The sequence below is a fragment of the Schistocerca cancellata genome, chromosome 2 (assembly GCF_023864275.1).
Source record: "Schistocerca cancellata isolate TAMUIC-IGC-003103 chromosome 2, iqSchCanc2.1, whole genome shotgun sequence".
Lineage (NCBI taxonomy): Eukaryota > Metazoa > Arthropoda > Insecta > Orthoptera > Acrididae > Schistocerca > Schistocerca cancellata.
Window position 1 is genome coordinate 193587708 of NC_064627.1, and position 63640 is coordinate 193651347.

Sequence of the window (63640 nt, forward strand, 5' to 3'; positions counted from 1 at the left end):
TAGGTATATACAATAAGCGTATAAAATCTAAATGTCTCTCTATATGAGGTACTTTATGCGTTAAAAAATATCGGGACAGGGTATTAAAAAGTAGTGTTGTATTGTAGACATAATTTCTGCGACTCTACGGCCCTGTATTTATAAGACAAGTGCTAGATAAATTTGCAAATGTGTTTGTGTAAATTGCCGGTTAGTGTAGACATATTGACGCTATACTCGTACGGATATAAAATTTCTATATTACAATATGATTAATTACTTACACTTTACATATGTTCTCAAACCCTTGTGTGCACCTAAGTACGAGTATTTCCGCATGAGACTGTTTCCTGCACGGTCTGCCGAACGGCTGTTAACGTTGGTGCACCGAGGAGACATTTTAAACGGCTTTCCTTTTGATCGTCATCACGGGACCTCGGTCATCTTGCTTATTCACCGAGATTGGCGCACCCGGCCACAAGAGTGCTTGGAGTCAGGCCGCGGCTGTGGTTTCGTGTGACGCCGCCGAAGCGTCAACCTACGGGCCACAGTCTAACACAATCATCGTCGAACTTATTTGCTCCTGAGCCAATAGTGACATTGTGATGGAGAACCTTGGGCCGTATGTGTAGTAATCTCATCGTTAATTGGTAATATACCCAACTTAGTATGTTATGCGCGCACAATAGATTAGCAACAACAAGAGCGAGGTAAGTTTGCCGCCGGCCCCGAAGTGCCGATCGTTGAAAGTCGGCACCGCTCTGAGTACTTACAAGGGAAATCGACCATCGCAGTCCCCTCAGATTTAGTTCTAAGGTATCCCGTCAAAAACTGAACACAATAAGGAATAACGTGTACGGAATTGTGGGAAAAGAAGAAAAATGGAAACAGTGAGCGGTCCAAGTTCAAGATGTGCAAACTCGAGAAAATTAGAATAACCACACGTCGTGGTTCGGTGGTTACGGTATTGGACTGCAGAGCTGGAGATCAGTGTTCAAATATCTCTCGTGCTTCTTTTTTTTCACAAAATTAAGAACTGTCTATCCGGTCATTTACGTGTCTGTTCCCTTTCTGTAGCCTTAGCAGTTGTTAATATACAGGGTGATTCAAAAAGAATACCACAACTTTAGGAATTTAAAACTCTGCAACGACAAAAGGCAGAGCTAAGCACTATCTGTCGGCGAATTAAGGGAGCTATAAAGTTTCATTTAGTTGTACATTTGTTCGCTTGAGGCGCTGTTGACTAGGCGTCAGCGTCAGTTGATGCTAAGATGGCGACCGCTCAACAGAAAGCTTTTTGTGTTATTGAGTAGATGTTAGAGAATTGACTGTTCCCTCAGCTCGAACAAGAAGCACAACAATTCATATTTCAGCAGGATGGAGCGCCACCACATTGGCACTTATCTGTCCGTATCTACCTGAACGTCAACTACCCGAGGCGATGGATCGGCCGCCAGGCAGCCTGTGACAGAGCACTTCATCACTGGCCTCCAAGAAGCCCTGATCTTACCCCCTGCGATTTTTTATTATGGGGGTATGTTAAGGATATGGTGTTTCGGCAACCTCTCCCAGCCACCATTGATGATTTGAAACGAGAAATAACAGCAGCTATCCAAACTGTTACGCCTGATATGCTACAGAGAGTGTGGAACGAGTTGGAGTATCAGGTTGATATTGCTCGAGTGTCTGGAGGGGGCCATATTGAACATCTCTGAACTTGTTTTTGAGTGAAAAAAAAAACCTTTTTAAATACTCTTTGTAATGATGTATAACAGAAGGTTATATTATGTTTCTTTCATTAAATACACATTTTTAAAGTTGTGGTATTCTTTTTGAATCACCCTGTACATTGGTTATAGAATGAGTCATGTGGTAAGAACATATTACCGTCCCAATTAAATGTGATGAATTGTGAGAGCAGGCGTGATGCCGCATAGACCTCTCATTGAAATGAAAACAACGTATAAACGGCTGTGAACTATGTTACAACAAAGGAATTCAGGAGTCAAAACTTCCAAAACGGAACGCAAGGTACTTGTGTAGAACAAATAGGAGGTACGTACTTCTGGAGATCCCTTCCTTACACCTCGCTGCTGTAAACGGACCTTACACGACGACAAATTTGAATGCAGCAAGAACAGACGTCAATTACAGGTCGGACAGTTCCTAATTATGCGAGGAAAAAAAAGGGACATGAGGGAGATTCGAATATGGATCTCACCCTTCGTAGTGCAGTGGCTCTTCACATGCGCTCGATGCTGCAGATTTTGAGTTTGGACCGTTCAGTATATCTATTTTGTTTTTTCTTTCACAATTCGGTGCTCCTTCTTCCTGTTTTCATGCTTGATCTGTGTTCAGTTTTTGAGGGGCTATCCACCGGGTCACCCTACCACAAAATCTGAGGGGGGTTGCAATGGGGAGTTTCTCTGGTTAGTATTGACTGTTACCTTCCCCAGCGACACCCCCCCCCCCCCCTCCCAGGACAACCAAAAGTCTCGCTCACTGTGCTACATCGACAGGCTTTGCTCTTTAATTTATCAGGAGCATCATCGGAATCTCTGGAATTTAAATTTTAAAGCACAGTAGTTGACTGATACATTGTCGACACCAGAGAGTTCCTTTCTCACATACTCTAACCGCACACTCGCCGTGCTACTTACCCCTTTTGTCCCAGAGGTAAGGGGCCGACTTAACTCACGGCCGAATTCACCAACGCGAAATAAAATTAAGCATTTCTTGAAATATCAGTGTCTCTGTTAATATTTACTGGGCAGAAAAGCTACACTCTTCACAATCTCTTAACGTAATTTAACGTTTTTGGTGCCTGTTTATAGTTGCTAGATATACATTAAGCTCACCGGACAGAAAATTACGATATTGCGGTACCTGTGCTATTCTGAATTATCCGCCGACACCTAGCAAGTAAAATATCTCGCCTGTACGGCAATATACTTATGGATGTACGAGTACAGGTTGTCGACACGTGGTTGATGACATATGGACATATTTTCACTGTCGTCATTCCACTCTACAGCTGACAGTCGTCCACATCGAAACTGCGAATCCATTTCAAGGACCGAAAGTAGTCACTCGAGTCCGCACCCACAGATGAATATCTGAGCTCTTACAGATGGAGCAAATATCTAGCCACATGCTCAACCACGCGCGCACTGTATCTACGTGAGTATGAGACAGTAGCAATCATCGATATATTCATGTTTCAAGCGGGCCTGTACGTGCACAAGGATAAATGTGAGTACGTGACAGTGTGGCAAAAAGCAGCAATAGTATATACCGTGGCCAAGGTCACACGGTGTGTGAAGTTTCTGGGTCTTCTTGTGTTTCGCGACGACTGTCCAATGTGTGTACAAGTAGTGGATAACGCACTTCGCCACGAAACATGACGTCAGCATCGAGGTCGGAAAAAGATCCTGAGGGGGACCGGAGAAGCATCTCACGGCGGGTGAATCAAAATCGCTTCCAAACCCGACAGGTTTTGCTACATGCAGTGAGTGAAGGTTCATATTAACGAGAGAACTTTGCGACGGGAACTGCATGCAATGAACAATGGGAGTCAGGCGTGTCTCAAGAGACAAGCAAAGCTGCGCGTCTTCAGTGGGCTAAAAATCATAGAACGTGAACAGAAGCTGACTGGCGGAACGTAATGTGGTCTGAGGAATCCCTCTCTAGCCTATATTCAAACGACGCACGACGTCGAGTGCAGCGAAGGCAGAATTAAACATTTCATCCTGAATGTGCGCAGGGTTAGTTTCAAGCCGGAGGTGGATAATTTGTTTTCTGAACACTTCACTATCCTATTACATCTCGACTGGACTGTAGAATCATCTGACTACAATCCCACACAGTATTTGTGGGACATGTTGAACAATAGATAAAACGCCGAGATCAGCGTTCCCGCAATTTGGTGGAATTACGTGATCAGATCCTTAGCGAGTTACTGAACCTGGAAACGTCGTAGCTGTACGACTGCGTGGACTCACTCCCTAACCGAATACAGGCAATTATCAAGTCTAGGGACGGAAATAAAAGGCCTTCAGTGCTGCTTGTGATGATTTCTCTAGGGGTGGCTGATGTTTTGTCTTGTAAGCTTATTATTTAATACGCGGGCCGATGAATACTTGACTTTGGACACAGAACCGCGGGCCGATGAATACTTGACTTTGGACACAGAACCGCGGGCCGATGAATACTTGACTTTGGACACAGTCTGACAGTTACTGGCCTAATTACTGGTCTAACGTCGACATTCCATCTATTTTTTGTTACCGACTGTGGTAGCAGTGCGCCGAGCAGTCAACAAGCAACACTTCTGAATTCGATATCGAATGAATGCAAATACCATCGTTTATACTGATTTGTAACATTTTTTACAATAGAGAGCATATGAAATGCTACAATAAACGTCTATAACTAAAAAATGACACCACATTTGTCATTCACTAGTTTCACAAGGACCCTAGGAGGTACAAAACGGTACATTACAGGGCAGTTTATTTACGATTCTCTTCTAACATACGGATATTTACTGAAGTATGTCGTTTAATAACTAAACAGTGCTAGTGAGCACAAGTAGACCAGAACTTCTGCAGAAAGATGTTGTATAATTATCCAACAGCGTAAAGTTATGTTCGTTACACTTTCAGCCAAATCTGTGAATGTGCAACGTATAAAACCTGTATGGAATGTCGTATCTACATTATTTAACGTATCAGATATACCAGAACATCTATCCTGAAGGGTTCAAATGGTTCAAATGGCTCTGAGCACTATGGGACTTAACTACTGAGGTCATCAGTCCCGTAGAACTTAGAACTACTTAAACCTAACTAACCTAAGGACATCACACACATCCATGCCCGAGGCAGGATTCGAACCTGCGACCGTAGCAGTCACGCGGTTCCAAACTGAAGCGCTTAGAACTGCACGGCCACACCGGCCGGCTATCCTGAAGGGAAAGCTACATAGACGTGATAATGAAACGTCAAAAGCAATGAACCTGTTTATAAACGTACACGAAATCAGTTGCACAACTGTTGTTACATCCCAGTCACAAACGGCAAGAATCTTCAGTGTATTGGCTTTTGAAGCAAAAGTAATTACATTTGCCCGCCCTGTTACCCGAGCGGTCTAATGCACGGCTTTCCGGAGTGGGAAGGAGCGCCTGGTCCCCGGCACGAATCCGCCCGGCGGACTTGGGTCGAGGTCCTGTGAGACGGTCAGTCTGTGGATGGTTTTTAGGCGGTTTTCCATCTGCCTCGGCGAATGCGGGCTGGTTCCCCTTATTCCGCCTCAGCTACACTATGTCGGCGATTGCTGCGCAAGCAAGTTCTCCACGTACGCGTAAACCACCATTACTCTACCACGCAAACATAGGGGTTACACTCGACTGGTGTGAGACGTTCCCTGGGGGGGGGGGGGGGGGTCCACCGGGGGCCGAACCGCACAATAACCCTGGGTTCGGTGTGGGGCGGCGGGGGAGTGAAGTGGACTGCGGTAGTCGTCGTGGGGTTGTGGACCACTGCGGCTGCGGCGAGGACGGAGCCCCTCCGTCGTTTCTAGGTCCCCGGTTATCATACAATACAATATATACAATTCAAGTACATTTACAAAAATAGTCGTGTATTAGGAAGAAGACTGATTTGTAAGAACGAACGAATCATTAAATTCCCTCCCCCCCCCCCAAAAAAAAAGAATGTGTGTTAAGGAAAGAGCCTATTGTAATAAGAACACACAGAACAGAAATATATGCTTCTCATGCATGAAATACGTGTTTAAATTCTCTTGTTTCCGGCGGAGTAAGCTACTATACTCACATTCCGAAGTATTTCTTGATGAATAAGTTGTACTTTATGTCACTGAATCATTGCGAATCGGTAGTTTTCACATTTATTTCGCTATAATTCATCGCCCTTGGTAATTACTAATGCATATAAGGAAAATATAACAACTATTTCGTTAACTAAGTAAAAAATTAATTAAAGTAACCATTATCATTACGACACATTACTTTCACACCGCCCGCAGCGCTTGTGTAGCTCCAGCTGTCAAAGGGTAAAAGCTTTCGCACAAGAGAGTGCCATGGCTGTATGTATTGGACTATGCTGCGGACAGCATGTAAGTTTTCTATACTACACCGATCATTTCCCTTGCACCTGCTTCAAACTGAAGGATACTGGTAGGGTAAAATGAAGCACTGCCTTCAATAGCATGCCATCATTTTAACATCTTTGTGGGAGACGCCGTAGTAACTCACAACTTCAAGAGGCGTAAGTAATAAAAATAAAGCGAAGATATCTTTGACTCGGTAATGTTATAGAGAGCTGTTGCTGCTTTAAATTATTGTACGTTTTACAATTTCTGGGAAGTTATTGTGAACGTCGAGCACAGGTAAGAGGAGTTGTTTTTCGTTCCTTAACGTCGATAAAAATGTTATGCCTTGCCGTGACCAGGATTCGAACCTGGGTTCTTGCGGCCACAACGCAATGTCCTAACCACTAGACTATCACGGCTGACGCTGTTGTGCTCTCTCGTTATCCAGTTGAGTGCGCGCATGCCGGAACGCTGACGTAGTATTGACGTAGCTATCGCTGACTCCGCTGCGGCCGCCGGCCGCCGCTTTCTCAATCGCGGGAAACCGATAGACACTGGCCATCGCGGCCGACTGAAGGCCGCATGGTCCGGAGCGATAATGAACTGCAGGGACATCATAATGCGCTATTTCACTTTCGTATAGGTATAGGCTATAGGAACGACGGGTAATATGCAGGGTGGTCAGAACCTTCCTTTACAAACCTTAGGACTTGTAAAGGGGAATGAGTACATAATATTTTGAACCGGAACCCATGTCCGGAGATGTACCATTCCGTCCTACGGCGGTTTCAGTTCAGATGTTTAATTAATCCACTTCTGATTGAGGAACTGAATTAGGTGTGAGGCAGTACAGTTATTAGACACAAATAGACAGGGAACATCACTAAACATTCATTTATCACTTAAGCACATTTGTTTGTATTTTCACGCGAACATAATGTGTTTACATTATTGCAAAACAAAAAGAACCCAGAATACTGTGCATACATAAAAGTACTGATGCGTCACAACATTGGCTCGATGTGTCGACCACCGACGTTGTTCCATTGTACCTACGAAGCATGTTCTGGTACACTCTCCCTATCCCACCTGGTATCTGAAGAGTGCAGAAGCAAGAATTCTTAGTAGCAGATCTTCCTCAGATCGTACAGGAGTCTCGTAAATGTGCTTAAGTGATAAATGGATGTTTCATTATGTTTGCGTTCCAATTGCTACTTAATAATTTTACTCCGTCACTCCTAATTCAATTCCTCAAGCAGAAGTGGCTGCGTTAAACATCCGAATTGAAACCGTCGTACAATGGAAACGGTACGTTTCCGGGTGTGGGTTCCTACTCACAACGTTATGTACTCACTCCTACCTACAAGTCCTAGAAGTTTGCAATGGGAATTTCCGAACGTCCTGTAGGATGTGTATAAGAACCACAAAGGAACTATAAGAATGGAACATCAAGACTGAAGTGCTCAATTAAAAACTTGTCCAGGTGCTTATAGGGCTCGGTTCGCATTCTCAGGGCTCCGTAAAAACATAATTATGTACGTAGACAGTTCTTCCTTTCTGGTAATTGAGTATCTCGACGATTTTTGCCTGACATCGACATTGACTCTGACAAGTGGCAAAATATCGGTGCCCGTGATCTATAAAAGTTTCGAGAACGTTTTAGTTTATATTTGGAGTCGGATAACAGATGCCAATAACATTTTTATCGTGTGATATACTACCAAATTAACATCTTTCCAATCTTTTCCTTACTTGAGCTGTGAAACCTTGCTTCGCGATTCTAGTTCAACGGGAACTACCTTATTCTCACATCAAAGAAAGTTTTGCATAACCCCGGTTCCCAGAACTCTGGAAGACAGACGTTGTATCACAAAAAGGGGAGGTAGACGGCTCGTGTTGTCTGTAGTTCAACCATGCCTACACGGTCAATACCGCGGTTCAATCGCGTCCGCATTGTTACTTTGTAAGGGTTCTCAACAAGGGAGGTGACCAGGCGTCTCGGAGTGAACCAAAGTGATGTTGTTCGGACATGGAGGAGATACAGAGAGACGGGACCTGTCGATGAAATGCCTTGCTCAGGCCGCCCAAGGGCTACTACTGCAGTGGATGACGCTACCCACGGATTGTGGCTCGGAGGAACCCTGAGAGCAACGCCACCGTGTTGAATAAAGCTTTTCGTGCAGCCACAGGACGTCGTGTTACGACTCAAACTGTGCGCAATAGGCTGCATGATGCGCAACTTCACTCCCGACGTCCATGGCGAGGTCCAGCTTTGCAACCACGACAGCATGCTGCGCGGTACAGATGGGCCCAACAACATGCCGCATGGACCGCTCAGGATTGGCATCACGTTCTCTTCGCCGATGAGTGTCGCATATGCGTGCGACCAGACAATCGTCGGAGGAGTTTTTGGAGGCAACCCGGTCAGGCTTAACGCCTTAGACTCGCTGTCCAGTGAGTGCAGCAAGGTGGAGGTTCCCTGCCGCTTTGGGGCGGCATTACGTGGGGCCGGCGTACGCCGCTGGTGGTTATGGAAGGCGCCGTAACGGCTATACGATACGTGAATGCCATCCTCCGACCGATAGTGCAATCATATCGGCAGCATATTGGCGAGGCATTCGTCTTCATGGACGACAATTCGCGCCCCCATCGTGCACATCTTGTGAATGACTTCCTTCAGGATAACGACATCGCTCGACTAGAGTGGCCAGCATGTTCTCCAGACATGAACCCTATCGAACATGTCTGGGACAGATTGAAAAGGACTCTTTATGGACGACGTGACCCACCAACCTCTCTGAGGGATCTACGCCGAATCGCCGTTGATGAATGAGAGAATCTGGACCAACAGTGCCTTGATGAATTTGTTGATAGTATGCCACGACTAATACAGGCATGCATCAATGCAAGAGGACGTGCTACTGGGTATTAGAGGTACCGGTGTGCACAGCAATCTGGACCACCATTCTGAATGTCTCGCTGTATGGTGGTACATGCAATGTGTGGTTTTCATGAGCAATAAAAAGGGCGGGAATAATATTTATGTTGATCTCTATTCCAATTTTCTGTACAGGTTTCGGAACTCTCGGAACCGAGGTAATCAAATGGCTCAAATGGCTCTGAGCACTATGCGACTTAATTTCTGAGGTCATCAGTCGCCTAGAACTTAGAACTAATTAAACCTAACTAACCTAAGGACATCACACACATCCATGCCCGAGGCAGGATTCGAACCTGCGACCGTAGACTGAAGTGCCTAGAACCGCACGGCCACACCGGCCGGCAACTGAGGTAATCCAAGACTTTTTTTTGAAGTGTGTAGGTTTTGATAAGCTTGATGACGGTATCAAAATATGTGACATAAATAATCGCATATTTTTATTGCATTTGCTTAAAAGCTTCAGTTTTTTAGACCATCAAGGGACCATAGGCCTTAGATCGTCAACATAAATTTCACTTTGATACGCCTACCCGTTCGTGAGAAAAAGGGTTAACAGTCGAACAGACAGAGAACAGAGGTATCCTGTAAGGATTCCGTTTTTACAAATTGAGATGCGGAACCGTGAAAATGTGAGAGATAGATTTCTTTCCGCTAATGTTCAGTCTGTACATCGGAGAAGCAATCGCAGAAATAAAAGGTAGATTCATGAGTGGGATTAAAATTCAGAGTGTGAAAGAATATCAATGATGAGATTTGCTGAAAACACTGCAATCCTCTGCGAAAGCGGGGAAGAATTACAGGAGATACTGAAAGGAATTAACAGTTTGCTGAGCGCAAATTATGGTTTTGAAAGCAAACCGAAGAAAGACGAAAATAATGAGGAGTCGCATAAATATAAATGACAGACTATGAACTAAACAAAGTGATGGAATATTTCAGAATGAAATTCAGTCTCCAGTTGCAACTGACGAGCGAATTTTATTCTGAAATATATACTATAATTGCTGAAAATTACAGGTATGAATACAATAATGAACCAATTGTGCTGGGGTAAACTGAAGAAAGGCTGTAGTATTGTGGGACTGTGAAGCAGACAAAGTGAAGGAATTGTACTACCTTGAAAGAAAAATAAGCCATGGCTGACCAAGCAAGTGTGAAAAAAAAACGGTAGTATATACAAATAGGGCGTTCCTGGCCAAAAGAAGCCTACTGGTATCGAACAAAGGCCTTGATTGGAGGAAGCACGTCTGGAGTACACCACTGTCCAATCACGGGCACTGGAAAATCTGAAGCAGAAGCGAAAGAAGTATTTCTGGTGTGGCGCTGTAGCAGCATGCTGAAAATTAGATGGGCTGATCAAGATAAGTAATGAAGTTCGCTGCATAATCGGCGAGGACAGAAATTGTGAAAAACATTGAACAGAATAAGGTACATGACGACAGGACGTTTGCTGAGAAACGAAAGAATAATTTCCATGGTACGAGAGCAGTGGTTCCAATCTTTTCTTAAACCTTTACCTCTGAGTGCAATTAGACATTAGCAGATACCCTCCCGCCCGTCCCGTGTCCCTCCCACAGCCGTCTGTCGTCTGTTCCACCCCCCCCCTCCCCCTTCGTCACTCACATTATCACCAACTTTAGCACCAAACTAAATTGTGGAATGAGACACTTTTCTTCAGACACTTATTTTTAACATGATGAAAGATGAGTGATATTTAGTTTGTGTGTGTGTGTGTGTGTGTGTGTGTTTAGAAAGAATGACGAAGGAATTAGAGGTGCATCGCAAGTGCTATCCACAACTCCTCCTCAGATCAGAATGATAACTATCTACAGTGCGAGTAGATACTTGCTGGAAAACATACTTCCACTGCGCATTACTCCTCGCCATTAAGACACTTGCCTAACCTGCACACTGCAACCGTGTTTAAAAGCAGAAAATTAAAATTTGTGCACTACACTTACTGTCAGTAAATCACTTGATTGCTGCTCTCCTTACTTCTGAACTGGAAGAAATTTTAAGACTTCAGGCTGTTAATGGTTTGCGTCCGACTGCAGTCACTAATAGTAATAATAATAATACTGTGTACAGCACTATAGTAGCCCTTATGTAGTTACTGCTGTGTCGTGCTGTCAAGTAATTCATTTACATAATACGATCCGGGGGTAAACCCCAGAATTGTATTTGCAAAGCCGGCCGCGGTGGCCGTGCGGTTCTAGGCGCTCCAGTCCGGAGCCGCGCTGCTGCTACGGTCGCAGGTTCGAATCCTGCCTCGGGCATGGATGTGTGTGATGTCCTTAGGTTAGGTAGGTTTAAGTAGTTCTAAGTTCTAGGGGACTGATGAGCACAGCAGTTGAGTCCCATAGTGCTCAGAGCCATTTGAACCATTTTTTTTGTATTTGCAAAAATGGCTCTGAGCACTATGGGACTTAACTTCTGAGGTCATCAGACCCCTAGAACTTAGAACTACTTAAACCTAACTAACCTAAGGACATCACACACATCCATGCCAGAGGCAGGATTCGGACCTGCGACCGTGGCGGTCGCGCGGTTACAGACTGTAGCGCTTAGAACCGTTCGGCCACCCAGGACGGCAATTGTATTTGCAACAGATCTGTCGGGAAAGCATGAAAAGTCACAATTTATCTATCTTTTCCGAAGCGAGTAATGATGCACTCTCTGGGCTGCTGCAGTAACTATCTACATCTTGGAAAAGACGTTTTCTAGAGGTATTTAGCATTTCTTACGTATATGCCTCACTTTTGTCATCAGCGATAAACAGGACAAAACACAACAAATGTGTGTAGTGAGTGGACTATGTGAGGAACCGGTAACCTCCACCGTATTAATGCTGCTAACTGAAGAAAAGTAATTATTGATATGCTATATAATGAGTATTAGAGTCTTACAAAATTGTGATAATAGTAATGATCTTTCGAAAATAATTTAGTTTCTTCTCTGAAACAATATCGAATCGTTTAGTTTTCATCACTCAGAAAATTTCATGTTACCCTTCAGGGAGTAATTACCTCCAGATTGGGAACCACTGTACTAGAGCCATCTATGGAGAGTAAACAGTGCAGGGATAGGCAAAGATTGCAATATCACCAATAAATAAATGACTGTTTGTAAATGCTACTCTGAGGAGGTTGCCACATGAAGGGATATTGTGGCGGGCTGCATCAAACCAGTCCGTTGACCGATGATCGAGAAAACCGTTGTGTTTCTCCTATGGCGTAGAGGAGGCGGAGAAGGCGGATGCGAGCAATCGCTGAGGATTCGTTCTTGCGTCCGTGTTTGACGACACTGTTATCGAGCCAGTGTGCTCTAATTGCCTGTACGTTTTACGTTAAACTGACTTTCCTTTCTTTCTGATGGAAGTACTACCCTTGAAAGTCTCTTCAGGTTTGCTGCCGGATCCTAAAATCAACTTGACTCGATATTTCGGCGATCCAACTGTTCGCCATCTTCAGGAAATGCCGCTTCTGCTGATGAGTCCCGCTGAGAACTGACGCCAGGTTGCAAATCGACGTCCTACATAGGCCACCGTTCAGTACACGGCGCATGCGCCGCCCATCACGGTTTCTGCCTTCCAAAACACGGAGGTGGCGCCCCCCTTAGTGAAACACTGCTGGCAACGATATATCGTAATCAAGGCCGCACCGAAGAACGTTCGGTTTTGATGGGAGATAATACAGGATTCCACGTTTTGCTAAGAGCAAACCCATTGTCTCTGTTGATTAAATTATCAGCCGACCTCATTTCAATCGCCTCTTTATAGACACTGTTCCAAAAACCGGAAATGTTGGCAACCACAACAGTTTCCTCAAATTTCATCATTTAGACAGTGTTCGGCTACCTCCGATTTTTTCGGCTGTTGTAGCCTCGTGTGACGGCGATGTTCCACACATCTGTCATGCACTGTACGAATAGAACGGCGAACGTAAGCTTTCCCACATTGACACAGGATTTTGTACACCCCGGGTTTCCTAAGTCCCAAATCATCCTTGACAGAGCCGAGCAGAGCCCTAATCTTAGAAGGTGGACGGAACACACTCCTAATGTTAAAATTCCTTAAAATTCGTCCAATCTTAAACGATAAGCCTCCAGCATAAGGAAGAAAGGCCACAAATCTATGTTCCTCTTCGTACACCTCCGGAGATGGTCCAAGCTCCATAGCCCGACGAATCTGTTTCCCGGTGTATCCATCTTCCTTAAAAACAGTCGTCAAATGCTCAAGTTCTTGGGTTAAGCTGTCTGCGTCGGAAATGGCATATGCTCTCCGTACCGAAGTCCTAACGACGCCACTACGTTGGTGTGGTGGATGACAACTCTTAGGGTGCAGATACCAATCTGTGTGTGTCGGCTTTCGGTGAACACTGTGTCCCAAAGTTCCATCTGGTTTTTTATAAACCATTACGTCTAAAAATGGAAGCATCCCATCATTTTCAACCTCAATACTAAATTTGATACGGGGATGAAGGCAGTTGAAGTGGTCCAAAAATCTGTTAAGAGCATCACGTCCATGCGGCCAGACGAAGAAGGTATCGTCCACGTATCTCCAGAAGCACGTTGGTTGCAAAGCTGAAGTCCTCAGTGCCATGGCCTCGAAGTCCTCCATAAAGAAATTGGCGACTATGGGCGACAAAGGACTACCCATAGCCACTCCGTCATTCTGTTCAAAAATGTTACCGTTAAATAAAAAATACGTGGAGGTCAGCACATGACGACAAATCTTCACCAGCTCTTCATCCAGTTTTTCACTGATCAAACTAAGGGCCTCTTCAGAGGAACTCGTGCAAATAGGGATACCACATCGACACTCACTAACAGATCTGAAGGACTCAACTTCAAAGATACCAATCGTCGAATAAAATCCACCGAACTGGATATATGGTGTTCACACCTGCCAACAAATGGCCTGAGAGCAGATGATAAATACTTTGCCAGGTTATAAGTGGGTGCACCCAAATTACTAACAATAGGGCGTAGAGGGACCCCTTCCTTATGCAACTTGGGCAGACCATACAACCTAGGCGGAACGGCAGCACCAGGATGAAGTTTCTTACGTAAATCATCTGACAACGAACTCTTTTTCAACAGTAAAAGTGTCTTACGTTTGATGCTTTCTGTGGGGTCATTAGACAGTCTTCTGTACGCCGGGTCGTTGAGAAGTAAATCCATTTTTAGGACATAATCATCCCGCGTCATTACAACCGTGGCATTCCCCTTGTCAGCTGGTAAAACTATTACTTCGTCATCATTCTTGGGAACGAATGGCTGCTCTCTCTGCGGAAGAGATGTTATCCCGCGGTGGTCGAGCCCGACGTAATGTGTGCGACACTTCTTGCCTTATTTCCTCTGCTTGATCCTCGAGTAGGCTGTGTACTGCTTGTTCTACAGAGCATATGAACTCTGTGATAGGAAGTCTCTTGGGAGTGAAGTTTTGGAAACTTCACTCCCGCTTGTGATTTTGCATGTGTTGCTGACCGTAACAAACGTGACTCAGTTGGAGGAGTGGGCATGACTTCACACCGTAGGTAGGAAAATATATGTGATATGAGACAGACACGATACCATATTTCATCGCTTTCTGTTCTAAAAAGGATTAGAGGTTCCAGCGTGGTAACTTCGAAAGTACCCTCTGGCCATAATAAAGGGAAATTCCTGTTAGGATTCATGGTACTCAAATAGTGCAGGAAGATTTCAGACCGATTCACGTTATTTTAATAGGACCCGATTGTGGGCAGAGGGTATTTTAGACGTTACCACGCCATATCAGGAGGATCATTTTTGATGACAGAAAAAGATTACATATGGTATCGTACCTGTCTCAAGACAGCAAAGATCGGCATGAAAGGGAAAATAACGACAATACAGAACAGGAGAAAGATAATTTGTCGTTATATACACTTTTCATTAGAAAAAAATATATGTTTTCTCGGGAAAAAAGTTCTAAAACATGCCACTACACAGTGTCATAACCACTTTCTTCCCCTCTTTCTTCTTCCTTGCTACCAATGTCTTCTTAATTGTATGTTGGATGTATGATTATAGGTAAACACATCGTAGTACAGTAATGAGTGCACTGCTAACGTCCGTTTGAATAAACTTTTTTGTTGAAACAGACAATTATTAAATAATCTGTCTTTTCCTCCCGCGTACATTAGAAACAAGCGAAAAGTAGCTCCATTTCTCACACTGAGGTATTTTCCTTCGACCTGTTCAATAAGTGGTGCAATACATTTTCTTCTCCGCCGATTTTTGGCGAAAAAATGCGAATTTTTTGTGGGGTGTCATGGAACATTCCCGCTATAGTTTCATGAAGTTCCGATAGATGGCGGCGCTATAGTAGCCTTCAAAATGGCGCCTTCAATGGAGGTGCGTTCCAAGCAGAGATCTGTCACTGAGTTTTTTCTTTTTTTTTTTTTTAGGAGAACAACAGCATTACAGATATGCATAGACGTTTGCAGAATATCTACGAAGACCTGGCAGGGAACAAAAGCAAGTGAGTCGTTGGGCGAGGCGTCTGTGATCATCGCAACAAGGTCGGGCAAACCTGTCCCATCTCCTGCGTGCCAGACGACTCATGCACCTGCAACTTCTACTATGTTGGAACGCGCGGACAGTCTCCTTCGATGTGACCAACGAAACACAATGAAACGCCTCGCTGGTCAACTGGACGCCTCTGTTGGTAGTGCTGATACACTCGTTCACTTTTTGTGGTGCTCAAATGTGTGTGGCCGCTGGGCTTCTTACCGCCTAACAGGAGACCGTAAAGAGCAATGGAGGACCATCTGTGCGGAATTGCTTGCGTGTTACGAGGCTGATGCTGACAATTTTTTGTCGCACATCTTCACAGGCAATGAACGTGGTTTTATCACTTCGAAGCGGAAACCAAACGGCAATTCATGGAGTGACGCCACACCACCTCTCCGCGCTTCCAGCCGGTGAAGTCACGACGACGGTCCTTGTAGGGCTCTGAAGGCGTTGTTCTGTTTTATTTTCTCCGTCACGGAGCGACTATCAACTCTGAAGTGTACTGTGCTACACTCAGGAAACTGAAGAAATCACTTTAGCGTATTCGTCGCCTCAAAAGTGCGAACGAACTTCTCCTTATGCCTGGCAGCACAATGCCTCACACAAATCTTTTCGCCCGTGAGGAACTCACTGAACATCATTAGAATGTTCTTCCTCATCCATCTTACAGCTCGGATCTCGCACAGTCAGGGTTCCATCTTTTTGACCCAATGAAGGCTACACTCCACGGGAAGCAGTACGTGTATGATGGGGAGGTTACTGATGCAGGAAGACGTTGGTTCCGATGTCAACCAGTAGAATATACAGGCTCTCCCATTAAGGTGGTGTAAGGCCGTGGATTGAACAGTGACCATGTTGAAAAATTGAATTTTGTAGCCATAGAAGTGGAAATTACTGCGGTGTATTGGAATACTGATAAAAACAGAAAAAAAGTGTTGCATTAGTTATTGAACTCCCCACGTATTTTGGTCTAATAATACAAATCGAACACAACTGAATATTTGCAGATAGGGTAATGTAGTTTGTCTTCGTCGGCACCTGACTCATCCGTCAGTGTGTACCAAACATTGATCTAAAACCAAGTCTGTTTGTGTGGCCATCCTTCGCAGCAAGCATATAAATACTTGTTTTGCAAATCAAACTGCCTTTTCCTGCTGCTAGTTACTTTATTTATCCTATACGCGTTTCGCCTTCTCCTGTTCTAAGGCATCATCAATGGGATGATTTGCTGATCTGCGTTTCCTCACATCTGGTCTGGAGGTCGCATTACCACTTTTATCACATTCGTGACAAAAGAACAATAGACCACCACAAAAAAGAGTGAGAAACATGGTGAACAGTGTGTGGATGGCGAGAACACAAAGATGTGAATATATGGCAGTGATAAAAGTGGTAGTGTGACCTCCAGACCAGATGTGAGGAAACGGAGATCAGCAAATCATCCCACTGATGATGCCTTAGAACAAGAGAAGGCGAAACGCGTATGGGATAAATAAAGTAACTAGCAGCAGGAAAAGGCAGTTTGATTTGCAAAACAAGTACTGGTCTATGACCTTTGGTTCTTTAGAACTTAAAAAAAATTTCACATGTAATGCATAAATAAGTGAGAATAAAATTTCTTAAGTCAAACAGCAACTTATGAGCACACACTTCTGCATCCAAGTATTCTTCAGAAAATTCGCATATTTATTCGATGATCCTTTATCTATTAAAGATGGTGATTTTGTGTTGTTAAGTGTATCAAAAAATATTCTTACTTTTTCTCCTATAGTTGAGGGTAACTGTTAAGTCGTATGTTGTCCGTGTAGACTATTCCGAAGCATTTCAGTTTGTCAATCCTTACCAGTTGTCCTTCAGATCCGACTTCATCTTCTCGGCCAATGGTCGTAATTCCTTACTTACTCCCGTTTAGCTTGTCACCGGATGCAAGGTCATTCATCTTAGTAATGCAGAGTGCAGATTTTATTTCATTTTGACTTCTGGCCAGGAATCGTACGTCTTCAGCATATGGTTTACTTTTTTTTTGCCATGTATTTGTAAGCCCTGCAGTTCGTCCGTTAGTGCGAACAGGAGACGCTCCATAGCTACCGCAAAAAGTATCATAGCCATGGGACAACCTTGCCTGACAGAGCTACTTATCTTGATTAGGCTTCTTAGTTCTCATTAATATTAATTTTGCATGTACTATTCGTTAGCAGGTTTTCTGTCACGGTGATAAATTGCTGAGGAAAATTCATCGCTCGATACATGTTGAAAAGGTATGAATGCTTTACTCTGTCGAACGCTTTTTTGTAATCAAGTGGTACTATTGCGTATCTAATTTTTCAAGTTTCAGTTATCGATACTCTATTTCTGCAGTCACTTAAGATTTGATAAATCTTTTAATTGTTATTGTAGTCTTTAGTCCGAAGTCTGGTTGGTCAGCTCTCCATGCTACTCTATCCCGTGCAAGCCTCTTCATCCCCGAATAACTACTGCATCCTACATATTCCTGAATCTGCTTACTGTATTCATCTTTTGGTCTCCGTCTACGATTTTAACTCCCTCCCCTTCCCCCCCCCCCTCCCCCGAATTCTCTCAAATACTAAACTGGTGATTCCTTGATGTCACAGAACGTGTCCTATCAACCGATCCCTTCATTTGGCAAAGTTGTGCCATAAATTTCTTGTCTCCCCAGTTCTATTCAGTAGTTCCTCATTAGTTACGTGATCAAGCCATCTAATTTTTAGCGTTCTTCTGTAACACGGCATTTCGAAAGCTTCTTCCATTCTCTTTTTATCTAAACTGTTTGTCGTCCATGTTTCACTTTCATGCACTCCAGACAAATACCTTCAGAAAAGACTTCCTAGCCCTTAAACCTATATTCGATGTTAACAGATTTCTCTTCTTCAGAAATGCTTTCCTTGTCACTGTCAGTCTGCATTTTGTATTGTCTCTGCTTCGGCCATCCTGAGTTATTTTTCTGCCAAAATAGCATATTTAATCTATTACTTTAGGGGCCGCATTTCCTAACCTGATTCTGTTAGCATCATCTGATTTAATTCGACTACATTCCATTATCCTTGTTTTGCTTTTGTTGATGGTCATCTTTTATCATCTTTTCTAAGCACTGTTCATCCAGGTCAACCGCTCTTCCAAATCCTATGCTGTCTCTGACAGAATTCCGATGTCATCGGCAAACCTCAAAGATTTTTTCTTCTCCCTGTACTTTAATATCTATTCCAATTCTTTCTTTGGTTTTCTTTCTTGGGTTTTCTTTCTATCTTTCCCTAAACTTGTTTGGTATGATCCTGTATGTGTGTTGATTACTGAGTGCAATTTCTGCTCTATGACTAGTACGAAGATTTTGTAAACGCTGTTTAAGTAACTTTATAGGTCTGAGATTTCTCATGGCCTTGCATCCCGAGTTCTTGAGGCTAGGACTACTCCCTTACAGTAGTACTGGGATTCATGGTTTCATTGCAAATAAACGCTATTTTAACAACCATTTTTTGTCCAGTGGTTTGATATATCTCTGCAGATAGTCCCTCGTGACCGGGTTGTTTATTCTTTGGGCTTCTCTATCGTTCAGAGCTATATCGGTAGTGAAGTCGTTTGCCTCCACCGTACTAAGCCATCCTGGTATCGTTACCGTGATGTCTTATTTGTGCCATTTCTTCTGTTGATTTGGTGACTAATATATCTGTAAAATACTTATGGATTTCGTGTTTTATCTCACATTGTTTGGACAGTGGTTTTCACTTCGGTGACAGTTTTCCTAGTGTTCCTTTTGTTCTCTTTCCTTATATGATATATTATAGTCGTTTCCTTTTGGACGGTGTTTTCCAGTCATGTCCAAATTTTGCAGCCTCCAAGTTGCTTTCTTTTTAAAATTAATATTTCAGCTTCTATTCTTTTCTTCTGTACATAATTTTCAATTATTATTGAGTCTTTTTCTAAAACTTTCTTAGTCACTGAAAATGATATTCCACTCTTTTGTTCTGCCAGGCATTTTTCTAGCGAGAGCAGTTTTTCAGGGTCCACGTTACAGCAGGTTTGGCACACTTTGTCCACCAACGGATCGATGAACTGTACTTTGGTAACCATTTAACACACTTATCCCACGTAAGTGTTAAACGCTGCGCGGCATCCAGCATCTAATAAATGATCCACATGAAGTTTCCACTGTCCCTTCCCTTTATAGTTTCCTTGTGTCTCCATATTAGTAGCACAAATGTCACCGCATGATCAGAAACTACGGTTGGCCATATTTCCGACCGTAGGACATGTTGCTTCATATCAACTGTTGCATATATCCCGTCTAAACGGCTTGCAGAATAATAACTGAAAAGCGCTAGTTTACTATTGTTCTACAGTATTAATTCATTGTGGTAATCGGTTTTCGGCTTACAAGGCTATCATCAGTCATTTACAGATTGTCGTCGACAAAGAAATATCAGTGTTGTAAAAGACATTGGAAAAGAAGTTGCTTATCTAGATGGAAGCCCAAACGCACCGTGAATGAGAGCGTGACGGTAATGCAACGTAAAAAGAAAAAAGTTGATCAATAAATAAATATAAATGGAGTAAACAGGAAAAAAATAACACACAACTGGGAAAGCATGCCTATATAACAGTTTATATTAATAAACAATAGTAATAAATAACATAAAATTAGTACTTGGGAGGGCTACTTCAAGAGGTCTAAGACACAAAGCAATTAAAAGAAAGAATTATGCATTGCAACTACAGAATATTTTAATGGCTTAAGCAATATTAATAAGATAAACAGAAATGAATAAATGCACGAAACTGGAGGAATGTGAGGGAATATGCAGTAAAGGCCATCTTTGACAGTGTGGCGGTACTGCATGGTAAAAAGTTGAACAGTATACAAATATAAAGGGAGCTTACAGGGATAACATTAGCTGTATACTCAAAAACTGTCCCTATGTAATAGTTTTCATTAAATAAATGAACCAAACAAAACAAAAACAGTATTTGACAACTTCAGGAGGTATGAAACATGGAAAACAATACAAGTAACAATTAAAAGAAAGACTTAACGATTGTAATCACAGACTATATGGATTACTTAGGCAATTTCAATTAAATAGAAGAACTCAATGAATACGGGACAATGGGGGAATATGAGGAAAGTAATGAAAAACAGGAGATTATGTGAAGTTTAGACGAGATGAAGTATTAAGCTGTGTCTGGTCGTTTAAGATTAGATCTGGACTGCGAGGTAGATGATGTTAATATCCAGGGCTTCCAGCAGGTTGAGTTTATGTCCTTTGTTTGCTAAGTGAAAGACATGGTATTATGGCTGGTAGCTGTGACCCTCACTCAGTACATTCTCAGCAGATGTGGAGTCAGAATTCTGCAACCTCCGGCTGCGTTCATGTTCAGCCAGCCTAGCTGCTACGTCTTTGCTGACTGATAAATGTAAAACGTGTCACAGTCAGAACAGGTAATTTTGTGTACCCCACTGTTGACAATCACTGAGTTTATCTTTGCTTCTGAGAATAAATCCCATAGTTGCAGGGCTTCAGGTTTTTGCTACAATCTGTGATACCTCTCCTCTACTTCTTGTAGACGGTGGAAGTGCCAGCACAATAGCTAGAAAAACTAGTAAACGTGCAGATTCTCACGCTTTCAAGCTCCATTGATTTATTAGCGTATGGTCTTTTGGATTAATGGCGCACTTAAAATCACCGGCAAATATGTGAGCATGGCCCGTCGCAGACAGTGGTATTATCAATTCTTTGAAGAATTCTACTCGCTGCTGTCTTTCCCTGTTTTTGAAGGCTGATAAAAGTTGATTGTTCTGTTGTAATTTACTGCGACCGCTACGCCTCTGCTGTTAAGAAGTTTTTCAATATTACGGACTGTGATAATATCACAGGTAATATCGCAGTTCTTAGTTCTTTACTGGAACCGGTGTTAGTTATTGCATTGTAGCCTGTTAGTGGTCCAGCCCGATATGTTACTTTTTACAACATTACAACTTGAGTATCTGCTGCATATGCGGGATGGTGAGAAAGTCTGGAAAGCTTGGAAGGGTGTTGCAGTGTAGGTTGTTTTGAGAAATAATTGTTGAGAAAACACTTTGATACGTTGCACCGCCTTCGAGTAAATTAGCATTGAAGTTAGCCCACTAGGCCCTTCGAGACCAATTTCAAGCGTCCCGCGAGATACAATTAAAGTCAGTTGTTGTCATAGCGTAGATAAAAGCGCACGAAACTGCTCAACCTTTAACTCAGGTTCGATCCTTACTACCGTCTCATGTCCAATGTTTTTATCGCTCTCTTGTTCGGTTTAAGGAAACCAAAGGAAGTAGACGCTTGGTGGCACTGCCTCTGGCGGGCTGCTTGAATTTGCGCGCAGCTGAGTGATTGGCTAACTTCAGTGCTAATGAACTCGGAAACAGCGCGACTCATCGAATTTTTTTTAATTATTATTTCTCAGTGCAATCTACCCTGAGACACCGTTACAAGCTTTTACAGACTGTTTCTGACAACACTGAATAGCGTCCATGTGGTTCTTCAACTAGGGAGTGCGCAGTATCTTGTTAATATTCGCTGTTGCAATCAAAATGGCTTGGTTCAAATGGCTCTGAGCACTATGGGACTTAACATCTGAGGTCATCAGTCCCCTAGAACTTAGAACTACTTAAACCTAACTAACCTAAGGCCATCACACACTTCCATGCCCGAGGCAGGATTCGAACCTGCGACCGTAGCAGTCGCGCGGTTCCGGACTGAAACGCCTAGAACCGCTCGGCCACCACGGACGGCGGTGTTGCAATCCTGTCTACTTATAATTCTATCATATTATGTTGAACTTTGTCTCATTATATATCCAACTGTATATCTCTCACCTTCCTCTCTATATTTCTTTCTAGATGATGATGATGAAGTCCCATACTCCGTGACAGAGCGTAGGGGAAAGATGCGGGAGACCCGCATCGCCCTACTAGGAAAGGTCCTAGTGGAGGTGGTTTGTCATTGCCTTCCTCCGACCGTAATGGGGATGAATGATGGTGATGAAGACGACACAACAACACCCAGTCATCTCGAGACAGGGAAAGTCCCTGACCCCGCAGGGGAATCGAACCTGGTGTCCCGTGATCGGGAGGCGAGAACGCTACCGCGAGACCACGAGCAGCGGACATTTTCTTTCTAATGTTCGCAGAGTCCCATTTAATAGAAATCTGCGGCATTATGAGCTGTTTCTCGTGCTGGGGAATTTCGTTTTGTATTAGGTTCTTCTCTGTTAAGTGCTTGTGTCGTTTCATCAGTGGTCTCCCTCATCATAGTATTGATCTTCTTCGTCATCAGGCCAGTCCAGTGAATGAACGTCTTTCCGTTTCCCTTTTTCCTCTCTGCTGCTTCTGTTGGGAGTTTATCGGTTTGTGTTTCACTTTTCGGAGTCAGTTTTGCATGTACGGAGGTCCCTAATTTTTCAATGCCAGGGCCTGACGATTCTTCCGTTGAATGTTTTGTATCCCGCCTGGAAGGCTCCTGTAAACTGTAGGGTAGGCCGAATGTAGGAAGCGAATAGGAGCAGGAAAAGGTGAAGTACTAAGGAACGGCGTATAAGTTAAAACTCTTTTACTGGTGTATGAACATGCACAAATTAAAATATTACTGTACTTTGACTGGGATGAGCACGTAGGTGCGAACCCGTACAGGTACCAACTCTAACAGCTACTAGTAGTTAGACAAATTATCATTGGAGTAACTGAAGTAACAAAGTCTGTAATGGCTAGCCCCCTATGAAGTAGAAGCTAAGTTGCTTGGTCGTCGTCTCGGAATCAAATGGATCGAATCTGAAGCGGCCCTCGTAGAGCTGCATAGCGCCGGCTAGAGGGCGCTGTCGTCGGTGTCGTAGTGCCAACCTAGCAGAGCGCACCTACGTTGTGGCATCGTAGTTATCGATACCACAGAATGATTTCTTCTACGCTTTTTGGTTGCTGCCGTTTGTCATGTGTCGTTCATTTCTCTCTCTCTCTCTCTCTCTCTCTCTCTCTCTCTCTCTCTCTCTCTTTTTTTTTTTTTGCAGTGCAACTGCTTGACCCTGTCTCAAGGTGGGTATAATTTTGTGCGCTCAATACCGGTCACTGGCAGGGCACCTGAGCACCTGAGTGAGCTGTTGCGCTCAACATACGCAACGTTGCTATGTTCCTTTTCTGCTGGTTGCTTGGATATCGTGTTCTCTTACCTGTCTTCTGGATTGTTTGTATCCATCCGAATGGCCGCTGTTTGCTTTCGCTGCCAAGTGTCCACCTGCGAAGCCGTGGCCGATGGTCTGCGAACTGCCGCAACGTGTGTCAGCGGTAGCTGCTACATAGGGTTTGGAACTGCTGCGTCACCGGTCGGTAGTTGCGTCACTCGTCTTTGCAAACGTTGAGCGAGAATATGTCCAGTCGAATAAAGCCAGCTCTCGTTCGCGGTTCCCCCTCATATATTAAGAGCTTTATACCCGAAGACATTGATATAAGACGATACTGAACACATCGATTTTAATCTGCTGCACACCACAGAGAAACTGAAATTTATAAGCAGCGCACTACCTCCCGGCAACGATGCTTATAATAGTTCCATTAGGCCTCAACACAGTATCAATTTGCTCGGGAATTATTTCCAGTGGGAGTTCAAAAACTAATTGTTGTAATACCAAATGCGGCATGGGTTACTTTAGCCTGACCAGTAGTGCCATTAGCCAGCCGCAGTGGTAACACCCGTCCCCGTCAGATCACCCAGTTTAAGTGCTGTCGGGCTGGGCTAGCACTTGGATGGGTAACCATCCGGTCTGCCCGGCGCTGTTGGCAAGCGGGGTGCACTCAGCCCTTGTGAGGCAAACTGAGGAGCTACTTGATTGAGAAGTAGCGGCTCCGGTCTCGGAAACTGACATACGGCCGGGAGAGCGGTGTGCTGACCACATGCCCCTCCATATCCGCATCCAGTGACGCCTATGGGCTGAGGATGACACGGCGGCCAGTCGGTGCCGTTGGGCCTTCATGGCCTGTTCGGGAGGAGTTTAGTATTTTTTTCTTTTTAATAGTGCCACTCGAATGTTTAAACCTTAAACTGCATCCACAAAGTTCAACAATTTGATTACATTTCACAGCGTTCTTGAACTTGAGGAAAACAGTACTTCCGCAAACCGATTAGTGCACTCCAATGATGTCATCACTTGTTAACTTGACCGACTCCTACACGAATCTCTCCACTTCAAATGAATTAGGTCCTGCGAAGGCATTACCAACGTAAACTTCAAGGTATACTTCCTTAGAGAGATTCTGCCATTACCAGTTTCTACAGTTAGTCGATGTTAGTAGTTGTGAACGTGCTACGGCGTTGAACTCCCCAGCTACAGCAATCGGTCAGCAGCAGCGACGGCGTAAACGCAGCACACCCGCACAGCTTGGTCGTCGAAGCCCCAAACTGGAGACATTTCAGTACCATGGTACTGACAGGAAGATCTCAGACGGGGTCTCCTTATTTTAATAGAACCTCATTATGGGCAGAGGGTACTACAGATGTTCCCAAGCCACAGCAGAGGGATCGCTTTTAAAACAGAAAGAAGTGAAACATGGTATCGCTTCTGTCTCAAGATAGAATGTACGGACACGAATAGCTAAAATAATGACAACAAGAGTTTAGTGCTGGGTTCTTCATACAAGTAAGACATTTCGTCATTATATACATTTTGCATCATTTTTTACACTTTGACAAATTCGTTGTTTGCCACGGCAGCTAGAACGTGGGTAAGGTATGTTTTCTTCGTTATAGAGATAAGTTGCAAAATGAGCAATTAGTCGAGCAGCAATTAATTCTAGAGGGTATTTTAGGTGCTTGAATTGCAATGCAGTAGATTGCTGTAGTTGCCAAGAGTGGTGATAAGCTTCACAGTGATTTTAAGAAAGCGTTCCAACCTTTTAGCCGTTATTCGACAGAAAGTAAAGGGAAGCCACTGATGACGGTAAACATTCACTGAAAGATAACCGGGCGAAGTATATTTCTGCTGTCGATAACCAGTGAGAGGGATTGTTTGTTACTTAGAAATTTAGATAAAAATATTACCCCAATGCCGTGACCAGGATTCGAACCTGGGTTCTTGCGGCCACAACGCAATGTCCTAACCACTAGACTACCACGGCAGGCAGCACCAAAGTAGTCCAGTTGGGTATAAGCCGTTTTTCTGCAGACTCCGCAGAACCAATGACCGTGGCTATGACGTCACGAGCAGTTCTCTGGTGAGCCGCGGCGCTTTCCCCGGACCAGCACTCGTAGGAAAGAGCGAGAGCGTCACGGAATACGGGTAACGGTGTTGTCTTTCTACTTTCCCTGAGTGCCAAATTTCCAAAATTCACTTTAGAAAAATGAAATAAAGTGAAAGGAAGGCTAGTAAGGTAAACGCTTCTTCGTGCTCCTTCAATCCGCCCTCTTACATTGAAAGCCCCCTACTCCTGTCTAAATTTAATAACGTGTGTAACTGGTATGACCTCAGTGTTAATGCCCTGTAAATATATTCCTTCATGTAAAAAATTTTTACTCAGGAGTCAGAAATAACCCAATCTGTCTTCTGTTAGATAGATGTTCCGAAGTGGGGAAAACATTCATAGCGCCACGAGGGATATGAGGGGAACCAGAACAAGATTTTAAGTAATGCCAAATTACGACCAAGAGGTCCGAACATGCTAATACAGCCTGAAAATATAGTGCATCATCTCTTACAGAGAAGATGCATGCAATGGAGGTGTAAACAGTACAACACTGTTTAGTACAACACCTATTCGTAACAAGTTTTAATCACAATGGGCACGCATATCGTTCTCAGTAGCTCAGACCTACCGCGTACTTGCTGTAAAATGCGCGAAAAGAAATACTCAGTAAACGTATCGTTTGCTGATGCCAGCTTATCTGAATAACGATTCCACTAGGGCACACGTATTGAAGGAGTTGCTCTCGCATCAACTACGAATTCCGATAAATAAAGAGAGATCACATGCAATTTGACTACTAAAACGTGATAAACTTATAAGTGGCTTCGGGGAGACTAGTTACGGCGAATATGAAGCAGCCTTTGATTATTATTCACTAAGCGAACACATACACCTCCCTAGGGACCACCTGTAATAGAGTACCCCGTGTCTTCAAAAACCAGAACAAAAGGCACACCACAAAATCTCAGATTCCTGTAAGAATAGTAAGCAAGTGGAATAGTAACGAGAGGCATGACCTATATACTTAGTTGACATGCCGATATTGAGCCTTGAACATGGAACAATGGCTCTCGAGCGGAACAGCAGATTTAACCTTGGTCTCAAGGGAAGCACATGTAGACAGCGGAAAATCATGTGCAGTAGCTCAGAAATGGCCTTTGAAGTAAAATGCAAAGACATCTCATCTTAACTAACAGAGCCATGATAGTTGCAGGGATCGTCCACATGATGAGAAGTACGCGATTAGCCCCAGCACTTACAGGAAGAAGAACAGTACATGCTTCAGCTTCATTCACATAGACAACCTAAAAAGTTAAGCACCGTATTACAGGTTCATCAGCAGGGTACAACATAGAAAGTACAGCGCAGAAATACGCTTTCACTATGTATCAAAAGATGTCACTTGCGTAGCGGAAGAAAACACTGCATAGAGGGACTTTGCACCTCACCAGCAACCTGTAACTCACTTTAAGATAAAATATATGAAAGTCTTTTTGAAATCGAGAGCTTGCAATCATTTTGTTAGCTTACAAATCGTATACCATAATGTGAGCAACAAAAAAACTCGTCGGAAACCAATCTGTTTCAGGTCCAGCTTAAAGCCGCACACGGCCCATAACACTGACGAATTGTGGAGCTCTCTTCATCAATATGTATTCTTCTTTTTTTAAAGTATAATTTTACTTCCACGCAAAATTTTATGTTATTCATTTCGGCATTAGCCTGCCTTTTAGAAAAGAATACGGCTCTGTATCTTAAAAACAAAACAGCATTTTTGGACCACTTTCTACAAAGGCCACGTATACATTATAAATGATCATGTGGTACATGAAGTGGAAGTAGCTTTCGCCATAAAGAATGAACTACACCAGAAATTTGTATAAAATCATTTTGTGTGTTAGTCCCATTCATTATGAACCAAAACAAAAAAAAAATGAAATACCGAGATTCCAACCGTCTTTGAAGCGTTCATCATGGAGGTAACTAACGGCTAGATTCCTCTCCTGCTGCCTCTCGTTTTCTTTCATTTTTCCGGGAAGGGGGGTGTAAGGGGGGGGGGGGGGTGGAGGCGGGGCTAGTCGTCAGTGTTCTGAATGGTTTGATGCTGCCCGCCACGGATTCCTCTCCTGTGCTAACATCTTCATCTCACAGTAGCACATGAAACCTACGTCTTCAGTTATTTGCTGGATGTATTTCCAACATCTGTCCTCCTCTACAGTTTTTGCCCCCTACAGCTCCCTCTAGTACCATGCAAGTCATTCCCTTATGTCTTAACAGATTTCCTATCATCCCGTCCCCCTTCTTGTCAGTGTTTCCCGAACATTACTTTCCTCGCCGATTCTCTGGAGACCTTCCTCATTCCTTACCTTAGCAGTCCACATAATTTTTAACATTCTTCTGTAGCACCCCATCTCAAATGCATCGACTGTCTTCTGTTCCAATTTTCCCACTGTCCACGTCTTGCGGTCAAATAATGCTGTGCTCCAAACGCACGTTGTCAGAAATATTTCCTCAGATTAAGACCTGTGTGATACTAGTAATGTTCTTTTTGAAAGTGCTAGTCCGCTTTTTATGTCCTACATGCTCCGTCCATCATGGGTTATTTTGCTGGCTAGGCAGCAGAATACCGTAACAACTGCTTCGTGTCCACCCCTGGTAGCTGAGTGGTCAGTGCGACAGAATGTCAATTCTAAGGGCCCGGGTTAGATTCCCGGCTGGGTCGGAGATTTTCTCCGCTCAGGGACTGGGTGTTGTGTTGCCCTAATCATCATCATTTCATCCCCATCGACACACAAGTCGCCCAAGTGGCGACAAATTGAAAGACTTGCACCCGGCGAACGGTCTACCCGACGGGAGGGACTAGTCACACGACATTTACATCTACTTCGTGACCACCAGCTCCGATGTTAAGTTTCTCGCTTTTCCGTTTCTGATGCTTCTCATTACTTTCGTCTTTCCTCATTATACCCTAAATCCATATTCTGTGATCATTAGACCGTTCATTCCATTCCTGTAACTCTTCCTCACTTTCACTGAGGATGACAACGCCTTTAGTGAATCTTAACACTGATATCCTTTGATGTATAGACTCAACAGTTTGGTTAAAGACTACATCCCTTTCCTACACCCTTTTTAATCCGAGCACTTTGTTCTTTGTTTTCCGCGCTCACTGGTTCAAATGGCTCTAAACACTATGGGCCTTAACATCTGATGTCATCAGTCCCCTAGACTTAGAACTACTTAAATCTAACTAACCAAAGGACGTCACACATATCCATGCCGGAGGCAGGATTCGAACCTGCGACCGCAGTAGCAGCGCGGTTCCGGACTAAAGCGCCTATAACCGCTCGGCCACAGGGGCCGGCCCGCTCTTACTGTTCCCTCATAGTTCTTGTACATATTGTATATTACCCGTTTTTCCCAGTAGCTTACCCCTATTTTTCTCAGAATTTCTAACATCTTGCACCGCTTCTCATTGTCGAACACTTCGTCCAGGCCGACAAATTCTATCAAAGTGTCTCGATTTTTCTTTAGTCTTGCTTTGATTATGAACCACAAATTCGGAACTGCCTTTCTAGTGCCGTTGACACGCTTTCCCCAAAGTCTGATGATATTTAGCCACTCTCATACATCCCATACACCTACGTGAATAATCGTTTTGTTGCCACTTTCCCCAAGGATTTTATAAATTTCGATGAAATGTTATCCATCTCTTCTCTCTTATTTGATTTTAAGTCTTACAAAATTCTTTTGAATTCCGGTTGTAATAGTGCTTCCCCTGTCTCTTATATGCAGTCTTCTGTTTCTTTGTTCATCACGTCCCCCAGACAAGCCCTCCACCCTACAGAGGCCTTCGGTGCACTCTTTCCACCATCCTCACCTCTCCATTTAACAGCCGAATATCCATTGGTTCTTAATGTAACCGCCCTTGCCTTTAGGTTCACCTAAGATTATTTTCACTTTGCTATATGCTGTGACAGTCATTCCGACAATCATTTTTTTTTCGACTGATTGACATTTTTCATGTAGCTATTTCGCCTTAGTTTCCCTGCGCTTTCTATTTATTTCCTAAGTGACTTTCTAACAACAACAACTGTACATATTATAAATTTTTTTCTTTCTGAATTTCGAGAGATTAATGTAAGCAATGTTTTGAATTTCTTTTTCTTTTCGTATCGTTATGTTAAAGAAACTATAAGCAACTTTTGAAATGAATATTATTATTATGTTAGATTTCATCCTTATCACTGACCTAGACAGGGTCCTTACCACATATTGTGCAACCCGAGTATCCCGAACTGAAAGTTTAAAGTTAGTGTTAATGAGAACTATCAGCAGACAAATCTATGCTATAAAGATGTTTAAAGTTCTGTGTGTTAATGCAAATGTTAGTAAAGAACAACAGTTTGATTAAATTGGAAGATAAGTTTTTGAATTGAGCTAGCAATGACAATTAATTTGAGACAGAAAGAATGATAGTTAAATAATCCAGAAGTGAGACAAAAGAGTAGTAATCTATAGGTTAATAATTCTGAGTGTTAATTTACCTTCAGTACTTAATAGTTTCAGTATAACGACCATAACAGTTTCAGGGCCCCCCCTTCTCTTGTCCATTCTTTCAAACCTTGAAGTGTACTGATCAGATTTGACCAGCAAAGTTAAGTTCCATATTAAACTTAAGTGTATTAGTGTTTATCCATTCTTAATAATGACATTGTATGTGTACTTTCAAGATTACTAATTCTAGGGTAATCTATGCCCGATTTCAGTCTGATCAATATACAAAATGCAGTTCGTAGTAGTCATTGCAGTGTGGTGTTGTGTATTTATAGCTCGTCCAAATTAGTACAAAAGGAGAAAACTTTAGTTCAGTGGATTTTTCCGGTTCCAAACTTTGCCATAAAACGCAACATTACTACGTGTTATTATGCTTGTACATGCACCCACTTGTACAAGGAAAAACTCACTCAATGCCTAATTAGTCTGGCGACCGTATTATTAATCATTGGTAGTATCTACTGTGTGTACTTCTTGTCCATGCGAACGAGTAATTATACTTTACATTTGCTTGACGCATCACTGTAGTTACTGACTGGATATAAGTCCGAATTGCTTCCAATTAGGTACACGCGGTCAACTTATGTACTAAAATCCTTGTTTATAAGGTGAAGCCCGTGAACTTATTACAGTACAGGCTTTAAAGAGCTAACGTACGCCCGAGCGGGCGGTAGCGTTACAAGTGGCTTCCCGGTGACAGGACATCCAGTTGTTGTCGGTTACAAATTAACGTAAAGACCGAACAGTGGATGTTCAGTGGCACGAATAGCAATAAAATTCAGTAAAATAAACTGCAGTGTGAGTCAAGTATAATAGTGTGGTGTAATTGGCATTTGGTATGGACAGAAACGTAGACGTTTATGTGCCAAGCGAAATTGAGAATGCGGCTAGCAGTAGCAGGAGTTTACGCGGCCAGATAACAGATGGCGTCAGCGGAAGACAATTGGCGTACATACAATACCATGAACACATCAACGAACAGATTGAAATGTCGAGATCGTCTCGAACACAGCAAGGGACAAAACAGGAAGAAGAGGGTGACTTTGTAGATGATAGTGGGTACGTGAACGAATCCACTGACATGTTTGATTCACCACAGATAAAGAAAGAACCGAAAGAAACTTTTGAAGTAGGATCGGAAAACACAGATTCCGTAGAACAAAATAGTATGAAAATTTTAAGCATGAACGATTTATTTGAACAATTAACCAAACAACTTGCAGGACAGACTGAGCAACTAAAAACACAGAGTAATCAGCTTCAAAAACAAGTCGGTAATCAGGTTAATCAGCTTAAAACACACGTTGACGAGTAGCTCAAAACCCAAAGTGATCAGATTAAAGCACAGGTCGAAGGACAGGGAATTAAAATTAGTAAACAAATAGAACAAGTAGAACAAAAAGTGGGTAATTTAAGTTCTGTGGTAAATACTCTGAAATTTGAAATTGATACCATTAACAAAAATATGGATACTATGCAGGAGGAAATTGGTAACATTAATAGTAGATTCGATGTTGAAATTCTCAACATCCAAGAGAAAGTAGAACCTCTGGTTGAAACTAAGGTAGACGAAAAAGTTTTCGGTCTTAAAACTGAGATAGTAAACGGATGTCAACACGGGATATCACAATTGAAAAAGGTAGTTTCGGACATTGAAAGAGATTTAGGTGAAAAAGTAACCGGATGTGTTCAAAATTGTACGAAAATTCAAGGCAAAATTTTCGATCTGGAGAGTAAAATTAAAGATAGGCCTGGTGTTGTCTGTAATGGCACAAAAATTACGAAGCTATTAGAAGGTGAGGAACGCTTCGATCCAGCCAAGAAACATAACGGGTGGCATCCGTTAGATTTCATAAAAAATTGTGAGAGAGTATTTCCTGAGCACTTGTCTGATCAGGAAAAGATAAATGTAGTAATTAGCGCCTTAGCAGGTGACGCTAAGCGCTGGGGAATCAATTTGAATACCGAACGAATGACGTTCGAAGAATTCAGGCAAAGATTTACGGAAGAATATTGGTCTGAACAAAAGCAGGACCATTTATGGCGCGAGTTTATCATGGCCAAACAGCATGATAACAGGGGCAGGAATTCTTTGAAAGATTTCTGCGAGTATTGGTACAGGAAATTGACGCATTTAAGGGGTACAAGATCAGAATCAGAAATTATCTGGGAGCTATATAAAAAGCTTCCGGAGGATTCAAAGAGGTATGTAGGAAGCAATCATCGTAGCTTCCAAGCATTTCTAGAAAGGGTCGAAGACGAAGACCATTGGCGCGCAAGTCGTGCCAATTATCAAAACGTTGGTAACCATAATAACCGACACAATGACGAAAGAAATGACGGCGATGGATTTCGCGTCAATGTAATACAGAGAGGAAGAGGCAGAGGAAATAATCCAGGTCGCGGTAGAGGGAACACCGCGCAAAATAAGAACGACGCGGGAAACTAATTTCCGCGAACGTTGCGTGCCAAACGGAAGCAGACAATACATACCGGCCCCAATTTAAGAAAAGATACCAAACCGACCGTAATGTAATGAGACAGGCTAGGGACAGACATGGAATGACGCAACGTGTTGTGGCGAAACAAGCGTCAGGTGCGAGCCAGAATGAGTCATCTCTGCCGCACAGAGCGCTACATGTTAACAGGCGAGTGGAGCATCAGAGGGCAACGACCCAGCCTAGCAGAACATCTGTTCAGAGAGAAGCCGCTAGCAATACGGCAGCAGTAGGTACGAACGTAGCTGTAAGAGCTGAGGAAAATTTTACAAGTGATAATTCCGTGGCAAAGGAAACAATAAATGAGACTGTGAGTACACAGAAAGTTGCGGTTAGCAGTGTTTGCAATGAGGTAAAAGGCGAAAATGAATTAGCAGAAGTAACTGATTGGCGTGTGCAGATCGACGATCTGTACAAGGGCCTAAAGCAATGTGAGTGGGAGGATTTTAAGAAGGAGTATGAGGTGAGGAAATTAGTTGGTGGAAAGAGAGATAGTAGGGACGTCAATAAAGTGATGTGGCCCAAATTTGAAGAGGGGAGAATAAATAGCGCCGCGCAAAGTACGCGTGCTGCCGATAGGAGGAAGGTTAATGATAGGAAGGATTTGGAGGATGAAATCCTCAGCATTGACGAAGAAATAACTTCTGCTAACAATCCGCCAATAGTACAAGCTGCTACTGAGAGGCACCGTGGAGAAGGGACAGATGATTACCTGAAAGTAATTAAAGTCCACGAGGATTACACTGAATATGAAGCCACAGTAGATGTAAATAAAACTGATGATGAGGCCGTTTTGCCAAAAGAGGAGATTGAATTAAAATCCAAGCCTGACGACAATACTGAGGAAGAACTTAGTGCCTGTTTCAGAAAAGCTTTTAAGTTAGAACCTGATAGCGATCCGGAATGGTCGGATTCCGACGATAGTTCAGATGATGAAAGGTACGCAAATACAAACAAAATTGAATATTCTAACTTTACCTATTGTGCAAAAGTAGCGTACTTAAGTGAATCTGATGGTGAGGAAGAGAGTAGTGATGACTCTAGTGTAGATGAATTTTCAGGTGTAAAAGAAAGTGAATATACTTTTACTGAAAGAGGGTATGAGAAAATCAGTGAAAATAAAGGGGATGCAGTTAATTGCGATATTGTACCTAACGATGACGACATATCAAAACAAAATCCAGACGTTGAAACAGAACAAAGAAAGAAAGAACCACCCGACGACTCAGGGTTTATTTCACAAAGAGTTCAGGTAATTAATGACTTTGAACTCCCGGAACCAAAGAAACTGCCAGATATATGTGAAGTGAATGTTAAAAGCATATCTTGGGACGATGTTATTGTCGACCCGGATTTGCTCAAGGAAGACCACGGTAATGAAAAACATTCGACGATTAAACAAACTATAATACCAGTTGAAATTTATAATGTGAAATTGCAAGTACTTCTTGATACTAGGTCTCAGATGAGTGCAATTTCCCAGTCATTTATCGAATACATGTGTGATAAGCCTGGGCTAGTAATTATGTCAGTAACAGGTGTAAAAATTGTTGGTGCAACTGGCAAGGCTAGCAAGCCGGTAAAGAACCAGATTTTGGTTGAATTTAGTATAAAAGGACAAAACTTTGAACACGATTTTTTGGTTGTGCCAGACTTGAGTACTGAAATGATTTTGGGAATAGATTGGTTGGATAAAGAAAAGGTTATTATTGATTGTAGCCAGGGAGTGGTCAAAATTAATAGTACATTTAGGAATTTGGAATTAAATTTTGAGGAAATTGGGAAAGTGTTTGATTCAGAAATTGATTCTTTGTTGTTGGAGATCGACCAAGGGAATGATGGATTGACAAACAAGTATGAGGTGTACCATGTCCAGAGATTATTAAATGAGAGTGACGAGCAGGGGCATGGATTTAAGGGAATGGTGTGGAGGTTAAATATATTGCAGCCTACCATCCTGCAAGCAACCCGGTTGAAAGGTACATGCGAGAAGTCGGGAGGTTGTGTAGAACATACTGCAGTCACAATCATAGAGCCTGGGGCAGATTTATATCGGATTTTGAGAATGTCATGAACACATTACATCATGAAACTACAGGATTCCCACTGGAAGAAATTTTGTTAGGCAGAAGTAGTAAAAGTTTAATTGAAGAAAAACTAGAGTTTCCACCTTGTACAAGTTTGGGAGTGGATCAAAATAAAGAATTGGTGATAAAAAGGGCAAAGCAAAAAGCTGAATCTAGATCTAAAAGACACAATAAAAATCTAAAAGTTTCAAAATTTAAAATTAGAGATTATGTTCTTTTAAAACCCCACAAAAAATCTAGTGAACTAAACCATGAAATTTCAAAATTTAAATATATTTATAATGGACCATATATAATACAGAATATTCCACACAATAATGCTTACTACCTGATCTACCCAAAATCCAAAAGACCTTTAGGTGTAAGAAATATTGTGGACCTGAAACTGTATGTTCCTAGGAATGAGTAATTGTGCTGTATCTTATGCTGAACCCAAGTTATTCTAAATGCAACTAATCTTTGTAAATGTCTGTATACCCTTGAAAGTGTGCTAATGTAGTTATGTGAGTTTCAGATTGTACTGTAACTGTAAAAATGTATGGAGAAAAGGACTGAAAAGAAAGCATAAATGCTATCAGCCAGATAAAAGATGGGACTGTCAAAAATGAAAATGGGCAGTGTATGAACCATAATATGAAGGACTGCCAAATACCAATGAGGGCAGATAAATAGTCTATGGAAAATTGTAAATGTAATCCAGGGGATGTGACAATATGAAGTGAAAAGGACTGCCCAAATCCGCATAAAAGGCAGCAAATATGTGTAGTTAATTTTCTGAATGTATGTGTGTGTTTTGTTTAGTAAGTAAGGAAATGTACTGCTATTCAAAGCAAGCAGCAACAAATTATCTTATAGTGTATACGAAATATGCATTTGTTTTTGTAGTTAAATGTTTGTATTCCATAATCTGAAATTATTTCTTTGAGAAATTTAGAAAAAATGATTAAATTACTATTTTAATAATGTTATGATTGGAAGTTGGACTGTGCAAAAGGCACTTGAGTAAATGACAAGTAATTATTCTTGATATGTTAAAAAAGTGTAAACCTATATACAGTGAGTAAAAGGAAATATGTAGTGTAAATCTTTTTGGACATTTAAGTAAAGATTCGGAATCACTGTATAATGGTACGATTTAGTGTTCCCATAAAATTTAGACTTAAGAAATTTTTTTGGAAACAGGGGCATGTGTAACAACAACAACTGTACATATTATAAATTTTTTTCTTTCTGAATTTCGAGAGATTAATGTAAGCAATGTTTTGAATTTCTTTTTCTTTTCGTATCGTTATGTTAAAGAAACTATAAGCAACTTTTGAAATGAATATTATTATTATGTTAGATTTCAAGTAATGTGGTAATCAAAGGGAAGTTTACTTAATGTTGAAACTCTTGTAAGATGTGAAAATTGTAATTTATACACCTGGTCCATACGTAGGAAAGGTATTAATATATGTTGAGTAGAAAACCTGTGGTGAATACCCTACCTGTAGGGGAGCGGGAAAAGGTGGAGGCAGGCGAGTGCGGGAAAACGCACACTGCCGCGGTTCGGCATAACGGGCTCAGTATTACAGTCGGAGTTGGGCATCGGTTAGAGGAACATGTACCGTATCGAGGAGGCTATCCAGGAAAAGTGAATTCCATTGAGCCTTGGATGTGCCGATCCCGACGACTACATTGCATGGCTATATTCTTAGGCACAAAATTGGAAAGATTACGACGCTAAGAAGAAGGAAAGTGCCGATGCAGTGAGAGCCTTAGCCGTGCTTGTATGTGTGCTGTGCTTCTCGCTATCTCACTGCCCGCCATCCGCCGCACCGACTTGCACAGGTCAAATATTTAATTCATCTTTAGAATTCTGTGTGGACCAGTGTCGAAAATGTTTCTAACTGTTCAATAATAATGTGACTTTTACCAGAATTGCCCTAACAATTAATCATCCTTATCACTGACCTAGACAGGGTCCTTACCACATATTGTGCAACCCGAGTATCCCGAACTGAAAGTTTAAAGTTAGTGTTAATGAGAACTATCAGCAGACAAATCTATGCTATAAAGATGTTTAAAGTTCTGTGTGTTAATGCAAATGTTAGTAAAGAACAACAGTTTGATTAAATTGGAAGATAAATTTTTGAATTGAGCTAGCAATGACATATAATTTGAGACAGAAAGAATGATAGTTAAATAATCCAGAAGTGAGACAAAAGAGTAGTAATCCATAGGTTAATAATTCTGAGTGTTAATTTACCTTCAGTACTTAATAGTTTCAGTATAACGACCATAACAGTTTCAGGGCCCCCCCTTCTCTTGTCCATTCTTTCAAACCTTGAAGTGTACTGATCAGATTTGACCAGCAAAGTTAAGTTCCATATTAAACTTAAGTGTATTAGTGTTTATCCATTCTTAATAATGACATTGTATGTGTACTTTCAAGATTACTAATTCTAGGGTAATCTATGCCCGATTTCAGTCTGATCAATATACAAAATGCAGTTCGTAGTAGTCATTGCAGTGTGGTGTTGTGTATTTATAGCTCGTCCAAATTAGTACAAAAGGAGAAAACTTTAGTTCAGTGGATTTTTCCGGTTCCAAACTTTGCCATAAAACGCAACATTACTACGTGTTATTATGCTTGTACATGCACCCACTTGTACAAGGAAAAACTCACTCAATGCCTAATTAGTCTGGCGACCGTATTATTAATCATTGGTAGTATCTACTGTGTGTACTTCTTGTCCATGCGAACGAGTAATTATACTTTACATTTGCTTGACGCATCACTGTAGTTACTGACTGGATATAAGTCCGAATTGCTTCCAATTAGGTACACGCGGTCAACTTATGTACTAAAATCCTTGTTTATAAGGTGAAGCCCGTGAACTTATTACAGTACAGGCTTTAAAGAGCTAACGTACGCCCGAGCGGGCAGTAGCGTTACAACTTGTATTTCTGTATTCCTGAATTTCCCTGAACGATTTTGTACTTTATTCTTCCATCTATTAACTGAAGTATTTCTACTGTTATCCATGGTTTCTTCGTAGTTATCTTCTTTATATTCGCTGTGTTTTTCCAACTTCTCTGATTGCCCTGTTTAGAGTTGTCCACTCATCTTCAACTGAACTGCCTACTGAGTCATTCATTATCGCGGTATCTATAGTCTCAGTGAATTTCAAGTGTATTTCCTCATTCAGTAGAACTTCCGCAATCTTTTGCCAATGTGGAGACCATCATGACACTTTTTCAATTACAAGCCATACATCCTGTGGATACACGTATGTGTTTTTAATGCTGTGGCTTCCATTGCCTTCCGCATCCTCATGCCGTCGATTAATATTGACTCGTCCGTCTTTTAGGAGCAGTTTCCCATCCAAAGGACAAGAGAATGCCCTGATCCTCTTTCCGCTCTTCCGCCTTCTTTGAGAACGCCATTGGCAGAATGAGGATTACTTCTCACCGGAAGTCTTTGGCCGCAATTGCTGGTGTTTTGTGTTTACAATTTAAGCAGTGGAAAGGCCCGAATCCGACATCGAACACTTTTTGATTACTAATCGAAAGTGTTACCCCTAAACCAAGTGTCCGCTGTACACTGTCTTATTTCGGTTGTCAGGTGGCTATCGATGTCCCAGTCTGGTATCCCCTTGGAGAATTCTTAGTTTGATTGGAGGAATACCAGCTTGAAGCATCCCAGTCCAGTCTCTGCTTCGAACTGTATAACTGTATCCCAGAATGTGACCCCTGTAGCGCCTTGATAACCGAAGTGAGAGAGTATATGACCATCAGCAAAATCCACAAGTCAGTCGCACTGAAGAGGATCGCTGTAAAGACGCTCAACGCGTCGGAGTTTTAGTTGTTTTTAGTGTTTCATAATGACTCTCACTAATACCTAAAATGATTATTCAAAATACAATCGAACACTTTAGCTGCAAGTAGGCACTGATTTATATCCATGGAACAATCTGAAAATTTGTGCCAGACCGGGATGCGAACCCAAGTCTCTTGTTTACTAGGTAGTTGCGCTGACCACTATGCGTGCCGGGTACCGCGGTGAGCAAACCGGCACAGACTCGTCAGACCCAAATTCTGAACTTATACCACACACTACTGACGTAGTGCCCATATATACAGGGCTATTACAAATGATTGAAGCGATTTCATAAATTCACTGTAGCTCCATTCATTGACATATGGTTACGACACACTACAGATACGTAGAAAAACTCATAAAGTTTTGTTCGGCTGAAGCCGCACTTCCGGTTTCTGCCGCCAGAGCGCTCGAGAGCGCAGTGAGACAAAATGGCGACAGGAGCCGAGAAAGCATATGTCGTGCTTGAAATACACTCACATCAGACAGTCAGTGCAACGACACTTCAGGACGAAGTTCAACAAAGATCCTCCAACTGCTAACTCCATTCGGCGATGGTATGCGCAGTTTAAAGCTTCTGGATCCCTCTGTAAGGGGAAATCAACGGGTCGGTCTGCAGTGAGCGAAGAAACGGTTGAACGTGTGCGGGCAAGTTTCACGCGTGGCTCATGCCACAACTGGAGACCGACAGCGCCGACTTCATCTTTCAACAAGATGGTGCTCCACCGCACTTCCATCATGATGTTCGGCATTTCTTAAACAGGAGATTGGAAAACCGATGGATCGGTCGTGGTGGAGATCACGATCAGCAATTCATGTCATGGCCTCCACCCTCTCCCGACTTAACCCCATGCGATTTCTTTCTGTGGGGTTATGTGAAAAATTTAGTGTTTAAACCTCCTCTACCAAGAAACGTGCCAGAACTGCGAGCTCGCATCAACGATGCTTTCGAACTCATTGATGGGGACATGCTGCGCCGAGTGTGGGAGGAACTTGATTATCGGCTTGATGTCTGCCGAATCACTAAAGGGGCACATATCGAACATTTATGAATGCCTAAAAAAACTTTTTGAGTTTTTGTATGTGTGTGCAAAGCATTGTGAAAATATCTCAAATAATAAAGTTATTGTAGAGCTGTGAAATCGCTTCTATCATTTGTAATAACCCTGTATATTTATAATCACTAATTAGCGATGAGTGTGTAATATACACATTTTTATCTGACATCGTGTGTCAATGATGGGAGCTACTAGCTAGTCAACTGCAGAGGTGGCGGCATTTGGCGGGTAAAGAAAGTGAACATCCGCCGCAACTATAGAGAACAAAAAATGGTTCAAATGGCTCTGAGCACTATGCGACTTAACTTCTGAGGTCATCGGTCGCCTAGAACTTAGAACTAATTAAACCTAACTAACCTAAGGACATCACACATATCCATGCCCGAGGCAGGGTTCGGACCATGCGACCGTAGCGGTCACGCGTTTCCAGACTGAAGCGCCTAGAACCGCACGGCCCCACCGGCAAGCTAGAGAACAGCGCAGCTTGTCAGAATCTACAAATATTGTAAGCTCTCAGGAACTACTGCAAGGATTGTGGTGTGGTTTTCACTAACAGACAGAGAGACTGACGAGGACGCTTCGTGTGTGTCACCGCATATTGCAAACAAGTCGTCCAGTCGTAGATACTTAGTACTACCCGTGCGAAACCGGGGAGGGCCGTTAATAATTGTTAATTTAAATAATGTTTGGTGTTGCTGACAAATTATAAAAAACAGTTATATATAATTAACGTAATCTATTAAACATGACCACCACTGAGTGAACAGAAAGATGAAATATTGTATCTGGTCTGCTTCAAGATAGAAAGTAGGATCATAAACAGCTAAATTAATGACAACATAGTCTTTCGATTGGCTCTCCATAGAAGTAAGACATTTCTTCATTACACAACCTTTGCATCATTTCTAAAACTTTGACAGACTCGTTGTTTGCCACTGCAACTAGAACGTGGATAGGGTACCGTTTCTGTGCTGATAGGAAAAATCTGTAAAATCAGTAACTACGAACTCAATCCAAAGAGTAATTTTAGGTGTTTTAATTTCAGTGTAGGAGACTGCTGTAGCTGCCGAGACTGGCGGCGGACTTCCTCGTGATTTTTGGAAGGCGTCCCAATTTTTTACCCGTTATTTCTCTGAGAGTAAAGGGAAGCCACTGACGACGGTAAAAATTCACTGAAAGATAACCGGGTGCAGTATATTGTTGTTGTCGATAAGCAGTGAGTGGAATTGCTAGTTGCTTAGAAATTTGAATAAAAATATCACCCCAATGCCGTGACCAGGATTCGAACCTGGGTTCTTGCGGCCACAACGCAATGTCCTAACCACTAGACTATCACGGCAGGCAACACCGAAGCTCTCGAGAAGGGTACAAGCCGTTTTTATGCAGACGCTGCAGGACCATTGACCGTGGCTGTGACGTCACGAGCAGTTCTCTGGTGGGCTGGTGGCGCGCTCTCCGGGCCAGGACTCGCAGGACACAGCGAGAGCGTCACAGAATGCGGCTGACAGCGGCCCTTTCTATTTTAGCTGAGTGGCAAATTTCCAAAATTCAAGTTAAAAATAAAATACAAATAGAGAAAGACTAGTATGGTCAACGTTACCTAGTGTCACTTCAATCTGCCCTCTTACATTGAAGGCCTCCTAATCCTGTCTAAATTTAATCACGTACGTAACTGGTATGACCTCAGTGTCAATTCCCTGAAAATATCCCTCTTCGTATACAAAATTTTCATTCGTGACTGGGAAATAACGCAATCTGACTTCTGGTAGTGAGATATTCGGAAGTGGGTAAATATCTGTAGTGTCACGAGAAACATGCTTTAAGTAGTGCAAAATTGCGATCGATAGGTTCAATCTTGCTAACACAGCCTGAAAATACAGTGTCTTCTCTCTTACAGAGAAAATGCGTGGAACGCAAATTTACACTCCGTGCTGAACAGTACAACACCTATTCGTAAGGAGATTTAATCACTGTGGGCACTCTGCACATACTGAGGATCAGCACGCAACTAGACGATCTCAGCAGCTCGGACCTATCACATACTTGCTATAATAGGCACGCAAAGAAATAAGAAATGAATGAACATCTGCCGATGTTAGCTTAGCTGAATAACGATTCCACGAAAGGCCGAATGTATTCAGTGAATTGTGCTCCCATCAGCTACGAATGCACACTATGAAAACGCGATAAATTTGTAAGCGGCTTCGGGATGAAAAATAATGAAAGAGAATATCAAGTAGCCTTTGATAATTATTCATTAGGCCCACACACAAACTTAGCAACACGGTTACGTATGTCCCCCTAGATTCCACGTGTAATACATTACCACATACAGTACCTTCAAAAAACAGAACAAAAGGAACCCCACATAATTTCATATTCCCGTAGTAATAGTAAGTGGAGTAGTAACGTGAGCCATGACCTATCTACAACGAAGAATTAATGACAAAATGATACTGATCCTTGGACATGAAACAAAATCTCTCGACGGCAACAGCAGATTTAACCTTGGTCACAAGGAAAGCACATGTATAAAGCCGTAAAGCATGTGTTGCGGCTCATAAATGGCCTTTGCAGTAGAACGCAAGACAAAGCCATATCACCTTAACTAACAGAACCATGAAAGTAACGTGCGCGTCCATATGAACCTTATGTTTTAAATATTCAATCATCCTCTCTCCTTGTCAGCGTTTTCCACATATTTTTTTGCTCTCCGATTCTGTGCAGAACCCCCTCATTCCTTATCAGTCCACCTAATTTACATCATTCGCCTGTAGCATAGCATTTCATGTGCTTCGATTCTCTTCTGTTCCAATTTTCTCACTGTCCATATAGCAGTCCTCGTGAAGGCGACTAATAGCTAGATTCTTCTTCTTCTCCTCCATCTCCTTCTTTCTTTCTTTCTTTTTTTCTTTTTTTCTTTGGGGGAGGGGGGGCAAGGGGGTTTGTCATCAGTCTTTTGACTGGTTTGATGCAGCCCGCCACGAATTCCTCTCTTGTGCCAACCGCTTCATCTACGCTCCGAATGATATGCTGGATGTATTCCAATCAATCTTTCTCTACAGCTCCCTCTAGTACCGTGGAAGTTATTTCTTAATTTCTTAAGAGATTTCCTTTCATCTTGTCTCTTCTTTTTATCAGTGTTTTCCAAACATTGCTTTTCTCGTCGATTCTCTGGAAAACCTCATTCCGTACTTTATCAGTCCACCTAATTTTCAATATTTTTCTGTAGCACAACATTTCAAATGCTTCGATTGTCTTCTTTTCAGGTTTTCCCACAGTCATGTCTCACTACCATACAATGCTGCTCCTCAAACGTACATCTGACATTTCTTCCACAAATTTAGACCCATTTTTCATATTACTATACATCACTTGGCCAGGAATGCCCTTTTGACAGTGGTACTCTGTTTCTTATGTCCTCCTTTCTCTGTCCGTCATCCGCCTATCCGCTCTCTCCTCTGCATCTAACAGTGGGATTTCCATTGCATTCTTAATGTTACAGCACTTGCTTTCAGTTTCTTTCCAGCTTCCTTGATTGCTCTTTCTGGACATGTCCTTTTCTCCTAAACTGAACTGCCTACTGAGCTACTCCTTATCTCAGTCTCTATATCCTGAGAGGATTTCAAGCGTATCCTCTCATTCTTTAGTACTTCTGTATCCCACTTCTTTCCGCGCTGATTAGGTTGGGTTGATTTGGGGGAAGAAACCAAACAGCTAGACCATTGGCCTCGGGAAGGACGGGGAAGGAAGTCGGTCGTCCCCTGTCAAAGGAACCATCTCGGCATTTGCCTGAAGTGATTTAGGGAAATCAAGGAAAACCTAAATCAGGATGGCCGGACGCGGGATTGAACCACCGTCCTCCCGAATGCGCTAACCATTGCACCACCTCGCTCGGTCTGCAATAATATTTCCTGACTAATCTCTTACCCTTCTGCCTACTCTTCATCACTATTAAATTGCGATCTGATTCTGTATATGCTCCTTGGTACGAGTTCCAGTCCAGTACCTGATTTCGATATCTCTGCCTGACCGTGATGTAAGCTAAATGAGACCTTCCCGTACCTCCCGACCTTTTCAAAGTATACTTCTTCCTTTTGTGATTCTTGAACAGAGTATCAGCTATTACTAGCAGAAATTTATTCCAGAACTCATTTACTGTATCTCCTCTCTCACTCCTAGTACCAAGCCAATATTCTTCCTCAACCCTTTCTTCCGCTCCTTCCCTACAGCTGCATTCTAATACCCCGTTACAATTAGATTTTCATCTGCCTTTACGCACTGAATTACCCGTTCGTATACTTTTTCTGTCTCTTCATCTTCGACCTACGACGTCGGCGTGTATACCTGAACTACTATTGTCGGTGTTGGTTCTGATAAGAACTATCCCATCGCTGAACTCGCAGTAACTCAGTCTTTGTCCTACCTTTCTATTCATGACTAATCCTATTCCGTTATTTCACTTTCTGTGACCAGAAATACTCGCCTTCTTTCCATTTCACTTCACTCACCCCGACTGTATCTAGCCTTGGCCTCAGTACTTCCCTTTTGAGATTTTCAATCTTCCCTGCCGCATTCTGACATTCCACGCCCCGACTCGTGGAACGTTATTCTTTCGTTGGTTATTATATCTTTATCTCATGGGTTATTATATCTTTATCTCATGGTCATCTCCCCCTTGGCAGTCCCATGGGATCCGAATGAGTGACTAGTCCGTAATCTTTTTCCAATGGAGAAATCATCAGGCCACTTTTTCACAGGCCACATATCTTGTGGATACACGATATGTGTATTTAATGCAGTGGTTTCAATTATCTTGTGCACCTTCATGCCACTGATCAATGCTAGTTCTTCCGCCTTTTAGAGGCTGTTTTCCACCCCACGGACAAGAGCGTGCCCTGAACCTTTGTCTGACCCCCGCCCCCTTTGACAAGGCCGTTGGCATTACGATGGTGACTTCTTACTCCGGAATTCTTCCCCCGCCATAGCAGATTCTTTTTAGTCACAGTTTTACCAGTGGCGAGGTTCGTAGCCGGGATCTAAAACGTTTTGATTACCCCTAGACTACGAAACTGTCTTACTTCGGTTGTTAAGTAGCTACCGACGTCTCAGTCTGGGATGCCATTGGAAAATTCGAATAGCAGTTCGACCCATTCAAGAATATGCTTCAAATTGTACAATGCCATCCCAGAATATGACATCGGCAGCTACCTGACAGACGAGATAAGACAATATAAACCGTCACCAAAATCCAGCAGTTAGCCGCCCTGAAGACTATCGCTGTAAAGACGCCCAAAACGTCGGCATTTCAGTTGTTTTTAGTGTTTCATAATGACTCAGGCTAATACCAAATATGGTTTTATCAACACAGTGTTGACTTAAAGACATCAGTAGAAGAAGTTAAAAATTTGTGCCAGACTGGGACCCAAACCCATGTCTCCTGCTTACTAGACAGTTGCGCTGACCGCCATCCTCACACAGTGGTCACCACAACGGCACACATTACCCTAGTACACCTCCCGTTAGACCAAATTCTCAATTTATACCTCACACTAGAGAGTACAGCTGCAAATATAATTTCGACATGTCGATATCAGTCAGCATATCTAATCCGGCGATATATCGATACCAAAATTACAGTATCAAGTGCCGGTATTTTTATTCTGTATTATATTTTCTTCACTACTTTCGGTAAATATTTGAAGTTGTTCTTTTGAAATAGTGGTCGATCATAATTTTACTTTCACAGTGTGAAGTAGTTTTACTACTTTTTGTGTTTTCAACATGCCCAGTCTTTCTCTTTGACTGTGTGAAAGCACATAATATGAAGTCCGATTGCACTGGGGATTTGTGGAGTAAGTGGACTAGCGAGATTTCTTATGTGAATAAATAGCACGACAGTGGAGTTTAAAAACAATGTTGATGCAATTATAGTGTGCTATTTATTAACATCGGTTTTCATCAAAAACAGTTGCTGAAAATGATGAACAAAAATCTAAATGACAAAACTGTTTTGCGGTGGACGGAGACGTGTGAGAGGAAATTCTGACTTAGTCGGCGCTTGACGTTTCGTACAGAAACTTCAACGTTTAGCTACATCACGAATTTTTGACACTACAAATGCTAGGTCGCTGGCGTTGGCAGAAACGAAAATACAGGGAAACTGATATGAAGTGTTACGGACAAATCCGATATCTGACGGAACTGAACGACGGACCCATCAGACACCTATTATTGTGCCACTTACCTGCAGTTACCATTGTTAGGATAGTGGTTACCGCCAAGCGTAAACGTGCATCGTTTTACTTTCTGTCAGTGATAGGCAGACTGCTAGCTTGTTGATGAACAGAATATCTAATAATAAACCAGTGCTTAAATATAGAGCTCTATAACCGGCAATATATTTACGATATTCAGCCGATATTTGTATAATCGGTCCACCGTTATTTTCTCCATCGATATATCAATACTTACCGATAGAGGGAGACGTATATGACCATTTTTAAATATCGATATATGAAACCCCAAATTTCTGTAAAAAATTGAACAGTCCTCTACTAATGTAATACCCTTTCTCATTACCCTTATTAATCGCGGCATTTCTCCGTTTCCCTTAAGAGTTCGAGGTTGGTATGCATCTGCACTAGACGGGTCGTTGGCCGTCAACGCCTCAATTATATTTGTGGTGTCTATTATTCAGGCCGAAACAGACTGCTGAAGTCCACACGCTCCACAATGGAAATTAGTTCACAACTCAAACAATAAAAAGGTAAATTATTAGTCTGGTTCACACAAATTACATGTAAAACTTGCTCAAGATAATACAGACGCAAAATATAAATTCGTAAAATCAGCAATAGGAACAACACACATGACAAACACTGGAAACCCATTCACAAACAAACAATATCTTAAGATAGAGATAGTCACTAGCAGAAATTACATACAGCGGATTTAATTGAGGAGAAAAAATTCTCACTGACAAGATGGATAGTAACTCGATTAATGTCTAGAAATGTTTCTCGTATGAAATCCATAAACTTCCCTCTCAATATCTTCAACAAAATAGTGTAAAACATTCAAAGCACTTCCTTCTGTTGATACTATAAATTAAAATCCCAAACACGGTTTTTGCCTGCATGTTCGTACTAATCTCAGGAAGTACTCTCGGGGTTTTTGATATGATTTCCACTAATAAATAGATTAATTCTCATAGAAAGTTTGTGTATATAATTCATTATCAATAATTAATGATAAAAGTTTCATATATTATTTTTTTTATCTGTTCCGTTTTTGACTGGCGTTTCGAGTTACATTCGTGGCAATGATGGCAGTTATAACTAGTCAGTACAGAGGTGGCGGCATCTGGCGAGAAAAGCAGTAAAGTGAGAAGCTGCCACAACTCTAGAGAACCGCGAAGTTTGTCAGAATCTATACACAATGTAAACTACGACGCCATGTTTTTCTGCTTGTATGTGAAGTCTAATCTCGGTAACTACTGTAAGGATCTTGGTGTGGTTTTCAGTAACAGACAAACTGATTAACGAAGTTTTGTGCATGTCACTGCATGTTGTAAACAAGTCGTCCGGTCGCAGATACTTAGTGCTGCCCATGCGAAGCCGGGAAGGGGCGTTAGGAACTGTTAATTTTAATAATCATTGGTGTTTCTGATAGAAATTATAACAGACAGTTATAAATAATTAACGTAATTCACTAAATTGGAACACCACTGACTGTTCGCGAATTCTCTGCCTAGCAATACTGTACCAAAAGTTTCAATACTGACCAATCTTTGTACTCGTTTTGATTTTACGTATACAAACATCGTGCTGATGGTTTGCGCGTGTATGAATTTGCAGCGCAGTGAAGTTGATGCACAACAAATACACTCCTGGAAATGGAAAAAAGAACACATTGACACCGGTGTGTCAGACCCACCATACTTGCTCCGGACACTGCGAGAGGGCTGTACAAGCAATGATCACACGCACGGCACAGCGGACACACCAGGAACCGCGGTGTTGGCCGTCGAATGGCGCTAGCTGCGCAGCATTTGTGCACCGCCGCCGTCAGTGTCAGCCAGTTTGCCGTGGCATACGGAGCTCCATCGCAGTCTTTAACACTGGTAGCATGCCGCGACAGCGTGGACGTGAACCGTATGTGCAGTTGACGGACATTGAGCGGGGGCGTATAGCGGGCATGCGGGAGGCCGGGTGGACGTACCGCCGAATTGCTCAACACGTGGGGCGTGAGATCTCCACAGTACATCGATGTTGTCGCCAGTGGTCGGCGGAAGGTGCACGGGCCCGTCGACCTGGGACCCGACCGCAGCGACGCACGGATGCACGCCAAGACCGTAGGATCCTACGCAGTGCCGTAGGGGACCGCACCGCCACTTCCCAGCAAATTAGGGACACTGTTGCTCATGGGGTATCGGCGAGGACCATTCGCAACCGTCTCCATGAAGCTGGGCTACGGTCCCGCACACCGTTGGGCCGTCTTCCGCTCACGCCTCAACATCGTGCAGCCCGCCTCCAGTGGTGTCGCGACAGGCGTGAATGGAGGGACGAATGGAGACGTGTCGTCTTCAGCGATGAGAGTCGCTTCTGCCTTGGTGCCAATGATGGTCGTATGCGTGTTTGGCGCCGTGCAGGTGAGCGCCACAATCAGGACTGCATACGACCGAGGCACGCAGGGCCAACACCCGGCATCATGGTGTGGGGAGCGATCTCCTACACTGGCCGTACACCACTGGTGATCGTCGAGGGGACACTGAATAGTGCACGGTACATCCAAACCGTCATCGAACCCATCGTTCTACCATTCCTAGACCGGCAAGGGAACTTGCTGTTCCAACAGGACAATGCACGTCCGCATGTATCCCGTGCCACCCAACGTGCTCTAGAAGGTGTAAGTCAACTACCCTGGCCAGCAAGATCTCCGGATCTGTCCCCCATTGAGCATGTTTGGGACTGGATGAAGCGTCGTCTCACGCGGTCTGCACGTCCAGCACGAACGCTGGTCCAACTGAGGCGCCAGGTGGAAATGGCATGGCAAGCCGTTCCACAGGACTACATCCAGCATCTCTACGATCGTCTCCATGGGAGAATAGCAGCCTGCATTGCTGCGAAAGGTGGATATACACTGTACTAGTGCCGACATTGTGCATGCTCTGTTGCCTGTGTCTATGTGCCTGTGGGTCTGTCAGTGTGATCATGCGATGTATCTGACCCCAGGAATGTGTCAATAAAGTTTCCCCTTCCTGGGACAATGAATTCACGGTGTTCTTATTTCAATTTCCAGGAGTGTACTATTTCCGAACATTAGGTTTTAAAAAAATCCACTAATATTATATTCTCTTTTCTCATTGTTTTTAAGTATTAAAATCGCTGACGGGCTTAATCTCTTTCAGTATGTGGGAAGAGTATCGTACCGCTGTTCCAGACGTTTGCTGTCAGTCGAATTACCGGAATACTATTAAAGAACTGACTTGTACAGATTGTCTCGAAACTAATCACAGTTAAGTTAGAAAATAAAATGCAAGGATTCCAGCCATATGAAGTTTAGGGCTTCGCGAGACACTCCGCAGGACTGAGCCACACACCAAAACGCCGCGAACCACAGACAGTGACAGCCTCATCTACGTTGAGCTTAGCGGAGGATGCTGAAAATCCGATAGTGTGTCATCCGACGGGAGAAAATGGGCAGACTGGCGTTTCAGAATGTTTTAAGCACTGGAGTACGCAGGGGAACTTGAAACCTCAGAGGCAAACATCAGGCAGAAGCTGACTTTACTTAAAACTTGCGGAAAAGCGGATAGCAGAGACAGCACCGAATTCCCACTACGCTTAATGAAAACGGAATTCTGTCTAGCGATCCACTCAGGCTACCTCTAGTCCTGTTAAGAGTACATTCGACTGTTAGAGGGTGATGTACTGTATGGTAACGTAGCTGAAATTTTTTACAAAGTTAGATATACTGTTTCCAGTAGTTGCAGCATACTTTATAGGTCCAGGATGTGTAAAAATCTTTTCTGGCACACAAAGTCTTACATGTTGTCTTCTTTTTGTTACAGCACTTTTTTCACTGCGGTAGCAGTTGTGTTACTTACATAGGTTGTGGCGTTTCCTATCACTGCATGTCAAAAATCTATTAAACTCTGAGCCCTTATAAATTAAAATGACGGCACAAAGACAGGTAATAGGTTACACCGATGTATTTAAAATGGCTACAGCTCCTTCTAGGAGATTGGTCTCTGAGTTCATTTGTGCTATGTTCCAGTTATTAGTAAATAAATCGAAACATTAGTTCAAGGTGTATGGCTTGTTAGTGAACGTCGTTCACTCTCTTCACAGGCATCACAGTTCACACAATAACAAAGCGTCGGCCATATTGTTTCAGAGTTGCCTATTTTATTTTGGCAGACAGTCACAGAAAACTACACAAATGGGAAGTCACACGACATTCCCCAATGACAACTTATAAGTAACTGCTGTAGGTGTTTATCTCTCTCCCCACCTTCCCAGGGGAAGTAAGGTTACCGGGGACAAGCAATATTTTAATTTATGTTATTTTGAACACGAAAGAGACTGTCACTTGCAGATGAGATCTGTTTGGATGTAAAAGTGGTGGCAATAATATTTGAGTTACCTATTCCAGCCACAATTCCTTCTGCCACCATCTCAGTAAAACAAAATAAATGTAATTTTTAGGTAATTTAAAATTATTGAAAAATTTTGCGTGAAGTGTCTCACCTTAAAGCATTTGTTGTGCTGATTCCGAAAATGGACAGATTTCGTGTAACAACCAAATTTCCATACTTGTGGTTAGCGAAAAAATAGTTTTATTTATATTAATTCACCAGATGTGTTTGCAACCCACTATGCTTAATGAGTACAGCATGATCGTTTGTCGGCCAACATAAGTTGAATGACCGATGTATCCGAACACATCGTTTAACAGGATTTTGATGTTGCACTGTCTATTCCTTTCTCCATACGTGATACAGTCTTGTAATTAGGCAGAGGACGAGATCACCAGTGAATGCTATTATCCTTTACTCAGTTTATGGTAGCAAAATATGGGGTAATGAATTTATCTGGTTACAACATTGTTACAGAAATCGGAAAATACAGTATCAGAACATTCATTCGGTATCCACTGAATCAGCGAACAGTGAGCATTGTTGTGTTGATGTTAGAAACATGTCTTTAAACACGAATTTACGTAATATCAAGTTAGTGTGGAATGAAAGTGTCTGCTGAGCACTGTCGCGATCGACTTCGCTTTCATAATCGATACCTTAAATTATATCTCAATATTGGTACTGTCTATTGCGAATCGTTTAGCTTGTATCAACGTGGCTGACGAAATATGAAATCTTGTATCCGTTCCTGGCGGAAGGAACACTGCATCGTAATTCGGAACTGCAATATCGTCATACCGGCGGTTAGGTAGGTGATCATAACATTCTGGCTGATCCGTGTATAAACCGTTTGTAGTGCAAGGATTGGAGATTACGCGTATTCTACTGACAAGGCACCTGGAGTCGATCCAATAAATTATCCTATGATATGCAACTTCCCGGCGGTATAAAGAAACATGCCGATGCTATTTTTCGTACAATGTAGACAGAAAGCGGAATTCCTGCAGAATGGACCACAGAAATTATAGTGCCTTTATCAAATCTCGATAACGATCCTTCACTAGCAGATGTATATCATCGTCCACTATCACTATTATCATATTGAGCAAAGACTATGAATGCTTTCTGAAGCTGTGTGTGGCGATAGAAAAATAGTACAAATCTGCCATTATCACAGTATGGCTTTCGGAAAGGCAGCGGCACCCCCGATTACAAACGTTTGTTTGGATATGACTTGTATTTATGATCCTATTGACGTTTTCGTATTTTTGAAAAAGTTAAACTATATACGTGTTCCACATATCTGTCTTCGTTTTCAACTAAATTATTGATATCGAGGAGCAGTTTACATCAGACATCCAAATAACAGTTGATATGAATCCTTCTCAGTGCTGAAGAGAGTACCTAAAGTTGCTAATCTAAATCTCTTATGCAATATACCTGACCCTGTAATTCGTGTACTCCAATTCGTAACAATACTTCCATATATACATCATTTGTTTCCTTATAGCTATGTTGTTCAAGGATGACTAACGTACGAGGTTATCTATTACCTGACTGATCCTTGAGGAACTGTCTCATTCCGTCATCTTCCAAACCTTTTATGGTTCTCTATACACGAAAACGTTGTTCATAACCCACGAATGCTTTTAGCAAGGTACCGTTCACATTTAATATTCGGACAACAGTAAAGTTACTGGGCGGGGCTTCAGTTGGACTAAACACGCTGGTTATATTGCCGTGAAAACAGAAAAATGTCTAACGTTCAATAAGTCTTGTGTGGTGGGGGCCCAACCTGACATTCTTTATCATCTTATACTACAGACTGATTGGTACGTAATCGAGCGCGGAAGTTTTCCTTTTTGAAACACGCCACAGAAGAAGAAAAGAAAAACAATGGGAGCAGTGCACTTATCTGACTTCACAAAAAAATTCCTTGACGCTCAATCCTTACTTGTGAATGTTATCTTAAACAGTACGATTGTTGATTAATAGTTTACTTTCTGGCACTCTAAGTTTCTCAGCACTGGAATTCGTAACCTCTGAACATAATTCGATCGCCATAATATTCTGCAGAATTTGAGTGCGAGAAATCATACGAAGATGCCTACCTAGTTCCCTGTCTGTTTAAACATTCGTAATGGCAAGAATACTGTCTGAATTCAACATTGTGAATCATTAAACTTTTGTACTGATGTATTGGCCCTGGAAAAATTCAATGTTTCCTTTTTTATTATTTAATTTTTTCTTACCTGTTGCATAATGGAAACATCGTGACATTACTTTTTGAAAGTGCGTCACGTTTTCTGAGCTACAACTAACTACTGAGATGTGTCTGCTGCAGGGCGTTGGCTTTTTAAAAAAGGCGAATCATATAACTCATATTTTGGCGTGGACTTAGAATGCCGACAATGACTAGGGATAATTTATATCATCAAATATAATTAATTTCCTGACAAGATAAGTTCTGTATTGAAAAGATATCTGTCTTTGCTTCATAAACATTAATACACTAAAAATTACAGTTCTTGAGAGGACAAACTAAGCAGTCTGCAACATCAAATTAGATCTTTTGAAAAATGCAGCTCGTAAAAATGAAATTAAATATTCAACAGTTACTCTTAGCCACAAATTCCAATTGGGAATTTCGGATGGGTGTATCTTTCAATATACTCATACAAATGTCACAACCAATAATGATTAACTACAAGGTACCTCAATAAAGTACAAAATCTGAAATAAATTACCTCAAATTAAATCCTTCCCCTTTCATTATCTAAATAACTATATTAAAAGATTCTTCTACAAATGCTTCAGTCTCTTTCCTTATCACAAATAATTAATCAGTGCATCAACATAATCTGCTTCCTCAGAATACACACTAACGGCCATTAAAACTGCTACACCAAGAAGAAATGCAGATGATAAACGGGTATTCATTGGACAAATATATTATACTAGAACTGACATGTGATTACATTTTCACGCAATTTGGGTGCATAGATACTGAGAAATCAGTACCCACAACAACCACCTCTGGCCGTAAAAACAGCCTTGATACGCCTGGGCAATGAGTCAAACAGACCTTGGGTGGCGTGTACAGATACAGCTGCCCATGCAGCTTCAACACGATACCACAGTTCATCAAGAGTAATGACTAGCGTATTGTGACGAGCCACTTGCTCGACCACCATTGACCAGACGTTTTCTGTTGGTGAGAGATCTGGAGAATGTGCTGGCCAGGGCAGCCGCCGAACATTTTCTGTATCCAGAAAGGCCGGTACAGGACCTGCAACATGCGGTCGTGCGTTATCCTGCTGGAATGTAGGGTTTCGCAGGGATCGAACGAAGGGTAGAGCCACGGGTTGTCATACATCTGAAATGTAACTTCCACTGTTCAAAGTGCCGTCAATGCGAACAAGAGGTGACCGAGACGTGTAACCAATGGCACCGCATACCATCACGCCGGGTGATACGCCAGTATGGCGATGACGAATACACGCTTCCAATGTGCATTCACCGCGAGGTCGCCAAACACGGATGCGACCATCATGATGCTGTAAACAGAACCTGGATTCACTCGGAAAAAAAGACGTTTTGCCACTCGTGCACCAAGGTTCGTCGTTGAGTACACCATCGCAGGCGCTCGTGTCTGTGATGCAGCATCAAGGGTAACCGCAGCTATGGTCTCCGAGTTGATAGTCCATGCTGCTGCAAACGTCGTCGAACTGTTCGCGCAGATGGTTGTTGTCTTGCGAACGTCCCCATCTGTTGACTCAGGGATTGAGTCGTGGTTGCACGATCCGTTACAGCCATGCGGATAAGATGCCTGTCATCTCGACTGCTAGTTGGCCGTTGGGATCCAGCACGGCGTTCCGTGTTACCCTCCTGAATCCACTGATTTCATATTTTGCTGACAGTTATTGGATCTCGACCAACGCGAGCAGCACTGTCGCGATACGATAAACCGCAATCGCGATTGGCTAAAATCCGACCTTTATCAAAGTCGGAAACGTGATGGTACGCATTTCTCCTCCTTACACCGGCGCCAACATTGTGTAAATGCTCTGAAAAGCTAATCATTTGCATATCACAGCATCTTCTTCCTGTCGGTTAAATTTCGCATCCGTAGCACGTCTTCTTCGTGGTGTAGCAATTTTAATGGTCAGTAGTCACTCGGCCTATGTCTTACTACTACTCATGACATACCACTGCCGACTACTGTGTCTCTCATCGCGTCATTAACATGCGCAGCACCTCCGGTGCACCTTGCAAAGCAGAGAAGGTCCAAGCAAGCATCCAGGCGACACAGCATCTCTTCTGAAACCGCACCTTATAATTTCAAACAGTACGAAGGCAATCATGTGTTCATGACATCCAAACACTAGAGAAAATCCCATGAAATTATCTATAGCCTACTGTCACTGTGCCAGCGGCAGCTGCGGCGTACTGTTTAGAACTGCTGCCTCACCAGTCGGTAACTGCGTCACGAGTCTTTGCGTATGTTAAGCGAGAACACGTCCAGTAGAATACAGCAAGCGCACGTTCTTTGTTGCCCCTCATATATATCACAAGAACTTTATACCCGAAGATATTGACATGAGACGGTATTGACCATATAGATTTTGATACGGTGCAGATTACTGACAATCTGACATTTATGATCGGTGGACCAACTTTCGGCGACGTTTCTTATAATAGTTCCGTGAATCCTTAATACACCATGAAACACGTATGTAACATAGCAGCGATGGCGAGGCATTGTAGCATCTGTGACCAGAGAGTATGCGCTTGACCGCGCGAGTGTTGCGAGCGGTTCTCAGTCTGTCGGTCAGTCGTTGCGAGTCTGTAGCCCTGTCTAGTTGAGGGCAGTACTCTGTTAGTTGTCGTTGAGAGCAGTTCTGTAGTAGCCGTCATGCAGAGCAGTCGGTCAGTAGTAGGAGCCCAGTGCGGTTGTGTGATGTAGTCTGTCGGCAACACTGGTCAAGATGCTGAATAAGGTATATTGTTAATTAAGGTAATCATCAGATAATTTAAAGTTCATTTATTGTAATTAATTTCCAACAAGTGCCCCAATAATAATTTGATTTCAAGCTAAGCATTTTTAATAAACAATTCTCTTTTTTAATAATATTTCCGTTGCATTTCCTTAAAGAAAAAATTTCCCTTAAAGTAACAAAAAATATATATATATAAAAATTATATTTGCGATGCATTTCCTCCAAGCTGTGCGCAACAATAAGAGCAGAAATTTGACTAGCAGTTACAATGAGATAAGAATTTAATTCTGATTTTTGCACAGGGCCAAAGACCGATATTTCGGTTTAATTGAATTATCATTATCACTGAGATTTTCTTATCACTGAATTGACTTTCATTTTGTTTTGTGAGGAATTTATACTTGGGTCAGATTGCTAATTTTTGTCTAATGGTCATTGTCATTGAATTGATTTGCTGGGAGATTACGTTAGGTTGTATTCTTGTTAACATTCAAATTATTGTCCGGTCAACATTTTTGTGGGAAGGTTTGACTTGGCTCCATTTATATTAAATAATTTTCCTTTAAAATTTTTGTGGGGAGGTTACACTTGGCGACACCCAGTCCAGGATCGTATTTCGTTGAGAGTCTTTTGAACAACAGTCAGATATCTGCTCTTATTTGCTTAGATATAATTAGGATTTGGCGCAACGCTTTTATTAACTTGTGACTTTCTTTCTACAGGTCAACGGCAATTCGTTGCTCTGTTGTATTTGTGTGTTGCTTTTGCATTGTGCTTATTTATTTTGTGAATAATTGTGACTACTGTAAAAATGCCGCGAAAGACTGTGAATAGTGTATCGCGAAGTATTTTGAACGAAATTACTGACTTAAGCAACGTGACCGATAGGACATGTGACACGCAGTGTAATGTTGTCAATCCTGCGTTCACTGACAATCAATGCGTTCCAACCATTAATAATGATGTAGACCTTAATGATGAACGAACGAACTCGATTGTGTCTTGTGTTGATTTGACGACAATCGATGACGCGGGGCGCCCTATTGTAATGAGCGCTGCCCAGCTTAACACACCCGATTTAGAAAATTCAAGTAACGTACAGACAAATGTTTCGAATGAAAATGGTCAGTGTACTGAAAGTAGGACGGATCTATCTAATTCCGAAATAATGAGTGACAGTGTACGTTCGACTGACAAATCTTATTGTAAATTACAGAATGACCAAATGGTCACGCAAAACGCGACACTTGCAAATACACCGTCAAACGGTACAGAGAATGGAGTAGATAATGTTACATTGGGTCAAATTACGGCAATATTGCTACAAATTGTTGAACAGTATAAAGAGCGGAAGGAAATAATGGATGATGGTTTCAAACAATTGATGAAAGAACAAGAAAAGTTTTCCAAAAAACTTGATGAACAGCACAAACATCTTAGCGAAATGATTGATGAAAGTTTCGACAACCATTTCAAACAACTTAGCGAAACGATTGATGAGAGTTTCAAACTGACGAGCAAAAAACTAGACAACCTTAACGAACAGAACAAACAAGTTAGTGAACAGATTACAGCTGTTACCGTGCAATGTCAGGACACTAAAAAACAATTACGTGAGGATACTGAGGCTTGTGCTAAAAACAGTAATAAAGAAGTTGGCACTGTAGCACAAGAAGTGAGTAGCACACGCGTAGGTACAACAGAATCACATAAAGACAAGATTAATGCAGTCACTGAACAATGCCGTAAAAACACAGTACAGATACGCAACGAGTTTAATTTAGAGTCAGTGGAAGTTTCACACACTCCGAATACGGAAGTTGACGAGAAATTTGCACGACACAACAACCAAATTGACGAAAGTATTACAGTAACAGAATTGACAATTATTTCAGTCACCAATACGTCACAGAACCCGCCACGTTGCGAGCATTTGTCAGACTCGCGCAACGCGTATAATGTGAGCAATTTACAGAGACTACGCGACTTAAAATCTGAAAAGCTACGCAACGTGAAATCCGAAATGACACAGACAAACAGATTCACACACAAACCCGAACGTGTTTTCAAATTTAATGACGAGAACGTAGATTACGAGCAATTTTTATCCGTAAGAAAAACTAAGGAATCTGATAATGACAGAGCGCAGATACACGATTTGAACTGGATACGTCGATTTGTTTTTGTACTTTCACCGCTATTACCTGTAATGGAGAAGCTAGCTTTGAACTGGATACGACAATTTGCTCTTGAATTTTTACCAACATTTCGTGTAATGCAAAAACCTGAATTAGTATGTATACAGCAATTTATTTCTGAATTTTTACCGGCATTGCCTGTAAGGCAAAAGCTGAAAAGTATTTGTAGTGCGTAATTGACCTCAGGGGATTCATTAAGCTTTAATGAATATGTGCCGTAGCGAGCATAGGGCCCCGAGCTGTAGTAGTGCTGTTTCATCTTTAGTTTTCTGCACTGCTGCCTTCTCTTCTACTATCCTTTATATCTGTCAAAACCGCTCTTTAACTATTGCTCTACCTAGAATTAAGAAGAATGAATAATGAAAACCCGATAAGACAATTTTATACCGAAAGTGACAATTTTCATTAGGCACTCCAGAACTACCAGCGTAATTTTAATAACTGACAAAATTTTAATCATCAGTACGTGTAAAATTATCAGTAACAGTAAACACATTTTTGTAACAATAGACGTTTTTCACCACAACAGCATGAAAGTCAGCCGCTTAGCATTCCTAACCAACAATGCAGTCTACAAGGTCAACCAAGCTTTAATGTTTCGCCGCGAGCACGTATAGTCCCGGATACAACAAATAGTAACGTACGGCAGCAAGGAAATAACTACGTACAGAAAAAACAGTATTTCAATCTCTATCGCAATGCGCCATATGGAAGTGACTATCACGACAGACGTAAAATTAATGAGCACAATTTTCAGCGCACATTTAATAACAGTCGATCTTTTCAGCAGCAAGAACTTCAGCAACAACATATTATCATGAAGGAACTAGACAATAGGTGTCATCTATAGCATAATACGTCAGGAAGAACTAACAGAACAGTTCAAATAGTCAAAATTCCACAGTGTCCCCGTGAAAATAGTAACACGTCAGATAGAATTTGATTAAATACAGTACAGGTTGCATATTCCAATAATGAAAGCAATACTTTTGACACACAGAATCTTGTCCACGAAAATGTTATTTGAAAGACGATCTGTTGAATACACCACTTTTATCGCACCCAGATCTTACCAGAAATTTTTCCATCGCCACCGACAGTTCGAACACCGCTTTGGGCGTGCATGTTTTCCAGGAAATTGAAGACGATGGTTCAATAGTAATTAAAAACATCGCATTTGCAAGCCGCATTTTGTCACCCGCTGAACGAAATTATTCCGTTACAGAACTGGAAACATTATGTGTTGTATGGGCTTTTACGAGATTTCGGCACTTTCTTTATGGCAGACATACCACAGTTTACACAGACCACAGAGCGATTCAATTTTTACTTTCAGCTAAATTCACTCACGACAGGTTAAGCAGATGGAAACTTTACTTGCAGGAATTTAATTTTACAATAGTTCACATTCCCGGTACGCAAAATGTTATAGCAGACGCACTATCGCGTTCTCTCGGCAACAATCAGCAAGACGTAGCAACCAACTTCTGCAAAACAAATTTCAGTGTCATGTACATTCAGCAAGTAGCATTTGAAAATTTTATTTCATCGTCATTACAGGACATAGCACAAGAACAAAATAAAGACAACGTGTGGAAAGAAATTAAACGGCTTTGGCAAGATAAGAATAATGTTACGATTAGAAACCATTACACTGTACGCAATGACATTCTGTTTCGCCGTTCTCACCCTGACACCAACAATTGGTTATTATGTATTCCTGACGAACTGGTTAACAAATTAATCTGGTACACTCATTTAAGTTACGCACATTACGGAGCACGAAAATGTTTTCTTATACTGAGACAGAACTGTTATTTTAACAACATGGAGAAACGAATACGACGAGTTTTAGCGTCTTGTAAAATTTGCCAGAAAGCTAAATCAGACACCACTTCACATATTCCTCCTTTATATCCCATTGTACCTGTTAAATTAAGACACATGGCCGCAGTAGATATTTTTGGTCCGATTCCGAGAACTAACAGAGGTTTTTGCTACATCTTTGTCGCTGTTGAGCTCACTTCAAAATTTGTTACTTTCACTCCGTTACGCAAAGCTACTGCTAAAACTGTTTCGAAAGCATTCGTAAAACATTTTCTATTTCATGTAGGGCATGTGATGAAAGTAATTTCTGACAATGGATCTCAATTTCGTAGTAGCGTATGGACACGCATGTTACGAGCCAGAAACATTTCTCCGATCTATATATCCAAGTACCACGCTTCTTCGAACCCCTGTGAAAGATTAATGAAAGAAATTGGTAAGCTGTGCAGAATATACTGCCACAAAAGACATATTGATTGGGATACACACATACTCTCATTCCAAGATGTAATTAATTCCATTCCAAATGAATCCACTATGCTATCTCCGTCTGTTATACTGAAAAATGTTGAACCACCAAACAAAATTAAAGAATTTGTAAATTTTCCCACATCTCGTCGCTTACGACACCACGAAATAATTGACATTGCGCTGAACAACATCAAACGTGCCGCAGAGCGCCGGAGAAGACAGCAAAAACAGGTTTGTACACGTCGAGACTTTCACGTTGGACAGAAAATATTAGTACGTACACACTATTTATCCAGCAAATTAAAAGGTAAGTGCAGTAAATTTGAACTTCTATACGCAGGTCCATATCGGATTCGCAGCATCCCTCACCCCAATGTTGTACACGTCGAAACTTTGAGAACCAGAAAATCGAAAGGCAACCACCATATCTCAAACATTAAACCGTTTATTGAATGAAATCACTTTATGATTTAACAAGCTATAATGCCATTTGCTAATTTTATGATCACGTATGCAATTATACTCTCATGAATACTTACTGATGATTATCGTATTTTTTCTTGGCAAGTGCCCGGCAAGGTAAGGTTAGCAGGTCGCTCTTCTTGTCGTTACACATAAGACCGTGCATATTTTTCCAGATGAATTTACACATTTTATGACCATTTATGCAATTATATTTATATGATTACCTACTGATGACTATCGTATTTTTCTTGGCAAGTGCTCGGCAAGATAAGGTTAGCAGGTCGCTTTTCTTGTCGTTACACATCAGACCGTGCACATTTGCCATTTTTTTTGTATGTATGATTGTTTTTCTGTTTTGTTAGTATGCATTATGAAATAGTTAAGATATAACACACACCAGTTGACTTTGACATTTTTGCCTTATGAAATCTCAACATCATGACTACTTTACTTTTTTTTGCTGCTGCATTGTGATATTCCGTGTACATTTTTTTTTGCCTTTGAACACTGTCTATGCTTTCGACATATTACGTTTTCTGTCATGTTATGCTGTATGCTTAATTATGTTACCATAAACCAGTTTTTATCTAATGGGTATATGATGTAAATGCAAGACATTAATCTTTGTTCATCATTTTCAGAAAGAAATAACGTGTAAAGAAAATAAATTAAACAGAAATGGGAACTTCACCTACGGAATAAACGAAAGAAGATGCAAAAAAAACTTTATGAGGAAGAGTAAATGGATCAGAATTAACAAGCATTAATAAGAATATACAATACACATCGCAGAATAGCAGTCTTAACTAAATTTTTTTTTCAGAATACGAAGCAATTGATGCAGGCTGTCAGACAGAACTACACATTTTAGTTTTAGTGATGAAATATGTTAGAGTTAAGGAATAATTGTGTAATGAATAATGAAGTGATGTTTTTTTTGCAGATGATAATGAATGCTGATGGATAATGTTGAAGAGTGTGAGACTATGAATAATGAAGTTTTTCTTTACAGGTGATGATAATGATGGAGTTATGAATAATGAAGTGATTGATAATGAAGTTTTTTTTTTACAGATGAGGATAATGTTGAAGTCATGTATTTATGCTACATAGTTATTTAAGTATTTGTTGCAGTTTGTTTTGACAGCAGGTGTTATATTGCATAGTAGGATGACGGAAAGTTTTGGAAAGGACAGCTATGGAACACATTTTATACACATTTCACTACTTGTTAATTCGAAGTTCACTACTTTTCAGCATAGTGTGCGTTTCTTCTTTCAGGTCAATAATCCATTTTGTATTTTTTCCAGGAGAAGTTTTTCATGATACATACTAAACCTGTTACTTATTATACCTGTTCTAGTACTTGCATTTTTTAACCCATTTGTGTTTATCATTTACAAATGTGATCACATATACTGCCTTGTTACATAATCTTGCTACAGCTGACTCATGACGAATGACGTTACACATTTTTCATTTACAGGAACAACCCACTACCAATTATTTTTTTCTCTCTTTTTCTCTTCTTGCTTTCTCTTACAATTACCAAACGCAATGCATTGCTAACAAAAAATGTATTACCAGTCCCAAATAGTGATACCAGTTTGAGAAAGTTCTGAATAATACTGATCAACTCTGAATAGTATGTCACTTCAGTAATGACTTCGTAATGATACAAAATATATATATATATAAAATAATACTTTATAACTGGCTAATAACTGCCTCGGTTTATTGTAATGAGACTACTTATAATGCCCATGATTATTAATGCTATGACTGTAATTAGCTGATTTTTAATAATGACTTCGTAATGATCTGAATGTCACTCAATGAATTGTTATTACTTCTTAATGATCTGAATAATACTGAATGAGGAACAATGTTTTGTACTATTCAGTACTTGCTGGCCACTGAGTGCCAATGATGAGTGTAATGTTTTGTACTATTCAGTAATTGCTGGGCCACTGAGTGCCAATGATGAGTGTAATGTTTTGTACTATTCAGTAATTGCTGGGCCACTGAGTGCCAATGATTGAGTGTAATGTTTTGTACTATTCAGTAATTGCTGGGCCACTGAGTGCCAATGATTGAGTGTAATGTTTTGTACTATTCAGTACTTGCTGGCCACTGAGTGCCAAGAATTAGTGTAATGTTCTGTACTATTCAATACTTGCTGGCCACTGAGTGCCAATAATTAACATTATTCTGTCATACTAAATAGGCTTTGTAACCGTCCAAGGACTGCCACTGTTTATTGTAATACGATTACCCATGATGCCAATAATTTAATTTTGTGAACATTTTTCTGTAATATTACATTCATGGTACAGAAATGTTCAACACTGGGCTATGAATGCCCCAAATGAAAACTGTAATTGTCGATATTATGTGACTTAATGTCCTTCACCTCATGAGCCAACTACCCTGAATTACTGCAATGTCCATTTGTCCTGTCTATCCTAGTGATCATGGAGCACTACCTTTGGGTTTGCACTACTTCTACGTTGGTGTGCCTTGTAAAAGCGTGGTGTTGACACGACATGCTGTCCACCACCATGAGCGATGAAGACGTTATTATGGTCCCACTGTTTGGTGTACCTAATGTACTGCCAAAATGAGAACATGAAATATTACTACGAGAGTTCAGTGTCTTGGCTACACTGATGAATTCTGATGGGAAAAGAACTGCAAATTGTGTCACTTGGTGTTGTACTTCTGTGGAAAGATATGGACTTTCAGAACAGCTGTGTGCAATCTAAAGTGCTACAACCATGATGCATTCCTTCCCTTTCCTATCCTAATTCTTGTCACATAGTGAAAATAATTTTTTGCTAACATTATTTATGTTCATGGGTTATACATTTTTTTTTGATTCGCTGAACTCCAGTGCGAGTACAGTTATGTCACTTGTCGATATGATTTTTGCCATTATGTTTATTTATTGCAAAAATACCTAAGACATTTTTCGATTTGTTCTCAAGTACAGTATGTGCACTCTTGTCTTTTATATTGTATATACATTTTTTTTTAGTATTTTATTTTAATGATATGTTCTGAACTACAGTGCATGTGCACTTATGTTAGGTGTTAATATGTTTTCTACTGAACTTCAGTGCCTGTGCACTTTTCTCATTTTTCAATATGATTTGTACTATTCTGTATATTCAATACTTCAATGCGTATGC

The 63640-nt window shown here is 41.7% G+C and overlaps 3 non-coding genes across 3 annotated transcripts; all 3 read right to left on the reverse strand.

Moving 5' to 3' along the window:
- Positions 1–6437: 6437 nt before the first annotated feature.
- On the reverse strand, positions 6438–6509 carry Trnah-gug (transfer RNA histidin (anticodon GUG)). The gene has a single exon. It is a non-coding gene; the product is annotated as a tRNA-His (tRNA).
- A 19134-nt stretch (positions 6510–25643) lies between these two features.
- Positions 25644–25715, reverse strand: Trnah-gug (transfer RNA histidin (anticodon GUG)). The gene has a single exon. It is a non-coding gene; the product is annotated as a tRNA-His (tRNA).
- A 15395-nt stretch (positions 25716–41110) lies between these two features.
- Positions 41111–41182, reverse strand: Trnah-gug (transfer RNA histidin (anticodon GUG)). The gene has a single exon. It is a non-coding gene; the product is annotated as a tRNA-His (tRNA).
- Between the last annotated feature and the right edge of the window lie 22458 nt (positions 41183–63640).